Source organism: Phyllostomus hastatus, unplaced genomic scaffold, assembly GCF_019186645.2.
Source record: "Phyllostomus hastatus isolate PE091 unplaced genomic scaffold, TTU_PhHast_1.1 phas_contig_58, whole genome shotgun sequence".
Taxonomy (NCBI): Eukaryota; Metazoa; Chordata; class Mammalia; order Chiroptera; family Phyllostomidae; genus Phyllostomus; species Phyllostomus hastatus.
In genome coordinates this window covers 53518445-53590533 of record NW_025333916.1, presented here as the reverse complement: position 1 = coordinate 53590533, position 72089 = coordinate 53518445, and the positions used below count along the sequence as shown (strand labels likewise).

Here is a 72089-nt window from a genome sequence, read left to right as displayed (position 1 = left end):
ACTGGGCCCCACACCCTTGTCGGGAAGTGTTTGTAGAGTGCATAGCCAGGTGAGGAGTCCCAGTAAATTCTCCACGTACAACTTGCTTTCTGCATTATTTTGTCAGCCCCAGACAAAGTTTCCTGGTCACTAACTAGGCTGCACTCTTAGGAAGGACTCCATCAATGGTTGCGTGTAACAGAAAATGATGGTGGCTAAATTAGTCAAAATTAAAGGGATCTGTTGAAAAATAAGGATTAGCCCACAGAATTAAAGCAACAGCCAATCAGCTGTTGAGAAAGACAGAATCCAGGTAAAACAAGGGAATAAAGCAGCAGTAAGTAGTAGACAGCCTCTCTGGGCCTCCACCATGAGGGTGAGTCAGCCTCAACTATTTTCAGTCCTAGTGTCACTCTGCTCCGAGCCTCACATTCCAGTGAGAGGCTGACTGACAGCATTTGGATCCCCTGACCAGCCCTAGGCCAGGGAGTGAGGGTGGAGGAGGGATGGGCACCTCAATAGGCAACTCCATCCAGAGTGCATTCAAGAGCATTGTTGGTGGGATTGCAGACTGGTGCAGCCAGTGTGGAAAACAGCATGGAATTTCCTCAGAAAACTAAAAATGAATCTGCCTTTTGACCCAGCAATTCCACTGCTAGGATTATATCCTAAGAACCCTGAAACACTAATCCAAAAGAACCTATGCATCTCAATGCTCATAGCAGCAAAATTTACAATAGCCAAGTGCTGGAAGCAACCTAGGTGCCCATCAGTAAATGAGTGGATCAAAAAACCATGGTACATTTACACAATGGAATTCTATGCAGCAGAAAGAAAGAAGGAGCTCCTACCCTTTGTGACAGCATGGATGGAGCTGGAAAACATTATGCTAAGTGAAACAAGCCAGGCGGTGAAAGACAAATACCAAATGATCTCACCTTTAACAGGAACGTAATCAACAAAACAAATGAGCAAGCAAAATATCACCAGAGACATTGAAACAGAGAACAGGCTGACAGTGACCAGAGGGGGGAGAGAAGGGGGTAATAGGGGAAAAGGGTGAAGTGTTTGCAGGAACAATTATAAAGGTCACATGGACAATAACAAAACGGGGTGGAATCGGGGGAGGGAGGGGGGAGGACTAGAGTGTTGAGGAGGGCGGGGTGGGGGTAAGGCAGAAAACTGTACTTGAACAATTAAAAAAGGTTAAAAAATAGTTAGATTCAACAAAAGAAAGAGTGCATTCAAGAAAGAAAAACAGAGGGGGAGTAAACAAAAGAAGGCTGCATGGGTGCTAGGCAGGCAAACACAGAACATCTGCTGCAATGACTTTAACACATTTGTGACCAGAGGAGGAAGATACATACTATTGAAAGTATCCAAAGAAATGCACTGCAAGGCAGTTCTTAAAGGAAAAGTCCAAAATATTTAGAGCACTGTTTCTTTGTTTTTAAAGAAAGAATATAAATTTATTGACATCATTCAGGAAACTTTTGTCTAATAAAGAGAACAAAGTTAAATGCAATATATCCATTACGAATTAGCTAACATTGCTGAGCATTGTATTGGACGGGACAGCTTTTCCTGTCATGTGTTACGTTGTACATGTACACTGACATTTAACTCCTAAGTACTTGCTGATGGAAAAAATAACTGTGTGTCTTTTCTTTTAGGGAACTCTGCTGCCAACCCATTTTTTCATTATGCAAAAAAAAAAAAATTTTAAGGATCACTTTTAATTTAAAAAATAAAAGATTTTCAAAGAAAGACTCTCACAAATCATCTAGTGTTATCTAAAATTACTTTTTCTGCAACATTATTAGATATGTACAAACAAAATTAGGGGGGTAAAAAAATCTTTGGATTTATAGCACTTATTAAATTATACCACCACAACAAATTTTAAATTTCAGTTCAAACAAAATGACGTAAGCAATATAATTCAAATCACTTATGTAACTTAAACTGGCCAGATGACATTTTCTGGAATTGAGCTCCTGCTCCCAAAGTGAATACAACACTGACCACCGGGGTGCGGGCATTCTGGAGTTCGGCATCGCTGTGCCAGCGCATGCCTTGTGATGACTCGATTCTCCCACTACTCTTACCCCTTTAACCCACTGGGAACCCTTGGGATGGCAGGGCTGGGGCACCGCTGGGGCAAGTTTAATTATATGCACAGTTCAAAATGAGTTAATATGTGGGTAAAAAAATTAGATGTTTCTGCATCACCTGCCCCTGCATAATGTCTCCTTTCATAGTACCTGATAAGAGAAAAATTCGAAAATTGTAGAAATACCATATCAGAACATCTGTGGAGTATCCCTTTCCTGCAGAAAGTGTCGAGGATGCCCGGGCCTTCGTTTTCTAACGGGATATGAGCGAGCTGATGAGCATCACGTGATGAAGCATAATGGGTGAGCTTTGAAACCAACCAGGTCTGGGGCTGAACGAAGGCTATGCCATTTGTAAGCTGTGTCATCTCTGGCACACCCTTAGCCGCTCCGAACTTCGTTTCCCCACCCAGGTGAAGAGGGCAGTGAGACTGACCCACAGGAGTCGGAGGACTTGGTTTCTTTTCTGGCTCTCTCATTTTCTCTGTAAGTGTGGCAAGTCACACGACCTCTGCAGCTCTACATGTCCGCAAGTGCAAAGGAAGGTTTCAGTGGTTCTCAAGAGAACATTACTTTCCCCACCCCAGGGACACGTGGAATTGTGTGGGATGTTTTTACGTTGTCGCTAAAGGAGGCAAAAGTGCAAAATGCCCTGTGACGAGGAGGACAGTCCCAAAAACACACCATCATTTCATCTGACAAACCAGTGCAGCCTTGTGAAACCTGATTCACCTCTGAGGTTCTTTCCACTCTGACATTGCACTTTATGTCATCGTCCTTTCTAGTTACTCAGGGTGAACCAGAAAACGAGCTGCCGTGAGCCCGTGACACACACGAGTGTGCCTGTCAGAATAAAACACTGTGGAGAAAGAGCCGGCCTGTTTGGCTGGAGGAGAGGGCTCACGGCCAGTCTAAGAGCATGTGAGACCAGAGCTTCCCTGGAAACGTCCCGAGTAGGTCCCCCAGAGTAGCAAGGGAAGGAAACTCAGGTTGCGTGAGCGCAGTTGCAGGCCCTCTGACCCCACTCGCCCACTAAACCTACACAGCAGCCCTGTGCACTGAGTCCTTTTGCGGGTGATGAGATCCACCCGTGGCTCCAAGGATTCTTTTTCTAGTGTAGGCAACTTAAATTGTGTGTGCGCAGGTGTGTGTTTACAAAATCACGGAACAGAGCATAGATGAAAATCCAGGACCTCACCCCGATCCCTCACCATCTGCCTTCAGGGCACATGGCCCAAGTTTCTGAGCATGCCCGCTTGTCCACATCGAGGCCTACCTGACCCCTGGCCTCAGAGAAAACAGGACGCTCTCCCCCCCACCCAGCACGCTCCCACCTCCTTCCCCAGACTGACCTCTTTCCAGGACAGCTGGTGGTTCAGACTGTCCATTCCTTTTGGGGGGGAAACTCTGGCCTCCGCCCCCAGGGCTACAGTATTGTTCTTTAGCCCCAAAAGACGTCAGAACACATTTCTCTACAAGAATGTTTGCCAAGTGGGCTATTCAATCTTGAATACTACCATGTAGGACCAGCCATAACCCCATCCAGCTCCCTCTGCTCCAGGCAAAGTTCCTTGGCACGGTCTCCCCTCCAGCAGCGTAAGGCAAGAGGAGGCTGTGGCCTGTGTGCATCCCCAGACTCTTCTGGGCCTCGGCTCCCACCACGGGAGCAAGAACACATGTGGCTCCAGTGTCTGGAGCAGCAACATGCGACACACCCCCCCACCCACCCCCAGCCTTGCTCTGGACCTAGGAAAACCTCCGCCACAGCGAAGTTCATGGTGGCGAGGCAGTTGCACCCGAGAGCGGCGCTGTGTGTGTAACTCAACAATCACTCTCCCACCCAGAAAGCGGCCTTTGCTCCACTTTTCAACTAAAGGCCTGTCCTGACTGGTTTCCCCAGAACACAGGAACAACCTATGCAGTAAATGAAAAGCCAGGAGGCTGAAAATGACAGTTTTTCTAGTTTCAGCTCTTCAACTGCTCAAACATTGTGGAGTATGGTGCCCATCAGCACCTTTCACTGCAACCCCACAAACATACACTGATTGCCTCTTTTGTGCCAGGTGCCATGCCGAGTCACACGACCAAAAATAATTATGGAAAAAAGCTCCAGGCTCAGGAATAAACATGTACAGAAATTCAGCCACAAGTCCCTGATAAACAAAGTCTAGCAATAAACCGAGACTGCTATACATCTCTCAGGCCAGCCTGGGAATTTTGATTCCGGTAAACCTACGTGGCTCCTGACAGGCCTATTTAGAAAAGGGAGACCGGGCATGGAAGTGGGATTGTTGAAAATAGAAAATGAAGGTAAATCATAGTACATTTCCGCAGTGAAGCCTGAGGAAGATAAAGGAAGCTGCCAGAAGCCAACTTCCTTGAGATTGTTCCCAGGCCTGCCCAGAAGGAAGGAACTAAGACATATACATAAGGGGGCTTGACAGCCAGGGCGAAGCAGAGACACAGGGAGCCCCAGGAAGGCCCACAGTGTAGCATGTTTTCAAAACGCCATATTTTTAAAAATGGCTCAACATTTATTTGGTGGGGTTAAGGTTAGGGGCTTTTCATTATTAAAAAGTACGTATAATTCCTCTTCCTCCTCCTCCTCTACCTCCTCTTCCTCCTCCTCCTCCTCCTCCTCCTCTTCTTCTTCCTCCTCCTCCACTTTCTCCTCCTTCTCCGCATTTACCTCCCTTTTTTTCTCCTCTACCTCCTGTTTCGCCTGGACCTCCTCCACTGCCCTTCCTCTTTCCACTGCCCTTCTCTTTTCTTCTTGAATGATTCAGCCCTAAAGCTCTCAGGTGAGGCAGAGCAAGGCAGACTTCCACACCACGGGAGGGAGGAGCCATGAGGGCCAGAGCAGGGTTTCAGTGCTCCGCAAGGAAAACCCAACGTTCACACACAGGAGAGCCCAGCGGGGCGGGTCCGAGAGCTAGCACAAAGAGAAGGGCGTCCCACAGGGGAGTCACTAGGTGGGGCGCTGGGGCAGAGGTGGAAGGATCTCTCTGTGGAAAGGCAGCCCAGGGAACAGTGGCAGCACCCTGGGAGTGAGGACATCTGGGTGGGGTGGCAGTGAAAATGGCAGCTTGGTTGCATTCAGGGGGTTGATCAAAGGGGTAAATAAAGTAATGATAATGGAGCCAGATTCCCCATGCAGATGAGAAGGCTGGAGAAACAGTGCATGCAAGGCGATACGTGCAGAGTAAAGCCGGCACGAAGTACTAGTGATCAGAAAAGAATGGGCAGGAGGATCGAATTAAATCCCTAAGTGGCAGTTACTTTTAAACTTGCCTGTAGCATTTTGTGTAAGGCAGAAACACAGACCCGGTGAAGCTGGACTCTCATATCATTATCTGGACATTCAACATGATTGTAGTGAAGAGGTGATTCTGTATCCATTACAAATTTTTATCTAGCACATGTTTCCATCTAGTTCCACAGAGGAAATTAATGTCTGTTGCGTAAGTCCTGGCAGGGGCGGGGGGGTGGGGGGGGGGTGGCGGGAGGGGGTGGTTTTGGCAGGGGAGTGGGGTGATGAGGAGTTCTGGAACATTGACTTTGCCCTGCAAGCTCATGCTGAAATTATCCAGCTAGAGAGGTTTTTAGTAAGAAATAGTGTTAATATAAAACCCCATCCTCCCCTTTCCTAGTGACATTTGTGTAAAAGGAAGACAAGGGAGTGTGTTCTCACTGACCGGCTCTTCAGAGACAAGGCTGCAAATCGCTACTTACATACCAATCGAAGAGCTTGCAGTTTGAGTGTGAAATCAGTTTTCAGTTAGGGACGGGGTGAAAAGCTATAACTCATTGACTGCCTCAGTATGTAGTTTGACTTCATAATGGGACTATTTCAAATTTCTTTTAAACATTAAATTATAGAAAACAATTGCTTTTTAAAATCATCCAAATAACTACACTGTATCATATGCTTAGAATTTTTAATTAATTACTACTTTATTATTAAATATTTCAAACTCTGCAGGAGAGTCTAGAGAATGACACAGCACACGCACAATCTCTACCATTTAGCTATAACAAGTGTTTTCATTTTGCCATATTCATTTCAGCTTTTTTGTCACGTAAGTGAAATGCACCAGCGTGGCTGCCGTTCTCCCGTGTGGCCTCATCCAGGGCCGTTCCCACCCCCACCGGAGGGGAATCCAACTCTGAGACTGGAGCATCCCTCCCAAGCATACATTTATGCTTTTACATCCTAGACATATAAATAAACAATGTAATTCTACTGTTTTCACTTAGTATTAACCTTTTAATACTTTTCCATATCAACACACATCTAATTCATCCACAGTGACCACTATAGAATCTACCAATAGCTTATTCACCCATCCTACTCGTGAAGAAAACATTAGCTGTTTGTAGTTTCGCACCATCACAAACAAGACGGTAGTGAACACTCTGCGTTTCTCCCTGCAGAGCCTGGGCTGGAGAGTTTCTCCAGAGGGACACGTGCATCCCGTTTGTGAGGGGGTGCATTTGGCTGCAGGCAGGGACCAGAGGTTGCTGAGCGATTCGTCCCCTCGTGGAGGAAAATGCGACGGCTAGAAGGGCCGTCTGCATGACCAGGCCTCTGGCATGTGTAACAGCCCTTCCAGAAGCCCACCTCGCCGGGGGAGCAGCACGCACCTCCAGCTACTACCTCCAGGGCTTGCAGCTCTCACCCTGGAGGAACCCAGGCAGGTGCTTCTAAAACCCGGCACAGACCAGTGTGGAACCAACATTGTGGAAATGATGTGTGCACGTATGTGACAGACAGCCAAAGCTGTTCGGAGATTCAAAGGTGAACATGACAACCCGGGTAGGCTGACAAACAGCCCCTCAAAGATTTCCACACCTAATCCTCGAAACCTGTGAATATGTTCCCCCACGGGGTCAGAAGGAACGTTGCAGGTGTGGTTAAGTTAAGGGCCTGGAGAAGCGGTGATTATCCTGGATTATCTGGAAGGGGAGTGGGGCCCAGTGTAATCACAGAGGCCCTGATGAAACAAAAGCAGGAGGATGGGTTAGAGAGATGCTGGGAGAGGCTAGACTGCCACCTATGAAGATGAAAGAAGGGGCCACGAACCAAGGAACACAGGTGATCTCCAAAAGCTGAAAAGGGGAAGGACAGGAATGCTCTCCAAAGCTTCCAAGAAGACTGCAGCCTTCCCGACACCGTGGCGTTAGCCCAGCAAGACCTATTTTTGACTTCTGACCTCCGGGACTGGGGGATAATAAATGTGTGTCCTGAGTCACTCAGTGTCTGGTAATGTATCAGAGTGGCAGTATGACACTAACAACGTCAAAGGTGGTGAGGATCCACCTCATGGGTCATCCCAAAAGAGGAGGCCCACATGCCTTACCGACCTTGAGAACACACTGGCTGTCGCGCAGACTGACATGAAGAAGACCACCCTTCAGAACTGAAGCCGCTGACATCACCGCGCTCCACAGCACCGCACTGTTTGGGATCTGACAGCCTGTCCCTGCAAATAATCAGAGATGACCTTTAGCACGTGTGGGTACAGCTGGTTGAAGTAAATCAGTGCGTTGTTTGTGTTGACTTTCCCTTCTAGGAACTGGAGGAAATTCCCTCTGGCATCACTTGGCTCTGCAGTCAGTCCCTGAGTTTGGAATGCAAGGCATTGTTTTCTGTCTCCTGTTCTACATCTGAGGACTGGGTCGTGACCTCACCCAGCTGGGCTCCTGCCCTGCAGCCCCAGGGGGTCCACGCGGACCTAGCTTCATGCTGGACCTCCTGCCTGTTTGGACTCCTGCCTGCGCACTCTCACTTAGATCGGCCTTCTAGACGGTGGCTCCCGGCCCGTTCCATCTGAGCACGGCTGTGCCTTATGACAATTTTGGATCCGGCCGCCCCATTCCCTGGACTTCTGACCTGGTGTTGTTTGCATCCGGCTTGGACTGACCACTGAGACTTAGACCTTGCCCTAAGAGCCACATCTTGCTCTGACTCTGTGACTTACACAAAGCGCACTTCCTAGCTACTTTTTCCACCTGCTTAGTTTAGCACTCCTGGTAAAAGGAAGGTCTTTCACTTCTGCAGCCTGAATAAGAGCGTAGCCATGATGAATCCAACCTACTCCCATGCTAGGAGCCCTGCTGGCAGCTCTCCACACACCTCCCATTCACCCCTAAAGATGCCAGGGTGTGTCAGAGTTTGGAATATCAGTGCCCAGCGCCTCCTCCAAACACATGCCTTCTTTCTTTCCTTGCTTCCCATGACCCATTAAGACCCGGTGATATAGTAGATGCAGCTAATCTTTAGTCTCTCCTCTCCCAGCCACTGTAGTGACACGTGAACTGAGCTGATTAAAATGTGTACCTGCCCCTCAAGATTGGTCACATGACCTCAGGTCAAAGACTAATCACAGCCTCTCTCCAAAATGTTTTAAATAGAACCTGAAGCGGGAGGAGCCCTTTCCTGGGAAGGAGGTGAGGGGGCAAACTAAGTGGTGGGAGCCAGGGCTGGAATCTCACGGGGAAAGTCCATTGAAGAGCATGAAACAGACCCAAGGACAGGAGAGTCACACAGAGAAAATAAACCCTGACAGCATTTAAGTCCCTGGAGACACAAAATGCATAGTGGTTCCAAGCGCCGGCTGAGAGTCTGGCTGCTTGGGTGACCTTGGGAAATAACCCCTCTGAACCTGAGTTCCCACTTCTGTAGAAAGAAGGCAATAATAGTGCGTAACTCCCAGGGCTCTGGGATGATCGAACAATCAACGCACAGGAAGCACACTGAAAGGCGCCCACACAGGTCACTGCACAGTGCGCACTATTGTCCCCAAGGCCATCCCGCCCTGGTCCCACCTTCGACTTCATTACCTGAGCAAATGGTTTCCTCTTTTTGCCATAACTACTGTTTGGTGTCTATTCCTTGCCACCTGAAGAGTCCTGAGAAATATGGCGATTATTTCTCTAAATTCCCAAATCCCATGAGATGCTCTAGAAGAAAAAGTTTAGATAGATACGTTTGGGCAACACTCAGATACTCATTGTGTTTTAATTTTTATGTGGCTTCCCTGTTTGATAGTTTCATTCTACTTTGATACAGTAAAGGCTCTGAGTGACCCTACAGTTAAAGAGCCAGTTGAACGTTAGTCAACCTAGCACTTCCTATACAGTTTAACTTCGGTTACCATTGTCTTTCCCGGGATCTTTCTTCCCTAGCCTACAAAAGCAGTGTCCCACCGAACACACTTTGCTGTGATGAACAGAACATAAAGACGCGAAGACTGAAGGATGTGCTGGGTGACAGGTTGGGAGCAGATACCCTTCCCACAATTCTGTGCACACATCCGCAAATACAACACCAGTATCAGTAACCAGTATTTGGGAAGCAAGTGGAAAGCAAAATCTACCAATTTGGAGTTTGCTTACCTGCCATTAAGTGTTGCTTTCCCAGAGAACAAAGTCTTAAGTGCTAGCTCTTGGAGACTCATGTATAACGCACAAAATTAAGTAGAATTAAATCTTTTAAGACAATTTTGAATAATAATTATCTGAGGCATGCAATGGTCTCTTCTTTGAAAAAATTACAAGAAACGTGGCTTTTCTTTCCTGGTTGCCAGAGCCAGCTGTGGAGAGCACGAGGCTGAGGGGTGTTTTCACTTGAGTTCCCACATCAGATGCCTCTGCCTTTGTCTGCGGGGTGGCCAGACTGTTGCACAAGTCCTCACATGTCCCTCTGCGCCAAGGTCTAGCCTCTGGTTATCCAAAGCTGTGTTCTTGAACTGTAGGTCAAATCTGGACGATGGATATTATTATTATTATCCTCATCATCATTATTATTATGGGCAAATATTGATCGTGGGGCCCCACGTTTGTCAGAGGGGACTTTTGAACCAAAGGAGAGACCTGGCTCCCTCTGGCAGCCTTGCACTCTAAATTAGACTGAGTTGTATAACAGTTTTCGGCATCTGATACGGGACTTGCCAAATTGTATGGCTTCAGGCACACGGAATGCACATCCCTGTTCCAGGGAGGCTAAATATTTTTCCAAATCAGTAGATAAAACAAACTCCCTGACCTCAACTTACTTCCTGGTGCCTGGCATCCTCAGTAGCTGATGAAGAGTGTCTGTCTGCTATCAAGTGACAGGGCACATCCAGACTGGCTCCTACGCCGAGGACCATGCGGTACCTGATCCCATCTCCATCCTTGCAGCTAAGACTTTGGCTGCCACTTAAAGACCTAAGTCCAGAGGGCAACGGGCCAGGGGTAGATACCACTGAATGCCACTGAGTCCGCCTGGGAGGGCAGCTGTGGCTTCTCAGTACGTGAGGCAATGTGCTGCCTCCGGAGTTGGCGGGAGCCCGCGAGCGCACACCCCGCCCAGACACGTGCCCAGCGTCGCATCTGAAGTGAAGAGGTGGCCCCAGCGTTGTCTGAAGTAAATGCTACGCACAGAGTTTAGACTTTACAGAGCCAACCAAGTAGGGAGCGAATCCATCAGAGGGAACCTGAAGCTTGGTTGGCGACACCTTAACTATTAGACAGTGACATCTGCTGACTGTTAGACACTGCCCCCGGCAGACGGAAGACGTGAGCTGAGCTTGGAAGACTCAAAAGCAGGTTAAACGAGGGGGGAAATTCCCGTGGATAGTCTGGACAGAGATAAGAAGCAGAAGTAAGAATGCAGGTATTTAGAAGTGTTAGAGAGCGTTGTAGATGGTGAAGATTAACTTCATACCATCATGAAGTCTTCTGAGTCGTTAGCAGGAGAGACGCTCCAAATCCACCAGGCACTGTACGGGGGACTTTCAGTCCTCAAGGTACATCCCATGGCTCCCACGTCGAGGTTTCCCTTTCCAGTCAATGCCATGGTCGGGTTAGATTCTCCTGCACTTGCACTAATGTTCCTACATTGCTTTTCTCCCAGCTTCTCCTCTCCCTGCCACATCCTCCTGCCATCGAGCCGTGTTTGACCTAGAAGCCTGGGCTCCCAGCTCTCCTTTCCATTGAGTCATTTAAGTCATTCGCTGACATGTCCTGCTGAACCCGGGGAGTCCTCAGCTGTAAGCCCGCCATCAGCTCAGGGGCTAAGAGACACAGAACCCCACTCATTGCAAACTGCTCTAATCCTCGCAGCCCCCCTTCTCCCCACCAAGGCCACCGAGCTGGCAGCACTACTGAAGCGGGCTCCTTGCAGGAACTGTTCTCCCCACTGGGGGTCCTGGCTGTTCACCCTCGGGAGGTGAGGAGCGCGTCACTTCCCACTCCTGCGCCCCTCAGAACCTACCTGATACCTGCTGTGCACACAGGGGCCCTTGAGAAAAGCCTGCTGTGGGAATGAATGACTGAGAGGCTTGTTTTAATTCAAGGACATCCATGAACGGAAAAGGTTTTGCTCACAGCTATCACACTACCCTGCTAGTCAAAATTGGAAACACATAAATTAAAAATTTTCAAAGACAAATTGAGTCTGTTTTCATGGTCTCTTCTATGCTTGTCTATTTAAAACACACACATGCACACAAACCTTCTGGACGTGTCTCCGCAAAGATCACAACACAGTGCTCGAAGCTTCTGTAATTTTTTCTTTTTGAGGAATTAGGCTGAAGTTTATTACTCTCATACAGATATCAAATGAACGTGGGTCAAATATTTCATTTCACTCAGCAGCTGAGCGAACTAGTAAGATGATGCAACTTGTTCTGAAGGAGAAGTCCGAGGACGACACCCGCGTGGGCAAACAAGGAACGCCGAGGTCAGTCTACACCCGGATGCAGAGTGGGTCCAGCAACAGCACCACGCACCCTGTGCGCTGAGAGTCCGAGCTGGGTACGGGCCTTGCAGCCTCTCCAGACCTCAGACCGGAAACTGTCCTCAAGAGCGATGGCAGAAGGCTGAGAATTGATAGCTTCAACTGATTTAGGGAAATAAATGAGACCTTGGTTTTTGTTGCTAAAATTCTCCTTTCCTAGACAGAAACATTTTCTATCAGTTCTTATTTGGTAGATAAACGTGCACGTGAGCAGAACGGCATCTCTGTAATGAGCACCCACCAAGAGTAGATGCCCCCTGCCGCTGGGCGTACACTCGGATTTCAGTCCTTTCCTCACAGCCATGGGGCGATGTGGGAGCCAATCAGGTTTCGGGACAGGCTTTCACGTTGTCTGAGGTCCTGTGGTGATTACAAGAAATACACTCTCCAAGATCTGATCTAGGTACTTGGTCTTGTCCCTTTTGATTTCTGTACCGGGGACATCAGATGTCTGTCATTTGGAAGGAAGGATGAGGCTCTAGTGAACAGAGCCCAGTGTAAGGCAGAGATCAGCTAGGACCCAGGTAGAAAGATGACATGTGAACCATCTACTCCACAAAGGGTTCCTAGCACATCTTGGTGCTTAATCTGGAGCACTGAGAAGATAAAGGTGACTCCCCCTTTAGTCACATCCCCGGATACACGGACACACGCAGATGACACCCAGCAAAGGGCCATGCCATTATGAAATGTCGAGGGGCTTTGTGACACAGTTATCATGTTGGGGTTCTGTCTGCATGGCTTTCTCTGCAGAGGAGTGGCCCCTGCTGGGGTTACCAGCTAAGGGGAAATAGAAATGGGGAAAAAAAAAAGGAGCATAGGAATGCTTTTGGGATACAACATGAAAGCTTTTGGTGTCTTTTAATACCCTCGGAACTAAGGAGCAAGGCAGCTCTCTGCAGTGGGCCATACACAGGGGAGGATTTGGCCAGAGGATTATTGTGCTTTCTGTTGCAGAAAGTAATGCTCTGCCTTTTGCCACTTCTTAGCTCTTAGGAAAGCCTTCTGGAATGACCTGACCTTTGGCTCAGCTGTGACACAGGGCGTGAGTGGAAGGGTCATGCCTCCCTGCAGAGGCCAGTTTGGCTAAAGGGAAATGATACTCTCCACCCCCACCCCGAACCCACCCTGAGTGGAGGTGGTGGCAGGGGCACATCTGAGAGATGCCCCCCAGGAATGCGGAACTTGGGGGCCACACAACAGGGCTTCTGGGATCCAGCAGCTCCTCCTCCCCAGAACATTACCTTCCCAGTATTCACCTGGAAGGATCTGGTGGTTGTTTTTCTATAAAATTCGGAGTGGAGGATAATTACTTACAGGCACTACTGTTTCCTGGATGACATGATCCAATGTGTAAAAGAAGTTATGGACTGAATCAAGTCCTCCCAACATTCATATGTTAAGCCCTAACCCTCTCCCCACCCCCGCCAAGGTAACTGTGTTTGGAAGTAGAGCCTTTAATGAGGTCGAGTTCAATGAGGTCGAGTTCAATGAGGTCACAAGGGTGGGGCCCTAATTCGATTGTACTGGTGTCCTTATTAGAAGAAGAAGAGACAAGAGAGATCTCTCTCCCTCAACCCATGGAGAAGGGGCCGTCTGAGGACACAGCCAGAAGGCGGCCGTCTATATGCCAGAAAGAGAGACCTCGCCAGAAACCAACCGTGGTGGCCCTTGGTCTCGAACTTACGGCCTCCAGAACTGTGAAAAAATAAATTTCTGTTGTTTAAGCCACTCGGCCTGTGGCATTTTGTCATGGCAGCCCAAGCAGACTAACACAGAAGGCAAGGCCACTAGCTCCTGGAACGGTCTTGCCCTTGCTGGGGTGCGGGTTAAAGGTTAATGTAGTCACAGGCTGAGCGGGCATCAGGAGTCTGATCGCTCCAGGGGACGAGGTGTCTCCACACACTCCTCACAGTTGGAACAAAGTGCAGTGCTTGGCCCAGGCTCCGGAGGGAGGGGGCTTCATGGGCAAAGACCACAGCGCCTTCGTGGTTGAGCAGCATTTCCTTTTCCAGAAAACACCCGCCTGCTCAGAGAGAACATACTTCTCGAGGCCATAAACACCTGGCTGGTGTTTTACAGTCTCACCAGCAGGCTGTGTGCTCCATCCAATGCCTTTCAGGGGCTACCGCCTGCTTAGCCTGTTGCCCGGAACACGACCGGCCCCCAGCCCTCATTCGTCAGCCGCGGCAGAACTTCAGGAGAAGTTCAATGACTGTATCTCTGAATTTCAATTTCGTTGAGGGCAAGAACGAGAATGTTGCATTTGTCCCTACACCCCAACCCTAGGGACTGAATAGAGGGTACACAACAGTCACTCAGGAGACATTGGGTTATGCCGTGAAACTTAACAAAACAAAAGCCCAGTCACTTGAAATCTCTGCTAAAAACTACAAGTTCTTTCTCATTTGCATGAAGTTTGCTCCTGTTTGCCTCAGTTTCACTAGGGTTTCTCAGTCTGGGTTTTCTTTGCAACATTCCTGGCATCCAGTCAGAAAAACATTACAAAACAGAAGTTTTAAGACAATCAGCAGAACCTGAGTCATAACTAAGACATAACCCAGGAATTTGAAATGCAAATAAACCATTTTTTTCTTCAAGTATCTGAACCAAAAATACATAGTAAACACAATCTAGAAATACAGACAGTTACAGAGACTGGAACATTAAGAAATAGCATTTTTTTTTTGCAATGCTGAATTAGTAAAACAGATACTTGCTGCATGATGCTCTTTACTTTTGATAACTTGAAAGCCGTCTCTCACCCGCCTAAGTCAAAGCAATGGGTTGAAATGGATATGCGACAGCTTTCATCGCAGAGCAGCAGAGAAATCATTCTTGAGATAAAGGACATCTCCATAAATAAACTAAACCATTCCCCACACATCCATTCCTCTGACTGAAATGTTTGTATCATTATCTTAAGGTGTCTTCCATGCTTCAACTTGGCATGTGTACGATGAAGTTTTGGGGGCAACTGACACTGGTCTGTGCCCTGGGACAAGGAGACACTTCCTCTTCCCCACCTGTGGACGAGTCAGAGCCGTGATGAAACGCTGACACAGAAAACTGAAACACTTTGGGGAAAATCATAGCCTCTACTGGGGGCTCTCCATATTTGGGGACCAAGCCCCACCTTTGCGTTCTATTAACCTGTGTGCTTACTAAAAATTTCTCTTTTGACCCCCAAAAAAAGCAAGGATTTGCTGTTTTTGTCTTATTATTCTTGCCACAAACTGATGTGGACTCTAGTTAGTGCTGTATGTGTCCACGGTGTTGTGGATGCGCCAAACAAATTCACACGGACTGCACAAGTCCTGTGGAGAAAAATGGATGGCATGGCCACTCTCTGAGCGAGAGAGCTCCCCGATCTTTGCCCGGACAGGCTTTTATTGCTTTTCTGGGTACATTACATCGAGGAAGGCCCTCATTTATTATACACTGGAAAGGAAGTTACTGTTTACTTCCTACGGATAACAAAGAAAAGGATGTTGCAGATCAGGTTGAACTGGTTAACTCCATATTTGGGAGGTTTAGCACAGATTTTAGGAAGTTACTTCAAAGATATGCATTAAACATTTGCTATCTTAACTCAAGGTGAGGGAGTTTTAGCAAAAGCCAGCCTCAAAGCAGCCTAGGTAGAATGCAGGCCTGGTTCCCCACGGGAAAGCCGATTTGTGGGCCTGACTCCTGTGTTCCGCCTCGCGCCTATCGGTTTTCCGAACCAGGGCTGAGCTACATTCACCACTGCCACGCAGACTGGTTCCCTGTAACAAACCTCTTTACTTCGTCTGCCCATTCCTAGAGGCTCACACCGAGTTCTGCCCTCCTCCAGCCCGCACTCCTCCAACCTTCTCGCTCCACCCGGACGCTGATTCCACAGAAGCTGCTCCAGACGAGTTGGTCTGGGAACCTGCCGAGTTTGAAACACGGTGGCTGCTGGGCTATGTCAAGGCTCCAACGTGGTTAGATCTGGGGCGTGTTTTTTGGCTTTTGTTGTTTTTTAACCTCTGTAGTACTGAATTTTTAAAAGTCCATGACCGATGTTGAGAAAAAAGGAACAATCTGGCACTCCTGAGCCTGCTTTCCAAGCATCCACAATGGGCTGCAGGAGAGTGACAGCTGCTCTCTGAACAAGGTGTGCTCGCCTCGGTCCGACCCAGACCCCACCGCTCCTGTAGCCCACCAGGCCTTCCACACGCATTTTCTTCACCTGCCAGGCTCCTCGCAACCCTTCCTTCTGGGTGGTTATGAAACAAATTCCAGCCAACACGGGCTTGGAGGATGAGCTCACAGACACGGCGGCATGTGGGAATACAGCTGGTTGCATCACACAACAAGCTGCTTTGATTACTGCTTGTCTTTCTACATTGTCCTAAGCTGCCAGAAGCAGAAGACTGAGAAGAACCCTATACACACTCCTATGTGAGGAAAACCCACTTCACTTCAACAATGCTATTTCCAATGTCATCCTCTTTCCACAGAGGAAAAGTCTGAGGCTCCCAGGAGTCGCACAACTTGACGAAGGCCCTGCAGCTACAGAGTGGCACGTCCAAGGCTGAAATCCAGGTCTCCTGACTCCAAATGCTGCGTGTGAACCAGTGAGGACATGACAAAGAAGGACACACTGTACAGAAAGCAAAGACAATCTCTTGTGAAACACAGAGCCACGGCTGAAAGCAAACACCACTGCAGCTATCCAGATGAGTTCTAAAGCATCCGACAACACACTGGTGTCTTGAAAGGCAAGTCTGGTTCACATTATGCACCAAAGTGGACATATGACCTCTGCTAGCCACTGGGCTCTCCCACGCGTCAGAAATCCCTGGCAGCTGAGCCCACCAATGCAGACTTTAGGGGAACCCCGCAGCCCAAGGCGAAGCACGTGCAGTGCATGAGTTTCCTGTTCAGAGGATCTCCCCGCTCCTTTAAAGCAGTCCCCTTGCTGGGGTGCGATTTCGTCTTTTATAAGTGCACCAATGCAGAGAAGCAGTCTGTGGTTCTTGGTTCCTCTGACGGCCCACATGCCAGCACACTGACAAACCCTTGCCCTGTACACACGCTCGGAAGCCTGCCATGCATTGTAACGCGTTTGAGGACTTCCACGAAACTCCCCGACTCTTGAGACTTGTGAGACATTGCAAATTGAGGCTCTGTTGCCAGAGGAGTCTGTGGAATTTTGCTCCATAAAAACAGAATGACAGAATGTTAAGGTTGAAAGAAACCTTCCAAGTCCACTCCCGCCAAAGGCAGGGAGGAATTTCCATCGTGGCCGGTAGACACTGCGCCGATTAACATGGTGCTCCGGCCAATGTATCTTCCACTCCCCAAAGACCCGTGTAAGAAGATACAGATGTAGTTTCCCTTCTCAGTCCTCTTCTTCATCTTTTTCTTTCATTTCTTTTCCTTTTTGACACAACAGCTAGACCATAATGGGTTTTCTCTTTCCCAACAGGTTCCTGTTGGAGAATGTGTTGAATGTTGCAATCTGACACCAAGTGGCATACTGTTGTGCAAATTTATACAATGCAGTGAACTTTATTGGTTTACCATTAATTTTACTTTTTATTTTTGAGCTCTTAAAGCAACAGAGAGTAGTATCAACAGGGTAGAAATTTAGTTTGATAAAGAGGCTTAGACTCAAATAATTTTTAAGTAATCACTTATTTCATCAAATTAAGGAGTAACAATCCTATTTATTTTATAGTTTTTTTTTCCTTCTAGTAATATTGAGTTCTAAAAAAAGGACTATAAGATAAAAATCAAGGATTAAATAAGCAGGTGGCATTTCATTGTTTTCCTGGTTTGTTCTCTCTCTCTCTCTTCTTTCTTTTCTTTTCTTTTTTTGCTTGTTTGTTTGGTTTTCACTGAGTGTTGACACTGAAAATTTGTACCCAAGGTCTAATTGTAACTTTGCTACCACCTTCTGGCAAAATAATGAACAGCTTATGATTTTTGAGGAGAATGAGTTTCCACAATTTGTTTAATGTCCCATTGTACACATTTCGCCTGCATCTATTGTGGCTAAAAACAAAGACTGTAAAAAGGCAAAGATGGCAGAGGAAAACAAGAGCACAGTTCCCCTTCAGCAATACCTGAAGAAATGATTTTTTTTAATGTTTGTAACACCCAATATTCAGCAGTGGCAATAAAATAACAAAATGGCGGCCAAGAAAATAAGCAGAAAATCTGGAAGGAAAATTTCTAAGTGAAAACGCACATTGTCGGTGTATAGAGCAATGAAGGAAAAGCAATACCCAGCCATCCAAATGCCAGTCCAAGGGAGCCAGACAAGTGCGTCTGAAACTAGACAAGTGTCTCTGCTCTAAGGACTCTAATCCTGTTAGATCAGGGGCCCGCCCTTATGACCTCACTTAACCTTAATTACTTCCTTAGAAGCCTCCTCTCCAAATACAGCCACACTGGGGGTTAGTCTCCTCTCCAAATACAGCCACACTGGGGGTTAGGGCTTCACCTTGTGGGTTTCGGGAGGACATCTTCAGTCCATGGCAGTGAGGCCAGCTCATGGATGGAGTTCTATGGTCTCCAGCCCATGAATTTGCTACATCCCATTCCTCAAATTCCCCCACCCCCACCCACCACCAGGGAGAAGAGAGAGGTTGAATTAATCACTAATGGTCAGTGATTTGGTCAATCTCATCTATGATAAGGAAGACTTCATTTAAAAAAATAAATAAAATTTTTTTAAAAACCCTAACTGAAAGAGTATGGAGAGCTTCCGGGTCAGTGAGCGGGTGGTACAGATGCTGGGAGGGCGGCGCACCTGGAGAGCACGTGGGAGCTCCAAGGCCCTTCCCCCACACCTTGCCCTACGCATCTCTTCCATCGGACTGTTCCGCGGCTGCATCCTTTCCTAATACACTGATCATCTGCTAAGGAGTTTCCTGAGTTCTGTGAGTCATGCTAGCAGAATTACTAGCAGTCATTGCTGAACCTTCGGTTTCTAGCCACTCTGGCAGAAGCACAGGTGACGACCTGGACTTGCCTGCACCTGGGATGGGGGTTAGTCCTGGGCGACTAAGCCCATACTTAACCTGTGGTATCTGATGCTACCGCAGGTTAGCCTGGGTAGCGGGTTACTCTGGGTAGTGTCGGCGCTGAACCGAATTATGTGACACCTAGTTGGCACTCACAGAGAACTGGAGAACTGCTTGGTGTGGGGGGAAAAGCCACGCGTCTGGAGACCACAGTGCTGTGTGTGGAGAAGGAAAACGGGAGAGTGTTTCCTCCCAGTCTCCTTTACACCCGTGCCGGTCAAAGTGTGCTATTGGCCCAAAAACGAGTTACGCACAGCAATTGAGGGCAGGTATCTAGAGACACTTGCAGTAACTTGACATTGGCGCAACATCCAAGCACAGGATCTGTTCTGAGCTGCACAGTCCTTTCGGGTCCGGCCGTGTCACGTGGTAACTGCCTGCCAGTAGGAGTCACGAACAGCAGGGCCACACCACAACGTGCACTGTTTCACATTTCTTTGTCACCTATGACCTAAAGCTAACAGGAGATCTGTTAGAAATCTTAGAAAACGTAAGCCTTTCTTTTGATATCCTGTAATTTTCACATTTATTTTAATTCTTAATCATAGTTTTCTAACTTATGGTTTTATACTACCAGGTAAAGTAGAGAAGTAATTTATATTATTTATTTGTTTTTACTGTATTAAAGGACTTAATAAAGTTTACAGTCATGGTGGTGGACATAGCTTTTGGCAGTTTGGTTACTTCCCAGTGGAATATTCATCTATTTTTACTTTTTTTCTTTTTTTAGTTTGAAATACCTTCAAACTTTCAGAAGAGTTGCAAGAATAGTACAATGAATCCTTATATATCCTTTACCAAAAGTCACCGATTTTTAACATTTCACCAGTTTGCTGTATAATTTTGTCCATCTGTGTGTGTGTATATATGTATATACACTTATACACAAAGTTTCCCCTAAATCACTGGAGATCATGCCTCTTTACCTCTTATCCTCTCATATTTCCCCTTGCAGATCAATACAATGTACTCCTCCCTTTATTGAGAAGGTCTTCCTATTTTTTTAAGTTGGATGATCATGTTATTGGTTTATTGACATAACAAATATTGTGAGTGACATGACAGCTAATGCTTTGACATCAAGAATACTCCTAATATGTGCTAATAGAGAAGCTGATCATAAACAACTAGTCCTGCATTCTCCATTGTATGTTGAGAATGTTTGAAGTCAGGGACAAACTCTTGGTTTAAAAGTTGGTTCCCCTTTTGCACTATTGGTGGGAATGCAGACTGGTACAGCCATTATGGAAAGCAGTATGGAGATAGCTCAAAAAATTAAAAATAGATCTGCCTTTTGACCCAGCAACCCTACTTCTGGGGATATATCCAAAAGAACCCAAAACACTAATTTGAAAGAACATAAGCATCCCTATGTTCATTGCAGCATTATTTACAATCACCAAGATGTGGAAGCAGCCCAAGTGTCCATCAATAGATGAGTGGATACAACAACTATGGGACATTTACACAATGCAATTCTACTCTGGGCCATAAAAAAAGAAGAAAATTTTACCCTTGTGACAGCATGGATGGACCTGGAGAACATTATGCTAAGTGAAATAAGCCAGTCAGAGAAAGACAAATACCATATGATTTCACTCATATGTGGAACCTAATGAACAAACTGAACTAACAAGCAAAACAGACTCATAGACAGAAAGCAGATGACAGCTAGTGGCGGGGGGAAGTTATGGGGTAGAGGAATGGAGCAAAAGAGAAAAAGGACTCGTGGACATGAACAACAGTGTGGTGATTGCTGGGGGAGTATAAGGGGACTAAATGGTAATTTAAAAAGCAATAAAGATTATATATTTAAGGTAAAAAGTTGGTTCCTACTTTTTAGAGATGTTACTTAAACAATTGTATATTCTCCAATGGCAAATAAGGTCTAAGGGCAAAAACAAAAGTTATAATTCAGAAAGGAAAAATTTATACATGTAGACTATAATAACATTTACCATAATTTAACAATAATTAACAATACTTTCAATATAGAATAGAATGATTTGAATTTTATTTTCTATCAAAAGATGGGGATAGATCTGAAATTCATTTCTTTTATCAAAACATAACTAAAACAATATAAGATAAATGGTTAGGATTGACTACTTATGAAAGCTAAAAGATGACTTTTGAAAATATAACCCCACTTGCTTAATTCTGCATAAAAATTTAATAATACTGAGTGTGCTGAGGTTGCTTTAAACTAACTTCTCCCTCCTCCACTACCAGGCCTCCATGAGCTGGTTTCTCTACTCTGCATGTCCTTCAAACAAAACATTATCCCTTCTCAGTGACATTTTCATTAACCCAATCGACATTAGGTGTTTTAACAAGCAAGAAGTTTATCACATTTAAAACTTAAATTTTAAAATAATTTAAATGTTGGTAATATCCGTACAAATATCTGGCACAAGACTTAAATATTGGTACAAGTGGCATTTGTCAAAAACCGTGTTTAGGCATTTCATATCGGGAAACAGCTGTTTTACTCTAACTTTTCCTTTAGTGTTGTTTACACTTACAATGAACCATGGGCAGTTTTTATTTTTTTTTCCCTACCTTGTTTGTTCTGACTATACTTATTAAAATATTATTCTTTGTCCAATGAACCTAATAATAAAAATTGAGACTTGTATTTCATGTGTATTTATTTGTTACATAATTTTTCTAATAACTGTTTGTTGTATGTTACAAACATATTGGTCTACCACCCTTCGGAAATGACATGTCTTTGACCACAATTTGAGCAGCTGTGCTGCTCCCTAGATGGCCAGTAGGTGGTGCCCAAGGATCCTCTCCTGGACTTGGCTTGTGTGACTTTTGGAGTGGCATCTCCAATTGAGAATAAGGCACTTGCTACCCTACAAACTTTTCCAGAGTAGTCTGGCAGAATTGTTTTACCTTTCCTATTTGTCAAGCCCACAGAGAAGGCAATTCCATCTCCTTTGTATGGGACATTCATAAATACTGAAGTTGACTTACACAAATGAAGATGATTTGCTAATTGGTGATGGGCTTCCCTCATGAATGGAGGCACAGGTATACGCCAGAGCCGTCAGCACTGCTGCCATCAGGAAGACTCTGTTTGAGACCCTTTTCCAATAATAACGACAGGAGCCAGCTGCATCCAGGCCACATTACGAAGGAAGCCTGAAAGTCTCTTTTAATGCCCACATCTCCCAGAAGCTGCAGGGCAGTGAAATGGCGGAATGGAATTCTGAAAACTGGCTGAAATTGGTCCATGGAACAGACTCAATCAAGAGGCCAGATGCCAGATACCTCTGCCTGAGACCCACAGCCCACAGAAAGACCATCTCCCTAGGCTAACATGACTGGTTTCAAAGGCCACACAGCACGAGAAGAGCAAACACACTAAATAGCTGAACAGAGTTCTTTACAAGGCCAAAGACAGGTCAGAAGACACACTCAGTTGATCCTCCTTTGACTTTAATCGTCAAGGCCAGGTAAAGGTTTCTCATCCTGATAATAGTTCTCTGCTAATCCTATTGCCCATTACTAGTCAGTCTCCGAATTTGAAAAGACATACTCAAATTAAGCTAACTCAAAAAGTATGTTTATTAAAATAGATTATTTACAAAGAGGTGAGTGAAGGCTTAGGCAAACCAAAGAGCAACCATGCTATAACCCTGGGGTAGCAATAATGGAAGAACTCTTACCATCCCAGAGCCAAAAGGCAAGGGGAAGGAGAAGTGACTAGAACCCAAAAGAAGGAATTTACACAGAAGTCACCTTGCCTAGAGCGGAGATGAGAAACACAGCCGGCCTGACGTGACCCCACTCCACCTCACTGTCCTGTCACCATGGACCAGACCCACCGAGCAATGCGAGAGCACAGCCCAAGGATGCAATCCATTCGTGCCAGCCTCCCAGGACACTGTATGATGGATCTGGAGGGATAGACAGAGGATGTACATGGCACCCAAGCTGTAGGAGACCGTTCTGCATGGTGTGGGCCCAGCTCCCACTCGGAGATGCACAGGACCCACGCCCATGGATAGGTTCTCCTGTGGGGAATCAGGCCTGCAATGTACCTAGGACACTTTGAGTCTTGCTTTTTGCTAAAACTCCCTCACCCTGAATTGAGGACATACTGCAAAGTAACTTCCTAAAATCCATGCTAAACTTTCCAAGGATGAATGTAACCAGTTCAACCACTTTTGACTTTTCATTTGCAAATATCCCTCTTCTGTGATGTAATTAGTGGCACTGGCTCCTTTGTTTTCTGTAAAAGGTAACCACCTAAAGCAAACCTGTGCATAGTAAATGAGGACCATCATGTAATGGATGGAGAAACCCAATAAAGGCCTGTCATGGCGGAGGCCTTGGGCTTTTGCTCCCCTTGAGAGAAAAGCCATGCTGTCCCTTTTCCTCCACTGAACTCGGTTGTCCATGTGAATGTCTCATTTCATCCATAACGACGTGGACACTGCTGGCCCATGACTACATCACAAGCCTTTTTGCATTCAGCATCTTCTCTGGTCTGAAGGACTGAGTACCCATCACAGAGTGGCCATGAAGTTCTATCACCCACCATATCATTGCAAATTGCTATATCAGTTTTCTCACACTCTCGCCTAAGCCTAAAAACTTGGCCAGCATGGGTGTTATCCATATAACTTATTTCAAAAAAAACAGAGGGAGACAAGACACAATTACGTTACATAAACACAGCCATGATTTCTGGGAGGTCCGTGCTGGTCACTGTGGCTGCCTTTCCCTACTGCCCATCCCCAGCCCCTGACTGTCTCCAGCATCCTGGCTGGACCAGGGTTCTTTACCAGATGGCAGTTCAAAGTCTTCTTGTCTTCTTTGTGAGCTGTTTTAGTTTCTCACTCCCCAGGACAACCGATCAAGGGAGTAAAAGAGATCACCGGTAAACCCCCTGGTTCCTGAACACACTTCTCCACAGCCCAGGCTCCCGTGCACAATCCAGATCGATCATCCCAGTCCACACAGGAACCCTGCCTAGCGGTTCAGTGGCCTAAGAAGTCTAAGGTGGCCAAAGGGCCATCTCTACTGCAAATTCATTGGAACCACTCCTCCCTTCCATCCTGGGTTCCCAAAACTTACATACTTTTCCAAGGATTAAATATAAAGGGTCTCTAAAATGGAGAGATCTGGCAATCACCATCTTAGCTCACCTAGTGATCAAACGCAATGAAGCAGCCTGGCCTGACGTGCCTCATGGTGTCGTGCAGTAAGAACCTCACCTCTGGCCGTGGCCAGTGTGGCTCAGTTGGTTGGAGTGCCATCCCACACACAGAAAGGTTACAGGTTTGATTTCCAGTCAGGGCCCATACCTAGGATGCAGGTTCGATCCCTGGTCTGGGTGCATAAGAACCCTGGTATGGGCAAGTACAAAAGGCAACCAACTGATGTCTCTCTCACACATCAATGTGTGTGTGTGTGTGTGTGTGTGTTTCTCTTTCCCATCCCCTCCCCCTTTCCTCTCTAAAAACAATGAAAGAAATGTCCTACGGTGAGAATTTTTTTTTTTTAATTAAAAAAGGAAGTGCACCTCTACAGTATTCTTTCATGTAACCTGAACTGAGCCATGAAGAAACAGGCAAGTCCAGAATGTGGGACACAGTAGTTGGCTTGGACTCCTGTAAAAAAGTCAATATTATGGGAAACAAAAATAGTAGGTAATTATTTTAGATTAAAAGAGACGAATAACCAAACAAAGGACATGAACCTTGGTCAGATACTGTATCAGGGAAGAAACAAAAGACATTTAGGGGAGCAATTCGGGAACTTTAAATATGAACTGAATATTAGAAAAAAACGACTAAATTTTTCTCAGGTTATGATCATCGTGAACTTAGGTAGAAGAAAGTCTTCACTCCTGGGAAAGGTGCACTGAAGTCCAATGGCTGCCTCCGGAAAAGCCTGAGCACAGTAGTTTGGGCTGTGGACGAACGACTGCCTTCTTCCACAGGACGCATTTTCACCTGCAGGAGTGATGGGCAGACTAGGATGAAGGCATGTGGGTTCGGCAGGCATTTCTCAAAAAGGAATAAACCGAGCCTGTCACTTTGAGGAAGACAACTGACAACTTCTGTTGTCAACGGTGGAATTCCACCTTTTGAGCAAGTTTCCAGGGCCACTAACCCTTAAGAAACTATCACTTGTCAAGTCTTGTGGTCGTTATCAAAAAATAACCACGACCATCTGAGAAGCCCATTTTAAAACTCTCCTCCCATTTCTAACTAAATGTTCCTGTGAGCCTGAGTTTTCTTCACATATTTCAACCCAAATAACGTCTTACAAAAGGTTATCTGCAGAAGCAGATGGAAGAATCCAACAATCTTCCAATAACGAGATTGGTAACGTATAAAATAATGTAACTCTTCTTGTTAATTTTTTTGTTTTGAAAAATATGGTTATTTTCCATTCGAAGTGTTATTTGTGTTAATATGCATGTTCCTAAGAAATGCATACTGAAGTACTGAACAATAAAATGTCTATAGTTTACTTTCAAATAGTTCCTTCAAAAAGTTTTGTATATTATATACATGTGTGAATATGTTTATGTATGTATGTATATATGTGTATATGTATGTATCTGTAACTTTCAAACAGTTCAGCAAAAAAAGAGAAAGAATGTCATAAAATAATAGGCAAAAGATATAAGGGTGTTCTTTTTACTATTCAGCTTTTCTGTAGATTTGGCATTTTTCAGAATAAAACATGTGGTAGGGAAAATCAAGTTCAAGGTCACTGAGCTGGAATATACACATTCTTCAAGTGGTTACTAGATTGAGAGGCCACACCCATCTCTGACCCCATTGGTCTGACACTTAGGAGCTCCTCCCACAAATGTTCTCTGGGCTCCTCCAAGAGGGAAAGCCTTACAATTCAGGTTAGAGAAGTCTTAAAATTCCATCCTTTGTTCACAGGCTCTCCTCTTGGAAGCGGGCTGGCACTCCCACAGGAAATGTTGGGATCTAATTCTGGCTATGGAACTGAAGTCAGTAGGGAAAGGTATGGCTTGCCTCTGCAGGCAGTGGAGGTCCAGGGAAATGTGAAGGTTCAAGTCCTCTGTCAAAGTGCCATCACGCCCTTCCCCCACTAGTGCCCTTAGAGACCTAGCAGGACTGAGCGTTTAGTTGGTGCTACAACTGTGCAGCCTTCACAACCCACCTCAGGCTTGTCCCGGAACTGCTGTGACCACAGATGAGACCCCGTGGAAGCTCTCTAGCTCTGCAACTGTCTTACTTTTATGTTGACAGCTTTTACTTTCTTTCCCCACCTACCTTCCTCCTCCAGGCTGTCAGAGTAAGGTCTGGAAAATCTTTAGTCACAATTCACCATAATGATGACGCGCCACAGCCGATTGGTCTATCAAAGTCTTGACCTTCAACTGTACTGCATTCCATGCTGCTACTCTCCTAAGTACTTGTGGCACCACTGTCTACCAATTTACTCGTGTGCCATTGCCCCCACACTGACGTTAGCCCTGTCCTCCCCAAATATACATGCCACCTCATCCCAGAACACAACCTTCAGGGTCAGTTTCCTGGGGCCATTTCTGGTTCCTATTGCTGTAGCACTCAGTGCCAACAGGAAGCAGACAGGATACTTACTCATCATAATTTGAAGAGGATTTAATAAAGACCACTTACAAATATATATATGAGTGTAGGAAAACCACACAGTTAACCCTCTCAGCCCAAAGGGACAAGGTTAAGGGAATGACCACTGGAAATCAGGAGAATTGGGTAGAGGTGCCCTTAAGAGGTCACCTTTAGTTGAGCAACACAGAGCCAGGCCAAGGTGACCTTGGAGAGGAGCCAGAGGAAGAAATATCTGACCTCTGTTCTTCCTCACTGTCCCATTTCCTAGCAGGGATCTGCACGGGCCAAGCCCAGTGAGGAGCCAGACAGCAGAGGAGCCTGCGGCTGCGTCCCTGCAGGCCAGCCTCCCAGGGTCGAGGGTGGGGTGTAGTATAGACCTGGAGGAGCACCCCAGGGCAGCCCACGTCTAGCGCAGTCTCTACACTGACTGTCAGGAGACACCCGTCCAGTTCGAACTTCACTACACCCTTAAAAAGTTGGGGCGAGGGAAGGTCAGATTTTATGTAATTTTTTTTCCTAGTATTATCTTCATTACTAGTTAAGTTTTTCTTACACAATCACAAGTCCCACCCATGGCACCTGAAATTGGTAGAGATTAGGCAAAAAAAAAAAAAATCCTAGTCCCTAAAGCCAAGAATAAATCAACCTGCCCTGGCTGGTGTGGCTCAGTGCCAGCCTGCGAAAGGAAAGGTCATCAGTTCCACGCCCAGTCACGCCACATGTCTGGGTTGTGGGCCAGGTCCCCAGATGGGGGCATGCGGCAGGCAACCACACATCAGTGTTTCTTTCCCCCTTTTTCTAACTCCCTTCCCCTGTCTCTGAAAAGAAAAATTAAAAAAGTAAATCAACCTCTCTTTAAGGAGCGATGGCCAGTGGCTTGAACTCAAACTGATAAAACACAGACACTCAGAGTTTAGCGTTGACTGAAGGGTTTGGCAGTCACTAACGCTAGCATGCATCCATGTACTGGGAATGTGAAGTGTGGATAACTAACTGACCTTCCTACTGCTGCTGGGAGTGGGGTGAAATGGTTTCAAGAAATTCTGAACAATCCCTGGCTGGCGTAGCTCAGTGGATTGAGCGCAGGCTGCGAACCAGGCATCGCAGGTTCGATTCCCAGTCAGGGCACATGCCTAGGTTGCAGGCCATGGCCCCCAGCAACCACACATTGATGTTTCTCTCTCTTTCTCCCTCCATTCCCTCTCTAAATAAATAAATAAAATTTAAAAAAAAAATTCTCAACAAGAGGCACTGCATCAGACACAAGTCCTAGCTTATGCCGCCAGTGGAAATCAGGGCGAGGGATTCTTCCAGAGTCCACTACTGAACCAACGAACCAAAACGGTCCACTGTCCAAGTCAGCATCACGGGCGCACACACACGGTGAGGTCAGCACGGTCTCGGATTTTGAGGTTGGCCGGATGTGGATTCCGATTCTGCTTGTGCCGCTCGTGCTGCCGCAACCACGTGAGCTACTCTGTGGAAACGTCCGCTTCCCCGTGACACATGAATGACGAGAGCCCCTTCTCGTGGAACTTGCGGCAGAGTGCTTCTGCCTTTCCTAAGACAAAAAATCCCCGAAGATGAAGAGTGTATAACCCAAGTTCTTTTCAATACTTACGGGACAGAGTTAGCAGCACTTGAGTTTTTTCCTCTTGCAGATTGCTGGAGTTAAAAAGGTGGCAAAACCAACTCCAGTGCATTTTTTAATCTTTTAAAGGTGCCACGCCGATCAACCTTTCTCTAATGGCTTGCTGCCAACACTGGCTTTGAATTATCTCCTCCAGCAGTAGCTTCCCTTCTACTTCAAAACCCAAGAACCAGTGTTACAGGACTTCAGCGTTTTGGAAATGTTCCCAATTGTCTCTTAAGCGCTCGCTCGGCCTGCCAGCTAGTGGTCCTGCAGTGAGCAAGAAGCCTCCCCCGTACTCAGAAACAGTCACAGATCAGAAAGAGCTATTTACGAGTGCTTGGATACCAAGTCGTTTGTTTCTGAATAAGGAATTTTAAGGAAAACCATAAGGCTTCTGAAATTATTTTCCAGTTAATATAAACGGTTAGTCTTCAAACCTGAAAGCCAGATTAATTCTGATCCTGGATTGAGGCGAACATCCACAAATCCTTCACCATCTTCAGACTCCTGCTATAGATCTTTTCACTACCTTTCCTCCTTTCGTATCACTTAAGTGAGAATAAATGAACATGTTCTTTCTCTTTTTCATCTTCCAAGGCCAACGGTGAGCAGGAAACGGGGCTCATGCCTCAAAAAATAAACAGGGGGCTCAGGGCTGGCCTTGCACACGTGTGCACAGCTGCCCACACGCACTGTTGCACTCCTCCATGGTCTCACTTTGAGCAGCTCAACTGTAGTAGGAGGGAAAAGTGGTTTGAGAACCAAAGTGATTCAAATTCTTGATGTTACAATGAAGTAGGTACCTTATTTTTTCTTTAAAATTATTAGAAGTACTCATGGTTCCGGGGACACTTCAAAGTCACCAGAAAACAGAAGTGGGAAGTGATTGTAACTGCCGCAGACACCAAGGTCAATTGCAATAGGTCCCAAACACAGCCAAATCCGTACTGTTAATTAGACATTGCGTGCTGCGTGTAAAACCCACCCTCCCGTCCAGGCATCCAATGTCCCTCCACAGCTACCACCTCGTTCCCCTTCGTCCTCCACAGCCAGGCTGCCGAGTCTCCACTCCTCACGCGGACTCTGCCTTCCCCGCCCTTGGCACCACCACCAGTGACCTACGAATCACCAAACTGCAGAAATGTGAAGGTTGCAGAAGTCAAGGAGAGACTTGACGACCTGTGTCAGACTGAGACTACAGACATCCCAATCAAATGGGTTGAAAGCTTTTGCTCTAGTCACTGTTGGAACAACTGGCAGTCTGAATGGGGCCTCCGGGTGAAGAGATACATGAGCTCTCTGTACCATTCCAGCAACGGCTAATTGTTTGTAAGGAAAAAATAAAAAGCCAGAGTGGGACCTATCAGAAGACTCAGGCAAAAAACACAAAGTGCAACTTTACATCACTTTCCAAGACACGTGAGCTACTACATAGGCAATTCTCAGTGAGTTCTGACTTCGGTGGCAAGAGGAGCACTTTGTATAGAGTCTTCCTTACCCCGAAGGCTTATAGTAGTTACAAAATCCAAGTACTGAAATTGAGGATAAGTGGTTTTTTCCTGGCAGGTAAAAAACAGAAGTGACCCACATCACTTCCAACCTAAAGTTAGTTATCCAGCAGAAAGATAATTTAAAACCCTCAAAAGCCAAAGAGTGAAATCAGAAAGAAACAGATGTGTTTCACTTTGGTCAGAAACAGGTGGTCACTGTGAACCTAGGACTAAAACGGCTGAAAAGCACGTCTGGGAAGCTCTGAGCTCTGTCTGACTTTTATATAAAGCCGTTGGGCAGCCGGGGGAGTTCTGAGTCTCTTTTACACAGATGGACGTTAGGTCTTGGGTGAACTGTTAATACAGTAAATACTCTATATGTAAATTTTTAAATGCGTCATGTTCTTAAAACCCCCTTGCTAGTCCCATTACACCTTTGAGCTATACTATAAAATTGTAAAGTCAGTGTGTCCGAGTACTTTTTTTTTTACTGGATTTCTGAGACAGTGTTTTACAGTTCAGTGTGTGGGGCAAAATAAGAGTCACAAGCAGTGTTCCATGGATCCTTCTAATCCCACATAAGTTCCCCTAAACAGAGATTTAAGCAGTAAGCCCTGGCTGGTGTGGCTCAGTGGGCTGAGTGCCGGCCTGCAAATGGAAAGGCTGCTGGTTCAATTCCCCCACTCGGGGCACATGCCTGGCTTGCAGGCCAGGTCCCCAGTTGGGAGCATTCAAGAGGCAACCAATCAATGTATCTCCCACACATCAATGTTTCCGTCTTTCTCCCTCCCTCCCCATCTCTCTAAAAATAAACAAAACCTTTAAACAATGAAATTCAAACAGTAAGAGATCTCAATATATATAAGTGAAAGCACTTATCAAGAAAGGGAAAATAGACACTTTATAAATGTAAACGTAAGTTTGAAATACACAGGAAGTCCATTATACAGTTAGGTACACCGAGGAATAATCACACTGCAAATCATTAGGGGCGGGGGGGGCAGGGGCGGGGAGGCTGTGTATACCCCTTAGTGTTTGCATTTTCCATTTGGATCGGGTGGACCATACAGCCCCAGAGATGCTCAGAAGAATCCACACGCTTTGGCGAGTTCCCATTCCCAAAGCACTCGCACGGAAAGGCCCATTCAACAGATAACTCAGCCGTTCATCTTCAGGTTTGTGAAACTGGGATGACACAGAGGGCACATTTCTTATTTTTTATTTCAACATTTAAAATATTCACAGATGGAGCATTGTATTCATTGACATCTCCATGGAAGATGTACCAAACAAAGCATACAGGTGTCCACAATTACAGAATTACGTATTTGTGACTATGTAAATGTTTACCCCCTAGAATTTATCTGGAAAAACGCTACTTAAAAAAAAAAAAACACACACACACCAAAAAAACTTTTTTGAGTATCTCACGGAATTTCCATAAAAAGTGAATAGCAAGAACTAGCAGGAGAAATATTAGCCAGCACTTCAACATTTCAAGCTTGTAGTATTCTTCTAACATACCCATGTCAGAAACATTTACTTCTCAATTATTTTTCTTTTCCTCTCAATAGCCAAGGCCAAGATGTACGTACTTTCAATTTTCAGTCTTTTTTCCAAAAGCATTATGTGGAATAGGTTGACCATCACAAAATCTTGACTAGCTAATGAGGTAGGAAGTCTTCAAAAGTTCTTAAGCATTTATGAAGCGAAACAAAAGAGAATCATCAAATGATACACAGTATTTTTTAGTGGTTGGTTGTTCTTTTAATAAAATGCCAAGAGCACTGGAAATGGGTCAGATGCTGCTTGTAACTTTAGAAGACAGAGAGTAAAACCCCAGGAGAAAGGCCCTGCAGCCGTGACAGGCCACGGCTAGTATTAACTCGGTCCGTTCTGGCACTGCAAGCAAGGAGAGAAATGGCGGCCCCCCAGTGCCGAGCTTTCTGCCTGGGGAAATCGTACCAAGAAGGTCAAGTTAAAACAGGGGGAAAAAGTACTCTTTCTTTCCGTACAAGCTAATTCTGCTATTATTTTAACCCAGTTCTCATCCTTTCCTACAGACAAAAGAAGATTTATAACTTCTATATATTGCATATCCAGTAACATTATTGAAATGAATTTCTCAGTCAATGTACCAAATTCTGCCAGAAAAACACTCCTTATAGGAAGGCTTTAAACTAGACAGCTAGAAAATGCCTAGGGAATAAAAGACTTCAGCACCATCTCTTTATTAGCAGATTGCTTCAAAATGCATACACCCCTTAAATTCATATAAACCTCGGACATTCAACCATCACTCCCTCTCCATCTACACCAAAATCAATGTTCTGTGTTCTAACTACCCTTTTTGTGTATATAGGGAATACTTTACAATCTACCCGATTAAGCTAACAGGACACGCGTTTCCAAAAATGGGGGAAGTCATCAATAAAAAAGTTATTTGCACACTTTAATACCTATCATTTGATGAAGGCTAAAATACCAGAAGAGAATTTCTTTATTTCCTCAATTACACAACAATTACGGTTACTGCTAAAAACACTTTTTCAAAAAACCCAAAAATGCAAAAAAATATATTCAAAATAGAATAGCTGCCAGACAATTGATAACTACACATGGCCTGGCAGATGGTTTTGAAATCAAATCCTTGATAATTCTATAAAATGTTCTAGACACAGCAATCAAACTTGGTGTAATAGTACAACTCTCTGATATAGCAGTAACCACTTTAAATTTTATTTTAGCTACCAAAAATAACTTGTCAACAAGGAATTTTTAATGTCTAGTCTAAACCTTTCTTTTCACTATTCTATCTAGAATTGTGTCCTATCAAAGAGATCAAAATATCATTTAGCTTGAAGAGAACTGCGTCATCTTCACTGCCTTCTTTAACTTCAGTAAAAGTTCCCTCACGCTCTTTCCTAAGGCCACACCATGCCCTATTTATTGCTGCCAAGCCCCTGAAATCTATGCCTCTATCTGTGTCTGCTTTGTCATCATGGTTCATTGAAAATTGTATCAGAGCGTCTGCTAAAACTTGGTAACATTTAAGTCCAGTACATTAACTGCAAAAGAACTAAGGCTACTGAAGCAAAGGCCAAAAACCACAAGTATATAGTCTTTCCCCTAAAAATTGATCACATTCCCTACTACTAACGGTAAAAGCTCAATGGTATCTCTGGCTATATATAATCCATACTCAATGTTGTAAAATAAAATGTTAGGCCAGTAAGCTTCCACAATTTTTATTAAATCCTAGTCTAATTTAACAATTTCTGATTTTATAGACATCCTCCTATGGTGAACATGTTTAGTACGTGAAAATAAGTCAGACATCTAAGAAGCCATCATCCTCTGCAGACTAAGCAAAAAGATAACTACCACACAGAACACTACAGGTAATGAAACAGACTTACTTGCTCAGAGTTTTCATACAAGCCATGTTGTTTATCAAACTATATCTCCTAATATTTAATACAGTAGAATTAGTGATTGTAGTTTCCATATAGTATTTTAATTACAAGTACCTTATTGAGATAACTAACATGTCAACAGTTTCACTGACTTTCCAGATTAGCATAATATATTCAAGAACAAAAAAAAATGAAAGTTGAGCAGAAGTTATTCAAGGAAAATGAAGTAAAGATAAAAAAAGGAAAGTGAAGTGTCACTGGACATTTGTGTAGAAGAAAACACAGCAACTATGGATTTCACAAATCAAAAGTTTATAAATTCAATACAATACAAATCCTTTTGAATGTAAAAGGTTGAAATTCAAATATCTATAAACTTTTGGCCTCAATTAAATAGTACCAATTCTTCTGATCAAAGAAGGCCACAACAGTTAAGACTGTATTACTTGATTTTATTTTACACTAGGTGGTGGGCACAAAGCGATCCTCCTCAATGAAGTTGACAATGATCTTCATTCAGATCGTTTTTAATAATGCACATAAAAAAAACATATTCTTACAAATTGTTCTGCAATCCAAATATACAATAGCTTGGGGGGGAGGGGGAGGAAATGTTTAGAAAACAAAAGCCAATGTAAAAAGACAGATTAAAACAACTAGACCAGTTACAAGTTTTATATGGCTCTGACTTTACAGTTTCCTTACTGCGTCATCAATGTCAGAAATCTGTTCCTTCAGCTGGCTCCATTGCTCAGGATTTAAAGAAATACCTAAAATAAAGTTTCAAAAATAAAAAACTGACAATCTATTTAAGCTTTCTTGAGGATTTTTATACTTTCAACTAAAATTCTTTTTTATCAAAATGACCATTTTTGAACCGTACAATGGTGTAATATTGATATAAAATCTCTTAATTTGTTAATTACAGAGTCATCACAATTACCTGAGGTCAATTTTATGTCCAGTTTTACTTTTAGACACCGCATCCTACATGCCACTGGTACATTTTACACCCAGTGAGAACATTCAATGATTTCATGATGTATCTCACAAATGCTTACACATGAGCAAGCCAAGTAGCCAGGCCCAAATTTGGTATGTGACATCCCACATCTACATCTAGCTGGTTCCAGCTTTTGCTCCAAATTTCCACAGGAACTCAAGGTGAATGACTTCTGTGCTGAGTTCTTCCAGAAGCATTCATTTCACTTTGGAAAATCCCTGGGATATGATCCATACAGGACTCCTTAGAATCCACATTCTGAAATCATGCCATCGCGGGGTTCAAGTCCCAGCCTCACTAGCACTAACTTTAAGACCTTAAAACAACTACACTACCTCTGAGGTTCAGTTTCCTCACCATTAAAATGGTTCTTATACATCCAAGGGTCGTTGTGAATGATTAAATTAGCTAACCTGAATTAAAAGCTTAGCAGATCACTGGGCACAAGTAAACACTTGGAAGGTTAGCTTAATGACACTATCCTGTGTAAACTGTAAAACTATGAACAGAAAGAACTTTGTACTTTAAAACTTTCAGTATTCTAATACCTGGCCCATGCAAACAGAAATAAACTAAACTGGAGAATTAATGTATCTCAGAAAACTGCTGGGAGGCCACCAAACAGAGGGGAAAGGGGGGAATGTGCTGGGACAGCCCCTAGGAAGGGCGTCCAGGAAGCTCAGCTCGTTGTTCCAGGGCACTTTTGCAGGAACAGGAAAAGAAATCTGGCATTAGCCACAATGGAACAACTGGGATGGCCACTCCAGAAGCAGGCTGAACAAGAAAGTGCAGAATATAAAAACACAGAGGGTTAAGCTTAATTAAACCTAAAAAATACATGAAGAAACAAACTGCCTTTCAAAATTGTATGCAGGCAAAGTAGAAGAAAATAAGGAGGAAGTTTTTCATCAGCTCAAGATTAACCTAAAGCAGTTAACTACCCAGCCATAAAAAATTTATGTTGGTACACAATGCTCTCTAGCTATTGGGTTAATTAATAAAGTATGCTTCTGTGGTGCTAGATGAAGCAAAAAGACAGAAACCCATTTAAATAATACCACCCTAACGAATACGCAAAAGGAAACTGTGTGAACCAGGATTTTCCATTCTTGATTTTGCAACTTCCCAGATAGTGCCTACTCTACTTCAGAATCAATGCTTTAAAAAAAATTTTTTTAATGTTTTAATTTACATTGAAGTAAATTAGCAGCCAACTGAAGTGATGTTAAGGGTACTATTTTTTCTGGGTTTTATTCCAATAGCTATATTTAAGGTACCTCATTAAATAAAAGCTAAGCGTCATACCCAAAAGACTACAGAAGATAATGAATCAACCAATGTGGACCTCTTCCTAGTACAATGCAAACATTATTTCGATTTCCAACAATCGAAATAAGGGTCACTTAGGGTCACTTAGATCATTTTTGATTCAGTCCAGTATTAGGACCAAATTCAGGAAATTAAGTCTCACCTTTTCTTCCTGGTTTCATTTCACCTTCTGGGTCCATCCAATATTCTCTAATATCAATAAGGACTTTTCCTTTGAAGTCCCGAACACTGACGTACCTCATTTTTCCAATCTGCAAAGAAGCAAAACATGAAAAGGTATTCGTTTCTACAGTCCATATTTATTTCATAAGTCATTGCATACTCACTCTATTTTTAATCACAAAAATAGCTACTACTCTCAGTATCAAAACGATAACCAAAGGAAGTATCACTATTAAAAAGAAATCTTCTCAAAAAGATGGAACTAAACAAGCACAGCTCACATTTCCAATCATTTCACATTAAAAGAATCATTAGTAAAACAGTGCAACTGCTACGGAACACATTGTACGGAGGCCCTCAAAAACCAGAGCGCACGACCCAGCAGCGGTCGGAGGCCCAGCCCCACTTCTGGGTATGTGTCTGGAAGAATTACAGCAGGAGCTTAAGGTAATTATTTGCACACCCATACTCACGAGAGCATTGCTCACAACAACCAAAACATGGGGCAACCGAAACGCCCATATTCTGATTAAGTGAATAAACAAAATGTAATTTATACATACAGCAGAATATTATTCAGCCTTAAAAAAGGAATGTCTGGCACAGGTTACAACATGGATGAGCCCAAGGCCATTGCACTAAGTGAAACAAGGCAGTCATCGAAAGACACATACTGTATGGCTCCACTCACACAGTGCCTAGAGCAGTCAGATTCAGAGACAAAGCACAGAATGGTGGTTGGGGATGCTGGGGAAGGGACAAATAGCAGAGCTATGTTAGCTATGGAACAGTTCTGCAAGATGAAAAAGTTCTGGAAATTTGTTTCACAACAGTGTGAACATATGGTTAAGGAAGTAAATTTTTTGGTTGCATTTTTTACAAAAAAAAAAATCATCAGAAACCAAACTCTTGCAGTATAAACTACAACCACAGGAAACCACGGACCTTTGCTTTAGCAACCCTTCTGAATGTAAGAATACAGAGACGGTAACATGAAAAAGCTTTTTCCTTTAGACATTCATTTCAAGTAACATCTTTTAATACACTTCACTCACAGTCTGAGAACTTAATCCTACTATGCACAGAAAACTGTTCTTCAAACTTTCTTAAACACAGGCTACAAAGTCCAAAGGAATGGAAAACACTTTACTCAACAAGGCGCTGTCAACACTCTCCAAGAAGTCTCTCACTACTGTAACACATTGTCTAGCACTTCAACTACAAAAGCACACTTTCCGATGAACACCTCTAGCACCTCTACCTCTCTTCCCCATTCTAAACCTACTCTCCTTCACTCTCACTGACTTCAACTCGCTGTGGCGGCTGTGCTCAACACACGCCAGCATGTGACAGCTGCGTGTCTGGCTGGGCTCCTTCAATCGGGCTGCCTCGGGAGTCAGAGCTGCGCAGCGCCGCAAGCACGCGTTCGTGACTTCCACCCTGCCCTCGTCCACTCAGACTGCTTTTCGGGTCTCAGTTTGGCCTCATTCATTCTCCTTTTAGCTGTCAATCTCAAGTAAGTTTCTTGTCCTGCTGGTGTGTCCCCTACTTCCAGGGCATGCCCCGTGCTTTGCGGAGAAAATAAAGTCCATTAGGTACGAGGCACAGGTGAGTGCCTTCGAATCTTTTTTCTCTGTATTTACCCACATCATTATCAACTCTTAACCTCTTTACCTTCCATATCCCATTTCTCCTTTACACATTCTTTCCCTTTCTGATGGTTCTTATCCACCATTTCCAAACGTGCCTCTCCTCTTTTTATAAAGCACTTTGTAACTTTCCCCATGTTCCCTTTTTCCCCTTAGGGCTGAACTCTGAAAGAAGCAAACTTCTGTTTCCACCAATTAAATTCCCATAGCCTACTCTAAAGTCACCTGTAATTTTATTGTCAGGTTTATAATTTTTTAAAAGTTTTTATTTATTATTTCTAGAGAGGAGAAGGGAAGGAAAGAGAGAGGGAGAGGAACATCAACGTGTGGTTGCCCCTCACACGCCCCCTACTAGGGACCTGGCCCAGGACCCAGGCATGTGCCCTAGACTCAGAATCAAACCGGTGGTGACCTTTAGGTTCACAGGCCAGCACTCAATCCACTGAACCACACCCGCTGGGGATATTATCAGTTATAACAGCTCATTTTTTACTCAGTCTTATTTGTATCCCCTACAGCCTATCATACTGGGTTCCTGGTAAACTGTTTTAATAAATGAATTAAGTCCAAAATAACTGTCACAGTGAAACTGTCAATAGTGACTTATAATACTGATTTAATATTTTTTAAAAAATCAGGTATCTTAAGCAGCTATAGCACTGCACTAAACATTTTCATTTTGGTTTTTACAATAAACCCAAAAGCCTATTGAGCAGATAAAATTAAAATATACCAAAACCTACTAAAATAATATTGATTATGTAAGTCAAGTTTAATGTGGGCTTAAGGAAATGGAAGAAACTTTAGGTGGTGAAATTTGACCTTGACAAATGATTAAGCATTAATTAAGTAAAAGGGAGAGACAAGTGGCAAAGACACAGAGGGGGGGAAAGCAGAAAGACACAGTACTGATATTCAAACACAGGCCCAACAGACGGAGCTTCACTGAAGAGGACTTGAAATACAGGGAGAGAATTCTGAGGCCTTTATAGGTTCCTGACCGAGAACAGAAAACAAGACAAAACGAACAAAAAAACCAAGCACACTACTACTGCTGCTGTCTTCTGCAAGAGTCACATTCCTAAGAAATCCGAAAACAGGGTTAAATCTCTAAAAATCTCACTGGAAAAGGTTTAAAAATCAAGACTGAAAGGAAACCTATTTTAAAGAAAAAGACAAGCATGTTGTAAATATATTAATGCACATTTTACCAGTCTCAAGGTAGAAATAGAAAGTACTCAATTTTTTTATGTAAAGTGCATAATACAACACACTAAACACAAGAAACAGTTAGCTCCTTTAATTTCTACCCTTGCTTTCTAGAAACTTCTCAGAAGTGCCCTCATCCACAATTTCAATGAAGTATGTTGTAAATATTTTTGTTTGCTACAGTATTTTAACACAGTATGAGGCATTTTCTTTCTCCCAAACATGGCTAACCATCCATGTATTCAAAACTTTGTGAATTTACAATATGAGGTCCCTAATCACTTTCTAATGATTTGCATCTGATATACAGCAAACAAGGAACTACTCAAAGTAGAGAAAAGGTATAGGTTGGTAAACCTACACTAAAACTTTGTAACATTTCAGAGACTAGCTGTAGGTTTGGCTGCTCCAGAGACACAGGCTGCTCCACCAAAATCTGAGTCACTTATAAACTAAAACTTACTGTGCATTTTGTACACTGCCCCTCAATATGTCAGTGTTCACTTGAACATAAAAGTTTTCATGCAGTAGAGTGAGTGCAGGCTGCAAACCAAAGGATCGCCCTTTGAGATTCCCAGACAGAGCACAAGCCTGAGTTGCAGGCCAGGTCCCTGGTAGAGGGTGCGGGAGAGGCAACCACACACTGATGTTTCTCTTCCTGTCTTTCTCCTTCCCTTCCCCTCTCTCTAAAACTAAATAAATAAATAAATCTTTTTAAAAAGTTTTCCTGCAAATCTCCAAATAAAGACGGGCCTGCGGAAAGATGCACCACGTTTACCCCATGACTCGCACGCTCCCACACCAGAGAGCAGAGCCACAGCTGGGCATGCAACCCCCTCCGGAGCACGGCGAACAGCGGCGCTGAGGAAGGAGACGGGAGGGCTGCCCCTGACATCAGGAACGAGGCAAGGATGTCTGCTCCCACCACTTCTTTTCAATACTGTACTGGAAATAATAGCAACAAAGCAAGAAAAAGAATGAAAAGGACGATATAAAACTCAACGGACATAATCATTATCAACATAGAAAACTCTAAGAAGTCTCAAAAAATACATGTATGACATATAATATAAAGTAAATATATGTTTACATGTTATGTAATATGCATATTTTTTCTAGCAATAAACTGGAAAATGAAATTAACATTTACGGTACAATAAAAAAATGCAAAATACTTAAGAATTTCACAAAAGATGTGCAAAACTCTATAGTGAAAATCATAAAACAGAGAAATTCAAAAAGATCTGAATAAATGGAGAGCGACAGTGCACACATTAAGTAGAAGACTCAATATTGTCAAGTTGCCTGTCCTTCCCAAATCAACCTTCAGCTTTACCCAATCCCAATCAAAATCCTAGTAAGCTATTTGGTAAAAATTGACAAGCTGATTCTAAATGTTTATAGAAATACAAAATACAGAGAATAGCAAAAAGATTCTAAAGGTGAAGAATAAATAATGTTAAAGAACTTATCCTACTTGATTTCAAAACTCACTGAAAATGCATAATAATTATGACAGTGTAGTACTGAAGACAGACATGTAAATTAATGGATTAGAGTGCAGAAATAGACACTTTTTTACATATTCACTGATTTTCATTATGAAGATCCAAGATAATGCAATGGAAAGTGAACAGTCTTTTCAGTAAGTGGTACTGGAACAACTGGCTACCTGTGTGCAGGGGAGAAAAATGCGTACCCACCCTATCTCAGACCAGACACAGAAACTATTACTACATGAATCACAGACCTAAACACACGAAAGTTAGAACTACAAAAATTCTAGAAGAAAAACACTGGCAAAATTTTTGTGCCCTTGGGGTGAAAAAATATGTCGTCATAGAAAACAAAGTATTAACCAAAAGGGGAAATTTACTGAAAATTGACAATCAAAATTAAAGCTTTTTAAAGATATTTAAAATAAAATGGCAAACCACTGAACCAGAGAAAATAATTCACTTTACGGCTGTCTGACAAAGGACTTGTATCTAAAATATATAAAGAACTCTTACAACTCCATAAATCAAATGACCTATTTTAAAAAGACTTGAACAGAATCTTCAAAACCAGGTCTATGAAGCCCCAGCTGGGGGCTCAGCTGGTCAGAGCCTCATCCCGACATGCCAGCATTACAGATTTGATCCCCAGTCAGGACACATACAAGAATCAACCAATGAGTGCATAAGTGGAATAACAAATCATATTCCCCTGATTCTTTCCTCTCCACCTCCCCTTCCTGCCTCTCTCTAAAATCAATAATTTTTTCAAAAAAAATTTAAAGCAAGTATGTGACATTAAGGAAATGCCAAGTAAAACTACAATGAGCCACCACCACTACACATCCATGAACTTAAGTAGATGAAATTAAGAAGACTGACAATACCCAGTGAGAACATGGAGCAACTGGAATCTTATCCATGGCTAATGGGTATGTAAAATGGTACAGCTAATATAGAAAAGTTTAACGGCTTCTTATAAACTTAAACACACACTTATAACCCAGCAAATACACCTGGTTTCTACCCAAAAAGGAAAAAATATCCACACAAAAAACTTGTTCAAGAACATTCATAGCAGCTTTAGTCCTAACAGCCCTTGAGAAATAACCCAAATGCCCATCTGAAGTGAATGGATAAACAAATTATAGTATAATCACACAATGGAATACCGGTCAGCAATAAAAAGGAACTACTGATAACACAAAAATGGCATGCTGAGCAAAGAAGCCAGACACAGAACAATCCAGACTGCACGACTCCATTTATGGGAGTTTCTACAACAGAACTGTCAGCCTCCCTTCAGAATCACCCCCTGCGCCACAGCAGGAATGTTCTGGGGTGCTGGAAACGGCCTGTCTACGAGAGTGCATACATTTATCACAGCTCATCAAATTATACTGTGTGTGCATTTTATTACATGTATAAATTATATCTCAATAACTTAGCCCACAGACACCCCCTCCTCCTTTGAGGAGAAAACTGAATAAAGCTAAGAAACTCTTACACCCCCCGTAGTACTATACAGATATAATTAAAGTAGAAAGAATAAAGGTCACTACAATCACATGTGAGAGGAACAAGTAACAACGCACTCAATTTTCATGCATATAATCTGGAAGTTAGCAGGAAAAAAATACCACATATACCATAGGAAACAATGATTCTTAAAAAATTTTTTTTGACTCCCTGTCCCCTTTGGGGATTTGATAAAGGTTATAAATGATCCTCTTAGAAACAACAAAAAAATTCAAATAAAAAAAAGGTAAGTCCAGCCCTGGCTGGTGTAGCTCAGTGGATTGAGCACAGGCCTGTAAAACAAAGGGTCGCTAGTTCGATTCCCAGTCAGGGCATATGCCTGGGTTGTGGGCCAGGTCCCCAGCTGGGGGCGTGTGAGAGCAACCACATATTGATGCTTCTCTCCCTCTCTTTCTCCTTCCCTCCCCCTCTCTCTAAAAATAAATAAAATATTTAAAAATAATAGTTCCAACAGACTCCCTGAAGTACATGCATGAAGCCCCCCACCCCACGCTACTCTTGCAGATTAAGAACACTTGACTGAATAACGACATAATTTAGAAGTATCACATTTATCCTTAAATCATCAAATCAACTAAGGTGGTATCACTAACCCTCACTCCTACCTCTGAGAAAAAATATACAGGGTCCAACAGAAGTAACACCTGCTTGAGTGTGGTTGGTAGGGTAATAATATGGGCGTGTAATAATCTGTAGTTTTAATTTGAACATGTCACCTAAAATGTCATATGGTATGCTTGAGTGTGATAGTTATGTTACAGAATTACATGCTTATGGTTTCTTAATAAAAGATTTTGTAATAAAAAGGGGTGTTATTTGCATCAGATCCTGTAGATCAACGCCCCCTGCGTCTCAACCATTATGGCCCTTAAGACACTGAACAATTACAAGCTAGTTCCCCAGACCATCTTTACTATCACAGAAGTCCCACCTCAGGCAGGTTCTATCCCTCCAGAACCTCACTCTTAAACTTCAGAGCTGAAGGAACCAGACAGAGGCAAGCATCTAGTAGCATTTCCTCGCTAGCCAGAATTCTGCCCAAATCACTCTCGAGTTTCAAAGATTAGTGCAGTGACATTTAGAGAGCTGCTTGTGCCTGCTATACACTGCTTTACCAAAAGTAAGTTTATTTCCTCTAGTTCTATCCTTGAGAGAAACAAGTTAAAAAAAAAGTGTCATATGGTTACTAACCAAAGAATCTTAATTTAGATTTTAGATCTATTTGTTCCTGGTAAAGTATTAACTGATAAGCTGGGTCCTGAAAGCTTCTAACAATGTCTAAAATCTCTGTGGGAGCTGTCTCCTAGAAGTATAGGAAACACATACCCCTACTTTAAGAAAAAGAAAAAAGCTACTTTATAAAGCACAATGAGATATAACTGATTTTCCTTCCAAAAGCCCCATCCTTCATCTTATAAAATTATCAAACCATTAGTATTAATAAAGTCCTGATTTTGTATCATATAATCAGTGTACTCTAATGTGCTCTTTAGCCGATTAAAGTTCAGTATTATCATCTAAATACTTTTCTATGGCCAAAATACCATTTCAAGGAAAAAGCTGTAATGAACAGCAACGAAATTAAACATAGTGTCTCTTAGAAGGCCTACACTACCAGGTTTGTGAAAAATTACTTTGAAAATAAGGCTTATGCTCCTCCTACAGGCATCTTCAGAAGGGTGAGAAGTGTTAACAGCCGTATCAGGCATGGGAAGATTTCCCAACTGAGTTGGACTTACATTGTTTGGTGAGCTAACCACCCCTAAAAATAGATCCCGTTTTCCCAAACCTGCTCTAGTAGAGCAAGAGCTGTAAATATGGGTCCTGGTTTCTTTTCATAGAAAATTAGGGGTTGAATGACAAAATAAAATCCACTATTAGGCCATTAAGAGGCCAAAGGTGCTCTATTTATCATATGGGTATATAGGCAGGCAGGTATATGGTGAACAGAACTAATCAGAGAAGAGCCCAACCAAGTTGCCCAAATACCCGAAAGTTTTTACCTACACTGCCAACATTAAGTTAAAATATTCCAAAGCAGCCCTTCATTCTACACAGGAAGAAAGTGTATAAAAAGGGTACTCTTTTTGCAGATTTCACATAAAAGGAAAGGGTACTCTTTTTGCAGATTTCACAATTTCATTCTGCCCCTTAAGATAGCTTCCCACTACACTCTGAATAAAACTCCAACTCCTGAAAACGGCCTCCCCAGAGAAAGGCCCTGCCAGATCTGGCCCCCCACCCCCTCACCAACTAAATCTCCCATCTGCACTCTCAGCCAGGCTTTCAGGACTCCAGCCACCAGGGCTTTATAATTCTAGCACAATCCAAGCTCCTTCCAACTTCAAGGTATTCGCATAATTTCCTCTACTTCGAAAATGAGTACCTCTCCCATACACTTCACACGACTGGCTCTTCCTTTCCTCCATCTTTTTTTTTTTTTGGGGGGGGGTTCTTGTATAAGCCCCGACCAGGACCGAACCCTCAACCTTGGTGTATGGGGTACCCAGCCTGGACTCCTCCTGTCTTAAGTGTCAAGTACCACTTCCTTAGAAGATTACCAGACACCTTCTCTCTCGTAATAATCGACTGTTGTACTTCTCAGACCTTATAATTTTACCTTATTTTAAGAGAGGAAGGGAGAAAGAAGGGGGAGCAGGGCAGAGACAGACAGACACACAGAACCACTGATGTGGGAGAAAAACATCGGTCAGGTGCCTCCCTCCCGTACACACCCAACAGCACACACCCAACAGTGGATGGAACCTACAACTTTTTGATACACAGGACGACCCAACCGAGCCACCCAGTCAGGGCATCAGATGATTTACTTTAATGTGTATTGACTTTAGAGACAGAGGGAGACAAAGAGACAGAGAGAGAAACACCGATATGAGACAAATTCCCTGAACGGGGACTGAACCCACAACCTAGGTAAGGCATGTGCTCTGACCAGGAATTCAACCCCCAAACCTTTGGTGTACAGGACAATACTCCAACCAAGCCAGGCCAGCCCAGCCAGGGCAGCTCTTATGATCTTAATTAACAGTGGCACCTCAATACTTGTTCTTTCATTCCAGAACTCCTGACGTTACCAAATGAACATGAAGCATTTTCTCTTGAGGGGGAGGGGTCATGATTCATACAAGTTCTGGCTAGCTTGATGAAGCCCAGCCAAGTGCCAAATGCTGAAACATCTTTTTCTTGTCAAAATGCAACAATTACAGGGTTTCACGAATTCTGAAGGTGACAAGTACCAAGGTATGACTATAAGTATGTTTTTGTGTATGACTTTTATCCCCATAAATCCCATGAAACCAGAGACCCCCTCTACTTGGTTTATCCAAAACTTAGCAAGGTCTGAATGAAATACAGTATGCATTCAACTTTTTATTCAGTCACCAAAACAGCGCCCTTTCATAATTCTTACAGTGACTTACCCGTATTTTTTGGACTATAAGACGCACTCCACCTGCCCCCATTTGGGAGGAATAAAGGTTGTTAATGCTGCTGTTGAGTTCTGTTCACACTTACATTGGTGAAATATTATGTCATGTTATTAAATATTTTACCACATTTTTTGCTTCAAAATTTTTTTCCCTATTTTCTTCCTCTAAAACCTAGTTGCATTTTATGGCCTGAAAAATATGTTCTATTCTCTATCCAATTAACCTAGTCTGCTCCTACTTCCTCTTTAGCATACAGGAATCAGAGAACTAAACCCGTAACTAAATCATTTGTCTGCATTTGCTTATTTTCTTTTCCTATGTATTTTAAACAAAAATCATATATACTTGAGGTGTGCAACAGGATTTGATATAAATATTCATAGTGAAATGATCACTCCAGTCAAATAATTAGCATACCATCTTCTCAGCGTTACCACTTTTGGTGTTTGATCAGGGCACCTGAAAGCTCAGCATGTTTCCAGCGTCCAGTACCAAGCACAGTAACCCTGTGGCTCTCCACCTTCTTTATCCAGACAGACAACAAGGCAAAAGCAAGTGGAAAAAATCAAACTCCTATCTTCCTATTCTCACCTTAATCCTGGCACTCTTTCAAGACTTTCAATAAATTGTGTGTATAATGATATAAACATGTACTCTGTGTGTGTGTGTGTGTGTGTGTGTGTGTGTGTGTGTATTAGCCTCGCTTTCTAATCAAATGTTGCCCTCTCATTCTGTCCAACATTTTGGCTTCAAATACACAGACCTCTGTAGAAGGCTCACTCTACGCTTGCCCTCGTTACTGTACTCTTCCATTTCCTTCACTTCCTTGGCCTACATCCCTCTCCCTCCTCCCTGAACACCTACCACAGAGACGTGTCCTCAGTCCCCTCCTCCCCTCCCGCTGACTTACACTCACTCGAGTCCCGTCCCCGTCCCCGTCCCCGTCCCCGCCCCCGTCCCCGCCCCGTCCCTGCTTCCCGCCCCGCCCCGCCCCGCCCCGCTCCCCGTCCCCGTCCCGTCCGTCCCCCCCCACCCGTGCTGATGTCGCCAGGAACATTTCCCAACCACACCCTCCGGGGGCCACAGGACACTCTTCTTCTTTTATCACATTTACAATCAGGTCCAAAAAGCCAAACCTAACCACCTCCGCCATTAAAACTAATTTCTTTTCCTCATTTCTATTAATTAAACCTGTGTTTCTAGGGGCTCTCAAATGTACAGTCTTCACTGACTGTTTCATTCCTTTAGTCCATTTTTCATCAGTTATTTACAATCGTCATTTTTTCTTTGGGAAAACCATCTAAGCCCTATCACCTCACTCACAGATTAAGGCCTACAATAAATTACCCAAGAGGCCTCTCCCCACAAATCCTTCTTGTACTATACAATGATGCCAATAACAAGTCTCCCTAAAACAAGATACGACACCCAAGAAAAGAACTTCCCTCACATTACCTCACTATTCCACCTTTTCTCCACAACGCATAAACAGAGGGCCTATGTTAGTAAACCTACTCGCCCTTTCTGTTCTTGTCCAGCCCAAACTAGGCAGGTCTTATTGCTGCTCCCTCTCCAACATCCTGTATGTATTGGATACTTCACAGACCAATACTAGACCTACCTCCCCCAACTGCTTTCTAATGTGCAATTCTCAACCTCTTTTTTGCATGTCTATAGTTTTTATACCCACATTGTTTTAAATACAGCAAAATTACAGATGTCTAGATTTTAACAATAATCTAGCATCATAAAGGGAGGATTTGAGATCTTGCACCCAGGCATATTTTCAATTTGGCTCATATTAAATGCATTAAGAAAAATTCCAGCATCAGTTCTGGCTGGTATGGCTCAGTGGATTGAGCACAGGCCTGCGAACCAAAGGGTCACCAGTTCAATTCCCAGTCAGGGCACATGCTTGGGTTGCAGGCCAGGTCGGGTCCTTAGTAGGGGGTGCACAAGAGGCAGCCACACATTGATGTTTTGCTCCCTCTCTTTCTCCCTCCCTTCCCCTCTGTCTAAAGTAAATAAAATCTTAAAAAAAAATTCCAGCATCACATAAATCACTTTCATTTCAACTAACTTGTTCTTATATTCCAATAAATATCCTTAAGCAATCTTTTATACTACATATGTAAGATTATGCATTATTAGATTAAGCCATTTTTATCCTTCTTCAGATGAAGCCAGATGAATCCTTTGGACCTAAGAACCAACTCTACCTGAAACATGTTATCATCTCTGCTGCTGCTGCTCTGCTTGGAGGATGACAGGGCTCTGGAAGTTTCACCCGTCTTTTGCTTCTTTACAGGTTTTTCTGAAGCAACTTGCTTTTTCCTCTTTAACTTCAAAAAAAAAAAACACGAATATAATTAAAATTTGCACACTAAATAATAAAACACATCTCAGGTTTATGGACAAGAAAGGGGATATGTACAAGTTCAGTGACCAAAAGTAACCTCACAGGACCAACCTGATCATCAATTCCTAACTGCGCAGGTCAGGGTGGTCACACCCAGGCCTGTGACTTTCTAGTGGAAGGTGTATCTTTGCACTAAGCCCTGTCCATTGTTTCTGTGCATCTAGGTGAACAAACGTTTTAAATGTCCTTTTCAGACCCCCGAAAAGCTTAATTAATCACCCTCAAGAGAACACACGGTCTAATCCAATCCCTGCCTTGCTTTCTCCCACCTTCATGCACATTCTTTACATTCCCTCCCTAACTCCAAATGTGAAAGATAAACTACAAACACAAACTGTCATTCTCCAGGTCATTTGAGATCTTGTTATTAGTTTGACTCAAATAAACCACAAAAATTCTCTACAGGTTTGGACATGTCTTATACTGACAGATTCAAAAGATTCCATCTTTTTTTTTTTTTTAAGATTTTATCCATCTATTCTAGAGAGAAGAGGAAGGGAGAGAAACATTAATCAGTTGCCTCTCATGTGCCCCCTACTGGAAACCTGGCCCACAAACCAGGCACGTGCCCTGACTGGCAATCGAACTGGCAACCCTTTGGTTCGTAGGCCGGCAACCAATCCACTGGACCACACCAGCCAGGGCAAGATTCCATTACTTTTTATTTACGGTTTAAAGAATCAAAAGACTACATTTATTAAGTAAAAAGTCATAAATACATAGTCAGGTTGCACATGACAATGAAACTTTGAAACTAACTAACCTACCACGGATATGTAACAGTGTTTTCAAACTGTTCTCAGGAGCCCAAAATTACTTTAGAAATTAAGGGTGACATTAACCAGAAAAGTTATTTTGTAGACCAGGATCCCACATAAGGTTTCTTTGGGAGGAACAGTAACAACAAAAAGATGAGGGACCTGCTGCTTTTAAACTTTTGGAAACCACAATCTACTAAAGCTACAAATGGAATGTGGTAATTATGAAGACTACAACAATTTATTCCATTTCTAGGATATGATATTTATTTATGCTTTGCTGATTCCAAAAGAGACTTAAACTGGCTTAGGGAATATGAGTAGGCATAGCTATGAAACCTATTTTGTACTGGGCACTACAAGCTAGTAAGTCAAGAACTTCCTCATCACAAAAAAGTCACTGAAAACAGACAGTGAAGTGTATGACTAGCATTCACAATCAAAACAATGCTTTAAAAGTAACATTACTGCAAAAGTTTTAATGGAGCCCCATTCTCAAAATGAGCTAACCGCCCATGAAAACCAGTAGAGGGCAGTCATGTTCTTCGGTGGAAAGCATAAGCTACTACCAGGAGCAAGAGTTGGTTTACAATTATAATACGAATAAAAATGATAATTAATAAATTATAGAATAAACTGTTTTGTGTTCTCACAACTGTAAACTTACTTTTTCCCACCTCCATAATTTAATATTTTATTAAATTCAGATGAAAGTGAGTAAAATACAATGTACATACGCAAAAAAAAGTGTTAAGTCCTTACAAAATCAACAGTACTATTTGGAACAAACAGCAAAAATTAACCCAGCTCAATAAGCAAAAGCAATTATTCTTTACAACAGGATGTCTAGATATTCCCTGTGGACTGGCACATAAAAAGTTCAATGAAAATGTTAAATGAACATATTCAAAGGCTATACTATGTGCAAATAAAAAAACTGAGAGATTTCCTACTACAATATATGCGTGTTCTTTGAGGTCTTGTTTCAACCCTCCAGATGATATTATACTGTGTATTTCCCCACGGAGGTCCGTCTTCTACAAGATTCTCCCTTACTAAGCCCTCTTTTAACTGTCAGGCTAACCAAGCTCAGAGACACAACTATGGACGCTTCTAGGAGATAAGGACAGTCTGCACGAAGGAAGCCCTGAGTGAAGTGAGAGGTGCTCAGTTAAGGGGAATCATGTACCACTTACAGTGCAGTTGTCATTTAATGCAGAAAAAGCCTATTCTGTCTAAATGGGTAATTTCATGTCAGCTTTGCTGGGTGTTAACTAAAAGGAGGGGACCAGGGCAAATGACACTGTAACTTAAAAGGTACCAAGCTCACATTTGAAGTAATACTTGTGAGCTCAATAAACACCAGTGGCTGAGAAGATTGTCAAAACGGACATCTGCATTAAAGGGGTTCAGATCATCTGGATCAACTACTTCATATAATAGCTATAGACAGACTCTAAATAATGACAATCAGTGGCTTTGACCTTATTCTAATACTAATCCCCTGGGGCCCATGGCAGTGGTCCCGCAGCTTTGGGGTTCCTCATCTGAGGCCGGCCAGAGTCTGGTTTAGGGGCTAGGAGTGCGCATGTACCAGCCAGCACCTGAGGCATTTTCGTGGACTGGAGTGGCCCAGGCCATCTGCACCTTGAGAAGCAGCGCTCTCACTGGGAGACTCGGGCTCACCTCGCTGTCCCTCAGAACTAACTATGGACAATCCTGCTGAACTAGGTATACAGAAACGACTTGGTCCAGGAATAGTCACCTTTTTGTCAACTTCACTGTCAGAATCACTGCCAGAAGAGCTCGAAGAAACAAGTTCCTTTGATTTAGGCATTCTGAAAGAAAACATACTGTGTAAGTAATTTACAAGCTGCTCTATTACCTTCAATTTAACACACTCCCACATCAGAAATGTAAGAAGCCCCATGGTCCGTTCAACCATCTTGTGGTACTGGAGTGGTTATACTGAGCACAGTGCTGTAAGTTACGCTCTGATCTATGCTCTTGCAAGCTGAAAACAACATGCAGAGTAAGGTGTTCTGACCCAGCACGGAGAAATGCCACACACATCTCCCCCTTACACCAATGGGTCTTCCTTTACTTCATTTTAGGGGGTTGGATGTTTATGAGCAGGGCACTTTGCGAGAAGCAGCTGACAGCAATCACTGTTAAAGCCACGGAGATACATGAATCTTCTCAGTACTGCTTTCCACTTCTCACTGACAAGACCTAACAAAATTATTCACTGCAGGAAATGACCATAACATCCACACAACACGGGGAACAGTTGCATTTTTAGATGTTGATATAATTAATTTGCCACTGTAGTACTATTTTTCATATTTTGTCTGTTCTTAATTTTATTTGGCTTTTTGACCATGCCCATCAAATAATAAATACTAATTCAGAGTTTACAAAGTTATACATAATTCACAACTCATTACATTTTACACTGATTTTCTACGCTTGAATACACCAGAATTTGAAAAATCTGCTTTTAGGAGAAGTAAAACCTTTCCTCAAATTACCACTAAGACCTAGTTCTTCAGGTTCCCCAAGACAGAGATACTGGGTTGGCCAGAAAGTTCATTTAGTTTTTTTATACAAGGCTCTAGTAATGCCTTTAACTTCACTCAAAACAATGTTGTTACACTGTATTGTGACAGCTGTCATATCAGCATGCATTTTTTAAAAACCATAATTGGAATTTTTGTGCAGCCATTTTAATATTGAAGATGGAAAAAATATACAATGTTTTTGGCATATTATGCTTTATTATTTCAGGAAAGGTAAAAATGCAGCTGAAACACAAAAACAGAATGCAGTGTGTGGAGAAGGTGCTGCAAGTGATTGAACCTGTCAAAGTGTTTTGGGAAGTTTCTTGGTACTACTGACACTTTGGCCAAATAATTCTTTGCTGTGGGGCAGTCTTATGCATTGGAAGGTGTTTAGCAGCACCCCTGACCTCTACCCACTAGAAGCCAACAGGAGAGATAGCCAATGTAATCAAAATACCCAAATCAATAAAGCTATTGGTGAAAATGGAAAATGTGTCTTTAATTTTATGGAGAAAACTAAACAGATTTTTTGGCCAAGCCAAAACACGGCCCAGTGCCTTCAGGCAGATGTTTACTGAGGGACTGCAGCAAGACAGGGCGGCTCGTTGAATGTATTTTTAGGGGTTTGTTTTTAAGGCCTAAACCCCAAATTTCGAGGAGCTCCAAGGCAGTCTATACTTATTTTCAAGGCACTTACAATACCAGGTGGTAAAATGCTTCTCATCAAAGTACCTTTAGCTCTCTCCATCTCCTTTTCTGCCTAGACTAAGCCATTAATTTTTGTATGCTCTAAAGGGCTCAATACACACAACACAGACTATAAATGTTTGGATAAAAAGGAAAAGAGGACTTCATTTTCTCCTTCAAAAAATTCGCAATCTAGCTCTAGACTGCACTTGAATTGGCACTGGCATTCAGTGTGTTCCACATAGGAGGTCGAGGTAAAAGAAGTGGGCCATCCCAACCCTAGCCGCTAAATTCGAGAAGCTCACACCCTACCCAACCCAGCCAGGTTGACTTGACTGGTAATTTCTCGATGAAAGAGTAACATTCTTGGGAGGAGCCACATTCATAACCACGTTTTATGCATTATTCCTGCTACTGCTCCATTTTACCTCATCTCCAAGTCAATTCAGTTTTGTTGTATGCTAGCTGCTAATACTGCCAAGGCACATTTTTTAAAGGTAATTAAATTAAACATAACCTATTTTTCGCTTTGGAACAGCCTAGCGTAACTATGCCATCTGTTAAAAGCTGACTGGGGGCCTAGGATCATTTCAAAAAACACCCTCCTATTCAACCCAGTAAGTCCACTAACAAGAAACAGGTCATGGTAACTGTAGCCAGCCTCTTAAGAACTTTTAACAAAACATGTATTTGTATTTAATGTGCTTTTACTATCTTCCCCCCCGCCCCGCAAAAAAAAGCAGACTCATAATTCAGGCAAACCATACTAAAATCGCTCGTGTAGAATATATACAAAACCCAAATTAACAAAACTAAGTCTTTGGTCATCGATAGCATGTTGGATTAGAAAAGATGATGTGAAAAGAAACCAAGACTAAGGGCACATGGATTCCGTACAACACGAGAGTGATGAGCACCAAGACCCGGGGAGGGGGGTCGCGCGGTACCAGGAAGCCTGCCACAACTCCCGGGCTGGAAACGGCTGGAGTCGCGCAGGGGACAGGTTGGTCGGAGGGGGCGTGGGAGGTGGCGGAGTGCGGAGGAGACCGTGCGGGAAGAGGAGGGACTTGCACCAAGCGCCATTTTCTTCTCTCGAAGCATTCGCTACCCGCTGCAAACCAGCCGTCCTCCACCCTTTGCCCTCTCCGCCCCCCACCCGCCATGCTACCCCGCTGGGATCTGCTCCCTCGCTTCCCTAGAGCGCCCCCCACCCTGAGACAAGGGTGGGGACTCCGCGAAGCCTTGGGGGAGGAGCAGCAGACCCTGCACGCGCCCCGGGCCACGGACCGGGGCGGGAGACAGCCACAGCCGCCGCTGCATTGTCCCGGGGGCGCCACGACCCCCTCCCCGCGACTCCTCAGCCGGTGCCCGAAATCCCGGGCCGCCACCGCGCCCACCCCCGCTCCAGGCTGTTCCCCCGAGGCCTGGCTTCTGGCGCGTAGGAGATTTGCAGCACAAGGGCCACGGGGTCGTAGATAGAGGAAGGGCGTCAGAGACGGAGGAGGGGGTCCGTGGAGGCCGAAGCAGGGAAGGGGTAGGTCAGGCAGCGCCGCCATTTCCCGTGGCCGTCACCCACGAGAGGAGTGATGGGCCGCGGGCTGCGCGTAGCCCGGGAAGGAGGGTGAAGGGGTCAGCAGGGTAGGGGGTTCGAGGGCTGGGGGCGGAGTCCCGCGTACTCACGCTCCGCTCCTGCTTCCTAACAGCCCCGTGCTCGCTCGCTCACGACTGACAGAGAACCGGACGTGACGGAAGCCAGGAGACACCGGCTCCGCCCCCCTGGAACACGTGATGGGGCGTGGCTTCGCTGCCGAAACCCACACTGAGACCCTTTCCAGGGCCTTAAAGGAACCGCCCCTCGTCCTGAGCTGTTGCCTTGAGAGCGAGATGCAGGGGAGATTGGGTCTGTGAGTGAATGAGAGAGTGAATGAAACATCAAAGAAAAGCACCGAGCTTTGTACTTGTTCCATAAATGTTTCTTGTATGAAAGTGAAGTGTCCACCCTAAAAAAAGTGGACACTTTGGCACATTTCTCCTAGAAATGACCCTCCTCCACAAATCCCCCAGTATTTGACTGCCTGGTAAAATCCAACTCTGTTTAATTACATAAAACGCAAGAATTTTTGCAGAGGTCGTGGGCCACACAAACCTTTATCCCTAAACTGAAGTCCTGGAGGTATAAGATAGTTCACAGAAGGCAAGAGGAATCCATACTACAAACAAGAATATATCTAATAGATTTTTTCAGTATATGTTTAATGAATGCCTACTGTGGCTAAGAATAAACGTAAAGTTATATTCAAACAGCACACTTAGCAAGCACCCACTATGTGCCAGGCACCGCAGGAGGCACTTTACATGTATCACAAACTCGACAAGCACTTTCCAGAGTAAGAAGGATTATTCCCTCCGTTTTATGGATGAGGAAACCAACAAGGTTAAATAAGTTGGAGGCTCATGCAATGAGTCATGAGGCCAACCCTGCAGAGCCTGATTACCCGCCTGCAGACCGGGGAAGGATGATGCAAAAGTTCTAGCCCACTCCCTCATGCAAGGCTAGGTGGCCACTTTTTAAAAATTCCTTTTACCTAATCTTCCAAAAAAGGTGAAATAATCTGTAGGGACTAGGTTACCACTGAGGGATATCACTTGGGAGTGAGTATAAAGGAATCCGCTAGGATGCTGTCTGTATCTTGGTCTGAGTGGTGGTTGTGTTACCAGAGAGAAACCCGAGTTAGCCCCACCAACCCCCCCCCCCCGCCCCCAGCTTGTTCTTCGGTTCTTGCCTTGCTCTCAGAAGACAAATTCAAGCAAGAGAAAACACGTATAGTGGAAATAAGATAGAAAGGTTATTTATGAAACACACAAGCATGAAACTACAGGCAGGCACCCAGCTAACCTAAATGCCCCATGTATAGAGGAAATAAAGTTGTTACTAAGTTTGTTCTATACACTTGAGCCAATGCTACAAGTGGACACCCAGCCAATCTGAGTGAGCAGGCTACTGGGGTTCAGGGGTTCTTGGTTCTCCCTCCTCCAGCTTCTAAACCTTCAGAATAGTATACAGCTACAAAGGCTTTCTTTCTCAGCTATTAAAGGCTCTTAGTAAAATTGCTATAGAAGCTCCCTTTCCCAGTACAGAGTCTCAAGGACTTCCCTCCTCCTGCGCCATCCTTGCTTGTGATATTTAAAATGCCCACAATCTCACTGGACCAGGCTCAGGACTGCTGAGTAGTGAATGAAACGTGTCTCCCTCCTCCTCCAGGCCTTGGTTTGCTACCTATCCTACCTAACACTGGCACAGATATGTACAGATGTAAAATTTCACTTAATAGTTGTGCATTTTACAGCATATGAGATATACTACAATGAGAAAGTTGAAGAAGTAAAAACTAAAAATACTAAAGTTAAATTGTCAAAAGATGAAATGCACTCAATAATCACTGTACTAGCATAATAGCTTGCTAGGCTGAAGTCTGCATATCCAAAGGCAGTTAGGGTCGCCCCCCAACCAACACTACAACCAACTGAATAGAGTTCCTATGCGGCCACCAGTGCCAGAGGACTCGGTGGGAGGTGTCTGGTTGGGCTGAGTGATATTCTGGGGTAACTAGAGGATCACCTAGCTTCCTGGGCCTTGGGAGCCGTGGATGTGTTGCAGAAAACAACTCACATGCAGGGGAGATGGCAAAGCACGATCCTTTATTACGCGCGCGGGCTCAAAGGGGTTAAATTCCCAAATCCTGAGCAATGAACTCAAGCTGAAGTTTCCTTTATATGCTTGTTACACAGGCAGAAGGAGGAGGAGAAAGGAGTGCAGCTGCTAAAACGTGGGTTAGTGTGCGACCTTGAGATAACGGCTGTTGCCTGGGAACGGCTACTGGTCAGCTCCTACTTAAGAACAGCTACTGCTCAGCTATGTCCTGTCACAGATGGAGTTCTCCCTCAAAACCTGGGTGCTTCCTGAGGAGGGACAGGGTGCAGAGCACTGGTTGGAGTCATTTGACATACATCCTCCCCTCCCTGTCCTCCAACATAGAAAGAGCTACATATACTTCTATTTACTCAAGAGCAGGAAACTCCCCAAAGGTCCTTTCCCAGTTATTCACTCATTCAACAAACATGTATTGAGCACCTACTATATCCTAGCATTGCTCTAAGGGCTGGGACCTCAAGAATGAACAAGACTGATACAGTCGCTATAAGCTCATAGAGCAGAATAAAAGCAAGTAGAAAATAAATAGTAATTGAAAAATAAAATTTAAAGTTTTTTTTAAATTACTAGACCTTACAAAAATATCTTTTATGAACATTGAGAAAGTTGTTGGAAGCTACCTACTTTTTATCTTAATTCAAATAAAAACCTGGAATACAAAAAAGAAAGACAGAGCAATGCCATAGAAACTGTTGGGTTCAGGTTAATTTCGACATAAAAGGGCTGAAATGGGAATATTTAGACATGTAGCTGCATTAAAAGAGACAGCCACGCTAAAACTTTGGCACTGGAGTTTCGAAGCAGTGCAAGAAGTAGGCACTAAGACCCTAAGGTCCAGATAGACGAGTCTGAAGAACAGAAACCCACCCAACGTAGAAGCCCACTGGAGACCAAGGGCTGCACACAGGTGGGGCCCACACATCAGCCCTGCAGGCTCAGCGGCAAAACCACCCAAGCCCTAAGAATTGCTGGCTCTGCAGAGCTGCAGGAGCCCAGTTCTGGTCTTTTTCCAAGATCCAAGGCAACACCATTACCTCTTCTTCACCTATCACTACTACTAATCAGCACCGAGGAATCCCGCACCTTTGCTTCAATGGTATTTGCACCCAGAGGAAGAGATCTGTGTTAGCCTGGTGGGGTGGGTGGGGGGGCGTGGCGAGGGGTTGAGATCACTATACATGAATATGCATATCTATATAATTGTCAAATGGAAGCTGCAACCACAAATACCATAAAATTCTGCAGAGAGCTGGGATTGGGACAGGGAATGCTTCAGAGAGACAGCCTGGAGCTTGACCTAGAGACATGAGAAGAACATTTGGAGTGGGAAAAGAGGAAGACTCTGACCTAAATATGACCACATTGAGAAGCTGCAAGTAGTTAATCCAATGGGAGTGGAGAACTGGCACAGAGGAAGAGTGAGAGATTCACCTGGAATGGTAGGGTGAAGCCAGATGGTAAAGTGCCCCAAATGGAGTCCAAAGAGCTCCAATCTGAGGCCTTTTGACTTTATTCAATTGAAAAAGAAGAGTGAGATATGGAAGGTTTGAGCCAGCGCAATGAAATGTTTTAGGAATGTCTGGGCTGATACCAAGATTGGGCTGAAAAAAAAGAAGGAAGAGCTAGAAGCTAAGAACACCACAGAGAAGGTTGCTCCAATTGCCAGGGTAAGGGATATTTCCTAGAACATCAAAGTGACTGTCGTTTGGGCTGGGCCCCAGCTGAACTCTGCACATGTCTGGTCCAACAGAGGGAGCATTAAGAGTAATGACATAAAAGACGTGTTCTAGGACCAGAATCATAAATATGGAGATCATTTGGAGGGTTACCACCTGGGAGGGCGAAGGAGGAGAATGGGGGGGGGAAAGGTGCAGCAATTAAGAAACATGACTGGTAGGTACAAAATAGACAGGGGTTGCTAAGAGTAGTATAGGAAATGGAGAAGCCAAAGAACTTCTATGTATGACCCAGGAACGTGAACTAAGGGGGTGGGGGGCAGGTTGCTGGACAGAAGGGGCGTACTGGGCAGAGGGGGGCAAAGGGGAAAAAATGAGAACAATTGTAATAACACAGTCAATAAAATATACTTAAAAATAAATAAATACAAAAAAAGTAAAAATTTTTAAAAAGAGAGGGAGATCTGTTCTTCTAAACTTAAACCCAGTGGGTACAAGCAACTGTTTTGAGACCCATTCGCCTGTATTGAATGCAAAGGGGAGAGGGCCAGCCTTCCCTCTCTGCCACTGATTATGGCACTGCTGTGGAATTGCGTGGGCTCGATTCCAAGATAAACTCCTGGGCTTCCGTGTGCAACAAGAGAAGAGGCCTTACCCAGGCGAGGAGGGAGGCCATGGACTCCAGCAGAGCAACATTTGTTAAACACAGTGCCCAGCGGTGACCACCAGCCCTGGGCCAGTCTCGCTCCCTGAGTGGAAGCTCCGAGAACGCGTTCTCATGGCTGCACGGCAGAGAACATGTGTGGTGCAGAATCCCACATCGTGAAGAAGGACGGCAAGTGAGGGGAGTGGTAAGGGATCTGGATAGCAAAGTCAAAACGGAATCCCATAGATGTTCAGAATTACAGGCCTGAGCTGCCACGACAGGCTGGAGGGGGTGCACATATGGGATGGTGAAAACAAGAGGAAATGGCTGAGTTTCCCGTGATGGAGCAATCAGATCCCTGCTTCCTGTCCACCTACCTCATCCTTGTAGGAGGAGGGGGTTATATCCTCTCTGGAAAGATTGCCGGAGGGATGGTATGTGCGAAGGGGTTGAAGGGCAAATAGAATATAGGACATCAGGCCAAAGTCTGAACACTAATATGAAAGCATTCCTCCCCAGATCCTTTCTCCTTCCAGCACTATTGGAGCTTTTAAAAATTAAATGCAAACAAAAAACGCAAATGCATTTCTTTTAAAAATGTTTTAACTCTGAATCATAATGAAATAAAAGTAGCCAAGAATATATGCACTCACACAGCTGCTTGGCTGGGTCCCCCTGCACACCCCCACCCCTCACACACACCTACCTACCTGAGAACGTGGTAGGAGAGGCAGAAGTTTACCTCCACCTTCTTCCAGTGTTTGCTGGGCCTCAGAGTTAAATTGACACAAGACAGAAAAGCATACAATTTACTTAATGCAAATTTTATGTGACATGGGAGGAGCCCTCCCATAAGGAAATGGAGACCCAAAGAAGTGGCTAAACCTAAATGCTTTTTTATCCGCAATTGGACTGGAGGTAATTGTGAAAAAGTAACTAACTTATGTGGAGAAACTAAAGGAAGATAAGAATTACTTGAACAAGATCTATTTGCATGGAATTCTCTCAGTCTTAACTTCCTGTCTTGATGATAAGAATGTTAATTTCATTCCCCTAAAGGAAAGGCCTCTTCCATAAGGAGATTTAGCTCCTGATTTTAGAGAGAAAAAGGGAGGAAAGGGAGGGTCAGAGTGGCCATTCTGTACCTGCTTTTATTTTTTAAGTGGCTTTAGCTCAAAAATAATTTTGATGTCCATTTTGAGGCCTATTATATGGCCACATATTCTGATCTCCGTCAAAATCATGCTTATCATTCAAGATAAACCAAGCACACTTAAATAAATAGTGTCTTTGGCATCTCTGTCCCTTCCCCCTTCAACAAAAGGTGTCATTCAGTTTCTGTGTCACTGAGGGAACTGGGCGGTGTGCCTGCGGTAGGGTTAGGTTTCGATTCTCTAAGCCTCGGAGGTGAACTGTTAAGGAAGTGGGAATTTTTAGAAGCAGGGAGATGTGATGTTTTGCATGCAAATTTAGTTGGCTCAGTTTTCTTGAGTGGTGATGCTTGGTGAAATTATTAGCAAATCCATGATCATAAGTGATTTTCATATTTTAAAAAAGTAAATAGAATTCAAAAATAAAAAATAAAGTTGAGTGAAAGAGGAAGGAAAATTTTTATTCAAAGCAAAATAGGATGACAGGTGCTTTTAAGTAATAGAATGGAAAGCATTTCAACATCCCTTCACACGGCATGTACTGTTTATACCAGGGAGACAGGCCAAGGTGTGTGACTTACATGTACAGATGCTTCAGCGTCTTCATTATAGATCAGTTTTCTCTTTGTCCCCACCAGCACTACCTGGTTAACCCAGCTCTCCTCGCTGTGTGTACTTGAAATACAATAAAATGTATTTCTTTGGATTATGTAGTACAGAAAGGCAAAAATAAATACATAATAGGTGGAGGTGTGATTCACATGCATTCGTACTGGATGGGATGGGGAACTGGTCCTTTTACAAGGAAATTTCTAGAGGGACTCAGGAAGAAATGGACAATACAAAAAGGAAGCTAAATAAATGAACTGAGTTTGGAATATCTGTAGGTAGACCAGAAAGGGAGGCAGTTTGGGAGGCAGGGAGAGGACAAAGACTGAGGAAACATCGCGGTTACTGGGAAAGACCAGAGCTTGAGGAACAGCCAGCTAGTGAGAAACTCCCAGAGTCCTGGTGAGGTTGGAGGATTTGTAAGTAGTTCCCTGTGACACATTACGCTAGGAACTCCCTCCGTTACTCATTTCTTCCAACACTTCAGAGAAAGTTATTCAAGCGGCAGGACATTATCTTGGGGGTTCCATTCCCAGCGCTCCTGCTTTCCCTCCCTTACCCTTTCCCCACTCCCCATTTTCTCAGCCACAGCATTCCACAAGAAGAGGGTTACAGAAGAGCAAAGGGGTTAGATTCTTGGCTATTGACTTCTAAAATCTCATCGTTAGTCAAGTCCTGCTCATTCTGCCCGTACCCCACCACCCTCCAGATATTCTCCAGACCAGGGAAAGGGGGAGTCAGAGTGAAATGAGGTGAAACTTCTCTTTGGAGTCTTGGAGATGTACTCTGTTCTCTGTCCTCAGACCTGCTCTGGTGGAAGATTCCCAGAGAGACTGGAGATCTGAAAGCGGAGCAAAACAAAGCAGCATCTCGCTCTGCAGGTAGGCAGGCTCCCACAGGATGCGGGTGGAGATGTCCACAGCACACCAAGGATAGCAAGCCTGGGGCAGCTTTGCTGAATCCGGAGACTCCCAGGTACTTCAGGACGCAGCAGAACGTCCTCCTCACTGGCCATGGGTAGCACAGATGTGGCCCTGACAGCCAGCACGTGAGGAGGCCTTGTTGTCAGGGCAATGATCTGAATTGAGTGGACCGAATAAAGGACGTCTCGACAACACCAGTGTGGAGAAGGAAACAAACAGGAGAAGCACCAGACAAGATGAACTTGTAAGTGAAGCCCAGCATGGACTGATGGGGGGAATAGCTAGACCTCCCTCCTTGTTGCTCTGACACCATCTAAGCCCACCCCAGCCCTGCCCAGAATTTAGGTGGGCAAAAGAAGGGAAGGGGAGAAAGTATGAGTGTAACCTGAAATTGGCTGAGAGGAAGCTTCTGCCTCTAGATGCAATGGTGATCATTAAACACAATCCTAGAAAATCAAGATTTCTCCCAAACCTCAGTTTATAGCACAAGAGCCACCCCTGGAACGCACAAAGAAGAGAGAACAAGAAATAAAGGAAAAGGAGTCGTGTTCTGTGCCAGGATGGCGCGGGCACGGAGGAAGGGCAGTGACGCCTGGTTTAGCATCCAGACTAAAGAGGGCAGCAGACCACAGCCGGAATGACTAGAACAGAACTCCTCGGGAAAAGTTTTGGAAAACTTAGGGAGAACGCTGGAGGCCCTGCGGCGCACGGAACGGCAGCAACCACCACTCCATTGACTGTTGAAGGACTGGTGGCTCTGGATGTCAAGATGTCTGGGGGACACCCAGGATGGGGCCGTTTGGATCACACATGCAAATGGGAAGACAGGCTAAAGGGAGCCCTTGGCATCCCTCCAGTGCCATGATTCTGGAGCATCCGGAAGGGAGGGGTGATGTGTAAGGGGGTGGTATACCCTCTCCCTAAGAGGAGACCCAGGAAGCACGTATCTTCACAGTTGTGAGTTACCACCCTCAGACCCAGGGAACGAGAAAAAGCTAAGGGTAAACGAGTCATGCTTCATAGGCTTTCAAGAAGATGCTAAAAGTCGTTTTGTTCTTCTTTTCCTATCCTACTAAATATCTGGAGAGTTAAGCTTAGAGACAGAGAGGGAAGGAACCACCAAGATATTCTCCTGATTTTATATGGGCCTGACTTTTTAAAATTTGTTTGTCTGTTTGGGTTTTTGGGTTTTGGTTTTGGGGTTTTTTTTTTTTAGAGAGAGGGGAAGGGAAGAAGAAAGAGAGGGAGAGAAACATCAATATGAGAGAGAAACACTGATTGGTTGCCTCCTGTCCACGGCTGACCTACTTGTACCTGCCCTGACTGGGGATCGAACCCTCAACTCAGGCATGTGCCCTGACCAGGAATTGAAGGGGCGACCTTTTGCCTTGCAGGATGATGCCCAATCAACTGAGCTGCACCGGTCAGGGAATACGGGCCTGACTTCCACAGACATAACACCAGATCAAAAAGTCACCATCAGTCAAAAGTAAAGAGAACACAATTCCTCTGCCAGCTGCTGCGGGTGGTAAGGCTGGCAATCCAGAGACCAAAGAGGCCAAACTGATATAAACGTAGGGAGAGACAGAAAAGCTATCATTGTTGCTCAAAGGGCAGGGCCATGAAAATTTTCTTCAACCAGACAAGCTCCTACAGGCCTTGTGTTTACCTGCTGAAATTAATGTTCATAGTACAACATTAAAAAGTTAATAATTTGTAATTTCAAAAGTTTAATGCACCTTCTCACTCAAGTAACTATAAATAAACAAGAATTCTTTGTCAAGCCATATGCAGTGAGTTACAGGAATACATTTAAGGAAGCTATTTAAATACAAAGCGCCAACCGTTTTCCTCCTAAGGTGACCTTTTTGAACTTGGTAGTAGAGCTATTTGTTAGATCCAACTTTCATCAGAAACACTATCTCACCTTTTATAGAAGAATGCATTTTAGAATGGCAAAAATGTATGTTCCATTTTACTAGGTGAATAGCATAACTCATCATTCTACCTATACCTTACTTATTTAATACTCTATAAAATAGTATGATTAGTTTCTAGTAAGTATGCCATCACTTACATCCGAATGAGCGCTTTCCCCTTCAAAAGCCACCTTCTTTGAAGCTGTAGGGTCATTATAATGACTGACATCAGTCCGAGTTAACTTTTGGAACTCTGTTTTGGGCGTCGCTGCCAGAGCTTGGGGCTTGGTCTTTTAAATGATCCTAGTGACAGGAAAGCTTTAGCTTGTGAGGTCAATTTCTATTGGTAAAGAGCAAAAGAAATTCTCAGATCCATGATGAGTAATTAAGACATTCATAAAATGATAGTCTTAATGGATCACTAATTGACCCTGGTGACGATTTTCTTTGAAGGTTGAGTATAAATGGGGCATTCCTATTTGAGCAAGTACGCAACATTCAAAGGGGACTACCACAGAAGACATTCCTTTCGGTGTCCTATTGTTTAGGTAAACTTTTTTGGAGCGTTCAATACTTAACATGCAACTTATGTTGCTATGTCTTTAATTGGTCAGTGAAACCAATAAGAGAATTCAGGCCAAGCAGTCTCCTCTTTTGCTGGGGCCCAGCGCTAGGGTCCCTCTGAGTGGTTGACCATCCCACCTCTAGGGAGATGGTCCGGAAGCACAGCATGAGTTCTATCAGCAAACAGATCAGGTACAACCATCGAACAGATAATCAGTTACTGTCCTGGTCTCCGCTGAAACACGAACTCAGCCTGACAACAACAGCCCTGCAAAGCCGCTGAACCCCAGACCCCAGTGCTGAGTGATGCTCCATGGAGAAACCCAGACACAAACCGCCCAATCCGGCAACACCTCAGGACACTGGAATTCAGGGTAGCGATGCGGGCAGGATATTTGGCTCCGGACCATCACAGAAATCAACAGCCTGGCTCAGGATCAAGATGACAAGGCCAGCTTTGTCTCTTTCAGAGCTGGGGTCTTTTCATATCCCTGTGTCTTTAATAAGCGCATGTCGTTCAAAAGCAATCAGCTTGTTACTTTCAGTTTCAAAAATTTAACTATGATTAACAGACCAAGACTGGTTTATAGGCTCTGTTATTTCTGGTTTTTTAAGCAGTCCATTTTTTAGTAGCACCTTATGTGGGTGTTCCTCAGTGACATCTGCTGGAACGCCAGGCCTAGACGGCAACGATTAAATAGGTTTGCTCTTTCACAGTAACTCCTAGGTTATTGTTGACTTTATGTCCCCAAATATGACAATACTGCATGTGGAAAGTCATGTAGAATTGTATCTAACTAAGTTAGACTGGGACATAGAGCCGAATAAGGAAAACGTGGACCGAAACACTGAGAGACCTAGCAAAGTGAGCAAGCTGAACCATCACGGATGAGTAATGCTCCTCACCCCAAGCAAAAGACCATTTTACATGATTTCGAAATTATTAGGAAGTGATTTCTCTCCAGCTTCTTTTCAGTGTATTCTCTAAAAAAACTGCAACTGTTAGAATTGCTACGCAAATTCCTCAACAATTCTCCTTTCTTCTCCCCGGTAGTTTACTTTTCTGCTTTTTCTTGATTTCAACTGTTGCTCAAAATTTGCCTTTAAAGAAACCTCTACAGATGCCTTGCCACATAAGATTCTGCTAAAATATATTCCCACTTTACTGATTTCTCTGCTCTGAAGATCTAAATTTTTCAATCAGTTTTATTGGAGTGGCATTGGTTAATAAGATCACATAGGTTTCCAGTGCACATTCCTGTGATGTAGATCTGTATATTGCAGTGTACCCTCCACCTAACATCAGACCATCCTCTGCCACCATATATGAGGCCCCCCTCCACCCCCCCCACCTCTAACCCCTTTGCTCTGGCAACCGCCACTTTGTTGTCTGTATCCACGACTTGCAGTGTTATATCCCACCTATGAGTGAAATCATATGATTCTTAGCTTTTTCTGACTGACTTATTTCACTTAATGTAATATTCTCAAGGTCCATCCATATTGTCGCAAACGGCAGTATTTCATCTTTTCTTGGCTGAGTAGTATTCCATTGTGTATTTGTACCACATCATCTTTATCCGGTCCTCTGCCAAGGGACACGCTGGTTGTCTGCATGTCTTGGCCACCATGAAAAATGTCACTATGAACATAGGGCTGCATATATCCTTATGAATACATGTTTTTGAGTTGTTTCAGGCAGATTGAAGATCTAAATTTTTTTAATGAGGTATTTCTTCTGTGAGTTTGAACCACTCTTCTCCAGAGAGCTTTTCTAATAAAACTTTTCCACTTTAAACATTCTGTACAAATTCATAGTTCTTAGGATATGGATGCAGCTTGAATTACGTCTTTAGCATTCTGACCCAACACTTTCCTATGAAGCTAAATTAGGAGCCCTAATTCAAAAGAACAAATGTCTTCATGTCAACTCTACATAGAAAGTGGACCTTTATTCCCCATAAAGAAATGCAAGAGTTGCTGCTATATCCGAGGAGAACACGACATGTGCAGAAAAGATTTCATTTCACAGTGGTTTGTGGGACAAAGGAGGTGGAGCCAGAAAGTCATCTCAACAGTGATTCTTCAGGAGGGACTGGTAGTCAGGCTTTGTGAAGAGACATCTAGGGAATGAAGTGCTGGTCCTTCTGGATACCGTCTGGGGATGAGCCCAGACAGCATTCATCCCTCTGATCTGCAGAATCTACCACTAATAAACTTACTGAATAGTCACTGTGTGTAAACCACTGAGCTTCACTCCAGAAACATAGAGAACTGATGGGGATTTAGCATCATCTATAAAGCACCTACAATATGCCAGGGACATTACACACAGTGTCTCATTGAGCGTTCACAGCAAGCCCAAAGGAAGAAACTGCAGCCACGTTGGCAAAGGGAAGTTACCGAAATTAGTGGGTTGAGTTGTGTCTCAAAAAAAGATTTGAAGTTGGAATCCTCAGTACCTGTGAATGTCCCCTCATTTAGAAACAGGGCCTTTGCTCATGGAATCAAGTTAAGATGAGGTCATACTGAATCAGGATGGCTCTAAATCTAATAACTGGTGTCTTTATTTAAAAAAAAAAAAACAAAAAACAAGTCCTAGCTGGTGTGGCTCAGTGGATTGAGCACCAGCCTGTGAACCAAAGGGTTGCTGGTTTGACTCCCAGTCAGGGCATACGCTGGGGTTGCGGGTCAGGTCCCTAGCATGGGGCACGCTAGAGGCAAACACACGTTGATGTTTCTCTCCCTCTCTTTATCCTTCCCTTCCCCTCTGTCCAGAAATAAAACTAAGGCGGTGAGGGACAAATACCATATGATCTCACCTTTAACTGGAACATAACCAACAAAAGAAAAAAGCAAACAAAATACAACCAGAGACAATGAAATTAAGAACAATCTAACAATAGCCAGAGTGGAGGGAGGGGCCGGGGGAGGGTGGGGGAGGGTTTTCAGGAACTATTGTAAAGCGCACACAGGGTCAAAACCAAGTGGGAGGGTGGAAGCAAGGGAGGGAGGTGAGTTTGGCTGGGGTGGGGGTGGAGTAGTGGGGGGGGGAATACAGACAACTGTAATTGAACAACAATAAAATAATTTTTAAAAATAAATAAATAAATAAAATCTTTAAAAATAAACAAGAAAGGAAGGAAGATTTGGATACAAAGACCAGTGCAGAGGTTGGAATGGAGGGTCTACAAGCCAAAGAATACCAAGGATTGCTAGACATCACAGGAAGCTAGGAAGAGGCAAGAAAGGATTCTCCCCTGAAGCTTTCAGAGAGCCCATGGCCCCTGCTGACAGCTTGATTTCGAGCTGCTAGCTCCCATAACTGAGAGAGAATACATTTCAGTTGTTTGAGGCCACCCTGGTTGTGATCATTGGTCTGGGCAGCCCTACAACACTAACACAGCAGCGACATGCGGCTGGTGAGTAGCAGGGCTAGAGTTTGATCTCAATTGTCTGCTTCTTCAATATCAAGCACAACACAGAGTCCATGTTATCAGAAAGGGTGGGGTTGTTTTGCCATCTCATTCCCAAACTTATTCATGGCTGCCCCAGACGCTATAAGCTAAGTAGGAGTATAGAGCTGGCTAAATTCAAGGTAAGAGTTACAGGTGCCCACATTCTGCTGTCACTCAACCATCTGAAGAATTGATGCATGGAGAGCTATATAGAGTGACAGAAAGAATGCTGAAGAGCGACATCCAGGCACCAACAGTGATGCTGAACAGGACAGGGTTGGAGGGAGACATTTCACCTGTCTGGGCCTCGGTTTCCTGCTCCATCAGAGATCAGACTGAACATTCCACGTGCTCCCAAAAAGTTCTCCCCAGCTGGCTGGACCCCACCATGGGCTGTTTTTATTTCCACTTTTACTTCTTTGGTCTGTAAGTTTAATTTTGATTGTTCTTTTTTTTTTTTTTTGATGTTTTGCCAGTGGATTGGTCACATCCGCATTTAAAGGTTTCTTTCTAGTACCTGTTCACTCTCAGGCATCAGTAGTTAAAACACTGGGACTATTTTGATTTCAATGCAGTGTACAGCATTTCTTGTGCCTTCTGCGTTGAGAGCAGCTCACACTTTTAAAGAAGGACCCAGGCCGAACGACACCCTCGTTAGCCACAGCAGGTGCAAAAGAGAACTGGGCTGTTTCGAAACAGGAGCAATGAACCATCTCCAATATAAGTATAGAACCCGACTAACCTTTTGAAACCATCAACCATGTAGAGTAACATAAATACTAAATTGGGTTGTTTTCCAGGATGACCTTTCTTTAAGAATGTAAAGCAGGCAAAAAAAAAAAAAGAAAATGCATATGCTTCTACAGCTGTGTCTCTGCACAGAACCAGGCAAACTCCTAGTGGCACATCCTGTCCAGTCTGACAGGTGTGGGAAGGAGGCATTCTAGCTAAGAGGAACTAGACTATTTTCACTTTGACTTGCCCTTCTTTTTGTGTGTCCAAAACAGTGCTATTTATACAATGTCCTGAAATCAGAGATGCATAGTATTGAGGAGCTTTCGAGGCAACCTCTGAAACACGGCTACAGCTTCCCCTCCTGCAGCGCCGTGAGCTGCAGCGACTACTGCCCGTGGCGGAAGAAGGTTAGTTACTGCAGGTGAGAAGGACGAGGCGACTGCGGCTCTTCCTTCTGCCTCCCTCCTGAGTTCTCCCACAGAGGTGCGGGGGGAGGTGGGGATCCCCACAGCCTCACAGCATCACCATAGCATTCCTGTGTCCTTCTCACGCACAGCCAGGACTGTTGTCACGTTGTTATTTTTGTTGTTATTTATGGGTTGTTTTTTTTTTGTTATTCTGGTGTGAGAAAACCTGATTTCCTGAGCTTGCACGTGGATGCCTGATTACACACACACACACACACACACACACACACACACACACACATCAAATTAGGTGACCAACTGTTGAATAAACGAGGAGTTTCGGGAGCCCACAAACAGCTGACCTTTGACACAGTCAGGTCGGGTGAGACGCATCTGCACAGTGGAGGCGATTGTGGTCGGATCTCCTGTCTATCTCTTCCCGTATGCCTGTCCCTACTAGCATCAGGTGGTGAGATTTTTGGACACCTGTGCTTTATAACAAAAAAGTCTGCACGATGCCTCTGATTTTGCACGAAATGACTTATTGACCACAAAATAGAGACCCCTAGCAACCCTAATGTTGCCTGTTTCCCTCACCCGGGAAGTTAAGGACAAAATTAAACTATGGGCAGACCAACTGCCAGAATGCCAAAGGAAGCTGTTACTAGGAATGTTTCTTAGGGAGTCACCACCTGAAAGCTTAAGATTTACTTAGAGCCACTACCCCTCCCATACCTGGACAGGAGTGTATAGAAACAAGGAGTTTTAGTTGAGAATAATAATCTCAATACATGGAAACAAACACAAAATATGCCCCCCAAGATGTATAAATCAAAAACCTCGGCAAAAATCCAGTTACCTAATTGAGATAAATTTAATCTCAATGGATAATAGATGATTTTTATCTACCTACAAATCACCCCTTGCACCCTTTTAATTTAAACCAATTCCTAGAATTTTAATAGATATCTAGTTATTAATTGGCACCTGAAAGTTTGTGCCTGTATAGCTTCGTTGGCTAACTGATTAATGATCCTCTTGGTCAAAATAACCTTTGTTTAATATGGTTGATCTGTGGGACTTCCTGTACTTTTTTGGTTATTTCTTTATTTAACATGATTAATCTGTAAAATCTTCTGTGTTTTTAGAAATTATTTCTGTGGTAACTGTTTCTGTTTTAAAATAATCATATTATGCATTGAATGTTGTATAACCTCCCCTATAAAAATAAAGATTGATTTTTCTCGGTGAGTCAGTCAGGCCCAAAAAGCCTGACTGTCCTCCGGCACCCTACCCGGTATCTCAATTCAGTCTCTTTGCCTTAGCGGTGCATTCTTCGGGCACCCTGAGGCCCCACCAAGGCTGGACCCTGGCAGAGGAGTGTCCCTTGAACTCTACAGGAAATGCCAATGAAATTAATAAATACTGAATGAGTCCTATGAGCCAGATGCTCTCTGCCATTTCAAGGCAAAGATTCTTCATTCAAAAAATAATTAAAGTGTTAATTGAGTATGAGTTTTTGGGGGGATGATAAAAATGTCCTGGAGTTAGTGACGATTGCCATACGACTTTGTGAACATAGTAAAAACCACTGAGTGGTACTGTAAAGGGGTGAGTCTTATGGTATGTGAATTATATCTCAATTTTTAAAAATACCACTAAAGAGTGACTAGCATATGCAGAAACCCTGTGCCAGGCACTGGGTGAAAAATAGCTAACCCTTTTGAGCCTCATACTGTGTGTCAGATCCTGTGCTGTCTTTCTCATTCATTCTCACTAATCTTCATAACCTGCCCAGAGGGAGGGAGTATTTGTACCCCATTACACAGCTGAGGAGATAGATTCAGAGAGTCTTTTGCTTAAAACCACACATGTGAAAATAGGTGGAAGCATGTGAAACCACCATTTTGTAGGCTACTTTTGTATTCCAATGTCAATTTCTTACAGCTCCATCTAATACTAGCTGTATCTGCTCAAGTCCCTAACTGCACGCATCAGGACGCCACCCCAGTGAGCTCAGGCAGTAAAGAGCTGTAAGATGGTAAGGGCCTAGTTCCCTGATTGACAATGTGCACCAGAACAGCTTCACATGAACAAGATACATGCTTCTACTGTGAGAAGCCACAAATAATTTGAGTTTCATGTGGTATATAGCACCCAGCAGCACTTACCCTAATGTACCAGATCTCCTGGACTTCAGAGCCTGCGGTCCTACCCCCTGGTAATTTGCCTTTTGCAAGTCGTTTAGAACTTGGAGACAGACACACGTACTGCGTACTAGGATACTGAAATCAAAGATGAGCTCCACAAGAGTGGAACAAATACTGAGTCATGGGTTTACTGAAAAAGAGACACACAAAAAGTAGTGGTTTCATGAGATGAGGAGCCTATTCCTCTCACAAAGCCAGAAGCCTGGAGGCACGCAGCCCAGGGCTGGAACACAGTCTCCACAATTCCATTAGGGACCCATGATATGTCTGCCCTTCCACCCTCAGTCCCTAGCAGGTGACAATCTGAGAAGAAAGGGCAAGTCAGAGGACGAAGGCGCATGCCAGTCAAATCAACCTGCTTTTCAAGAGCTTTTTCTGAAGTCCTTCCCAGAAATGACAACCTGGCAAAAACTGTCCGTGTCTGCCTACAGCTTCAAAGGCGACTGTGAAATGTGATTATTTTTCAGAGGGTCACGTGTACCACCCTATAAAAATCAGAGTTCTGTTAGGAATGGAAAATGGAAAACGAACATGAGGAAGGCAACTAGGACTGTGTGCCTCCTGCAGGAAGACAACTCATCAGCAAATGTCTACGACAGGGTCAGCCAGAATTTGAACCCAGACTTGATTGCTCCAGAGCCAGTCCTCCCAACTGCAGGCCATGCTGACTTCTCCATGGAGTGAGTGGTCGAGAAAAGCACGCACACTATTTACTAGGATACACGGAGAGCGTATGTATTCATTTGCTGTTGCTGCTAAAACAAATCACCACAAACTCAATGGCTTAAAATAACAACACAGTTGAATTCTCTTAGAATTTTGAGTTCTGGGGGTCTGAAATCAGTCCCACTGAACTAGAGTCGGTGTGTGGGCAAGGCTGTCTCCTTCTGGGGGCTCTGAGGAGGGAGTCTGTTTCCTTGCCTTCTTTGTCTCTAGCTTCTGGATACAGCCCACATTGCTTGGCCCGTGACCCCTCTGGGAATCCCTCCAACCCTTTACTTCCATCACATCTCCTACTCTATAGTCAAACTCCTCTCTGCCTCTCTCCTATAAGGATGCCTGTGACCATAGAACCTCTCTGGATGATTCAGGTTGACCTCCTCATCTCAAGGCCCTGAACTACAAAGTCCCTTTTGCCATGTACAGGTTCCAGTGATGAAAACATGGATCTTTCTGGCAGCTATTGTTTAGTCTACCACGAAAAGTAACTTAGAAATTAATAAGAGCAAGAAAAAAGTGGATGACAACATCTGTTTTTCAGTGAGGAACAAACTGAGAACTAGAGGGATTCAGAAGGCCAAATGAGAAACAATGCGTGGATAGTCAGAAAGAGAAGTATCATGGATTGGAAATAGAAAGATAATGCAGACATCTTGGGAAACCAAGTAAAATAATCCTGGACTAAGAATAGGCTGGGTCAGAGCTGGAAGGAAGAATTTGAGCCAAAGAGACCACGTTAGGGTTTATCTCCAAAGCTGAGCAAAAGGAGAGTCAAGATCATTCACAAGCGTGGGGGTATCTGCTTATAAGCATTTGTATCCTCCTATGTCCTTTTCAGCACATAAGGCAACTCCGGCCCCTCCCAAGGGTGGGGGACCTCAGGGCCAGGATTAGTGTGAGGCGAGAGAGCTGCCTGAGACACTCTTGGGTTGGTGGCACACTGACCCTGAAGCTGCAGCCGCAGAGAGTGAGTCTGTGACTTTGTGCTCTAAGCACCTCACTTTTCTCCCACTCAAACCCCAGGCCTGGGGAGCATCTAGGCCTTGAGGAATACACCAATCCCTAAACAACGTCGAGAAAGACATTTAAGCTACATAATTTATCAGCCTTTCTGCTATCATGACCCTTTGCAAACACTTTAATTTCTGAGTCCAGACATTTGCGATGAAGCAAGGCCTCCCTCACCCAGGGGACACACCAAACAAAAGCTGGATGTCTCCTGCCATTTGCTTTAGCTTAACTTCCTCCAAGTTCGAGTGCCTTACAAAAATGTAAGAGGAGGCCCCAGCCCAGTGGATTCCTCCCTGCACTCAGGCCTGCCGGGCCTCAAGCCAGACTCTTTGAGGACCAAGGAAGGCACATAGGCACTGGGCCACTCACTCCCTCATGTGACCTTGGTCCTGTGGATTGCCTGTGCACGGCTCATTTGTTAATTTGGTGATAAAAACAAAGCTAGTCCACAAAGTTCAGCCAAGATGGAGGCATAGGTAGAAACACTTTGCTTCCTCACACAACCGAAAGAGGGGTAACAACAAGTATGAAAAACAAAAACCAACCAGACTGCCAGGAAATCAAACTGCGTGGAACTCCAACAACCAAGGAGTTAGAGAAACATTCATCCAGACCAGTAGGAGGGGCGGACACGGGCAGCTGAGGCATAGCAAGACGGCGGACCAAGTGGTGGCTAGCAGACCAGGCGGTCCCAAATTTGGGTGTGGATAAGCCAGGAGGCACAAATGGAGAGCAAGACAGAGCACAGAAACCCAGGGTTCCAGGACAGGAAACTAAAGGCTCAAAATCTCTGACTGTAAAAACCTGTAGGAGTTGTGACTGTGGGGAGAAACTCTTAACCTAACAGGAGAGTTTGTTGGAGAGGCCCACAGGGCCCTAGAACATACACAAACACACCCACCTGGGAATCAGCACCTGAAAGGGCACAGTCCTCCTGTGGGAGGTGAGGGAAGTGATGGAGAGTAGGGTGAGAGCTGAGCAAGTGGTTTTGTTCCCCTCTGACTCCTCCCCC

At 44.0% G+C, this 72089-nt stretch overlaps 1 protein-coding gene across 3 annotated transcripts; it reads right to left on the bottom strand.

Annotated features, from left to right (window-relative positions):
• Positions 1 to 30862: 30862 nt before the first annotated feature.
• Positions 30863 to 58099, bottom strand: SUB1 (SUB1 regulator of transcription). Of its 3 annotated transcripts, none has more exons than XM_045848178.1 (5): positions 58081 to 58099; positions 49854 to 49926; positions 47131 to 47253; positions 35550 to 35658; positions 30863 to 33845 (listed from the first exon to the last, which is right to left on the bottom strand). In XM_045848178.1, the coding sequence occupies exons 2-5, from the start codon at positions 49923 to 49925 to the stop codon at positions 33766 to 33768; spliced, it is 384 nt and encodes a 127-aa protein (XP_045704134.1). In that variant the 5' UTR covers position 49926; positions 58081 to 58099; the 3' UTR covers positions 30863 to 33765. The 3 variants fall into 3 exon arrangements, with proteins under 3 accessions (XP_045704134.1, XP_045704133.1, XP_045704132.1); XM_045848177.1 differs by lacking the exon at positions 58081 to 58099 and adding an exon at positions 53017 to 53103; XM_045848176.1 differs by lacking the exon at positions 58081 to 58099 and adding an exon at positions 53017 to 53066 and having other exon boundaries at positions 49854 to 49941.
• Positions 58100 to 72089: the final 13990 nt, after the last annotated feature.

Bases quoted from the DNA above. Each gene is read 5' to 3' on its own strand.
- SUB1 (XM_045848176.1), bottom strand. From the start codon at position 49,940: ATGTTTTCTTTCAGAATGCCTAAATCAAAGGAACTTGTTTCTTCGAGC. The intron at 47,254-49,853 runs GTGACTATTCCT...TTTTTTTTGAAG, and splicing joins ACAGTGAAGTTGACAAAAAG to TTAAAGAGGAAAAAGCAAGT. The intron at 35,659-47,130 runs GTAGAGTTGGTT...GCTTCTTTGCAG, and splicing joins GAGATGATAACATGTTTCAG to ATTGGAAAAATGAGGTACGT.